Source organism: Neolamprologus brichardi, chromosome 3 (genome assembly GCF_056152115.1).
Source record: "Neolamprologus brichardi isolate AB-2024 chromosome 3, ASM5615211v1, whole genome shotgun sequence".
Classification (NCBI taxonomy): Eukaryota; Metazoa; Chordata; class Actinopteri; order Cichliformes; family Cichlidae; genus Neolamprologus; species Neolamprologus brichardi.
Genome location: NC_142106.1, coordinates 34,435,300 through 34,507,388, shown reverse-complemented (window position 1 = coordinate 34,507,388; position 72,089 = coordinate 34,435,300).

Sequence of the window (72,089 nt, the reverse complement as noted above, 5' to 3'; positions counted from 1 at the left end):
AGCGCTAGCTTGTTTGTAAGAAGAAGAAGCTTACTAATTGCTAATACTTACTAATATGCTAATTAGTGCTAGCTAAGGAGCTAGCGCTAATTAGCATACATCTGTAATTACTCTTTGGAACAATATGTCACTTCTGGCTGTAATAAAACTAGAACAGCATTTGCCAAATGCTAATTTTGAGGCTTCAAAATGCACTGTGACGTTACAGTGGCAGCATGCATCTTTTATATACAGTCTATGCTCATCTCTTAAATACCAGAGGCTTCATAATTCTTGCAAGTGCACCTTATATTATCAACTATATAATCATCTAGAGTTTCTCTCAATCTTTTTTTAGACACACTTAAGCACATGATAATTTTTCTCCAGGAGAAGAGCTCTGTCATAGAACCTTTGTCTTTGTGTCTAAGAGCATAAGACAGTTCAAATTACCCTGGCCAACAAGGTGATGATTATGCTGTCGTCTTGCCTTTGTGCGCTGCCAATTATACTTCCAGAGGCAAAAGAATTTTCAACTCTCAGCCAATCAACACACCAGTTGCTCCCTTCGATAGTCAATTCCTGAGCTGATGCCTTAAAGAAAAGCCTTGTCTTTAAAATTGCACACTTTCCCTCAGCCTGTGAACAGGAATCAGAGTGATCTGGGCAAACGGTTATGACGTTAATGCTCACTAGCCATTTTGGGACTGAGAAAACAGACATGGTGGAATTTCACCTTAACACCTCGACCACCTTTGTATTTAATTTTCAAGAAAAATGCAGCTCAGTTTTTGGTAAAAGGCTAAAATGAAAGCGTTTAATCTGAATAGTATAAGGAAGATTTTTGTCCTAAACACAATATTAGAATTATAATTTAATCTGCAGTTTTGTAGAAATGAAACTTCAACCCTGTATCCATGTATCTACAATATTTTGATGCAATTCAGCTGAAACAACATTTTCCATAATAGAAAAGAAAAGAAATAATTCATTGCATTGTATTTATTGAATATTCTTTAAATAGTGGAATCCAGTATATATTTTTAAGGTTGCCCTTGGCAGTTACAGTAATAATGGAGAAAAGCTGGGAATTTGACATGTGACTGTGGTTTGATGGTTTGGACTGATGACCAGCCAAGATACTGATTTTCAACATTTACTTAGTTTCAGATTATTTAAAAACCTTTTGGGCAGAATGAAGCTAAAAGAGTAGTTATAGCTGTAGTTCTAGGTCTGCATGTAGTCAGCAGTGGTTGCCCAAAAAACCTAACAAAGTGAAAGTGAACTTTATCCTTATGCAGAACAGCATGTAAAAGTTAGATGGAGCTCCTAAGTAGGGATGGGTACCGGTATCCGGTGCCATAATGGCACAGGTTCTGACATAAACGGTAGTAACCAGACTGAAAAGCAGCACACATTTCGGTGCTTTTTTTCCCCTGAGATGTCATACACTTTGGATTCCAGCCAATCATTTTACCTTTGCAAGTGTAGTAGGCGGGCCCAGGTACGTACGTTCTTTTAGAGCCGAGCTACAGATTAAAAATGCTCAAGGCGAAGCGGTCAAAAGTCTGGCTGTTGTCGGATTATGATATTATTTTATGCCATGTTAGACCCCTAATTAAAGATTGTGAATTATTATGTAGTTTCAGTTTGCATTATGCTCCTGAACTAGAAGAAGGTGATAATTATTACATTTGGTAAACTGATTTGCATTACATTAGACTATTGATTTATTGTGAATGAATGATATTGTTTTATGATGCATTATACTGCTGAGTTATAAGAAATACTGTTCACAGAAAGTCATCGTCTCATTTGTCTGATTAGAAGAGAACAGAGCATACTGCCCCATTTCATCAGGAGCAGATAAACAGGGAGCCAAGGTCGTAGCTTAGGCGCTGTGTGAGAAAGAATGTTTAGGCTCTGATGATTAGGTGGGGGCCACTAGAGGCTATAAGAGTTTGATCAAGGCTCCACCATTTTGAGATCTGATGCTGTCTGTGTATGGTGTCCATCTCCCACGCGTGTGTTCATTAAATCATCGTTTGACTTGACCCGGCCGGACCAGTGTTGTTATTTTGGTTTTCCTCTTGTATCCATTCCCAATACTTGAATCCGTAACAGTTTTGGGGGCTCGTCCTGTGGTATTGGGATGGAAGTTTTGGAGGCTTGGACGGTCCGAGGTGGTCAGACAGGCAGACATTATCCGGCAATCGAACTGAGTGGACAGGCGCCTTTAAAAAAGAGGTAGGCACAGGCCTGTTGATTTGATCCGAAGTGTGCTGAATTGGACGATGAAATTAAATGTCTATTCAGTAAAAGTTGCCGGTGAGTGTCTGTTTTGATTGTGATGAAAATCTCATGAGTTTTGAAACTTGAAATAAGCTTAAAGGTAAAAATACTGAGTTAGAGTCTCAGGTAAAGGTAAAAATACTGAGTTAGAGTCTCAGGTAAAGGTAAAAATACTGAGTTAGAGTCTCAGGTAAAGGTAATAATACTGAGTTAGAGTCTCAGGTAGATGGATAGGGAATTGGTCAGTTTGGGAGTTAGAGTCTCCATTGGTCTAAAGATTGCATCTGTGTTGGTCATGTTGCGAGTTAGAGTCTCCATTGTCCATAACGTTGCATCTGCCTCAGTCATACTCTTGTTTTTGGGTGTTGTCTGTTGTTTAAAAGTATTATAAATTTTGTTAGAACGGTGGTTAGAGTCCACTAAGAGGCGCATAGCCCGGAGGTTACGCTCCCTCCTGGCCGCGGACGCGCGACCTTGACCTGTCGGCGAACAGGGTTAGTTCAGTTGGCTTGACTGTGGGGTACAGGGCATCCTGGAACAAGCTAGGAGTTAGAGTCTCCTTATCTGCGCTTTTTTGGGCACTGTAAATTGACTTAGGGATTTTAGAGATGAGGCCAGATACAGTTAAAGTCTGATACTGGTTAATTGATTACAAAAAAGTTGGACTTTCTTCGGTTGGACCCGTTATCTTAAATTTGTCAAAATTGTGTAGGCGCTAAAACTTTCAGGCCTGAGAGTGATTGTAAATATAAGACGTCTTTGTAAAATAACATAGAGAGTTGAGTGTGAAACGAGGCTGTGTGTGACGACAGCGCGCTGCAGCGCTGCAAGCTATTTTTAGATAGTGTGTGAACATGCAAATGAGGTGGCTGCTGTGAAGCCCACAGAGGACTTCCTGTTTAGCGTGTTATTGAGTTTTATAAGTATAATTTGCAAATAATGATACATGCCTGTAATTAAAACGCTGATTTTGCTGATTATAATATTACAAATAAAGTTTTGAATGACTACGGTGAATGTTTGATGTTTGGCTGAGTTTTGATATGGGAGAGACGGCTTCGCAGCTGCTGGGGGTAAGTGACCGGAAACTTGCATGCCCATAAAAGGCAGCTGCCTGACTGTGTGAACTATGCACCAAGAGAGAGAGTAAAATCTAGGTGGATGAATTAAATGGATGTTTTAAGAAAAATAGTAAATGAATGTTTTAGTCTCTTAATACAGGTGGATTTCTCTCAACCAGGAGACCTGAGTACAGCAGCAAAAGGATAGATTAATAAAATTGGGACGACACACATGCCAAGCTCTGGCTCAAAATTTTACAGGTTGACCTATCACTTTGTCCCCACCCGAAAAAGAAGCTTAAAGGACATCTTCTCCTCCAGTTATCGGTTACCATCACTGGAAATTTTCAGGCAAGTTTTTCACTGAATTGTTTTTGGCACCATGTGTCCCTGAATCTCACAAGCAAGCTCTAATTCCTGGCTGAAGACATGGAATGCTGTTATTTAAGGTGGGAAATCAAAATTTGGGAAACAAAATTAAAAACACACACAATTAGAGAAATGCCTTGTTTGAGAAAAAAAGTTAAAATATCCCACCCACAAACGCACATACACGCAATGAAGAAACAGCTTACATTCATGAACACGTGAAGATTTTCCAGCAAGTTTAAAGCAGCGAAACTTAACATACACCTGATGTTAAATGATAAAGTCTATCCACTACTAACAATTAAACTCTCTGGGTTGCAGGACAACAACTTGACTTCAAAAAGACAGACACTGGTAAATCACAAACCAGTGATGAAACAACAAATTTAGTGGTTAAAAGAGTCAAATTGTGACATGTTTTCCTCTGATTGATTAATATAAGTGATTACTGAATGAAATAAAATTCCTTTTTTGAATTATTAAACATGATCTTAAGAATTTTAACGTGTACCTGTGTTGTCCTGTCAACTTGGTGGGTTATGAGTTGATTATATAGTGAGAAAAAACAAAAAAAGGGGGGGAGAAGGCTGACACAGGGCCTGGCCCCTCTCTGAATAACATAGCCAAAACAACATTATTTTCAAACAACATCATTTTCCTGTTCGTCTGTTTTTGTTTTGTTTTTGTTTTTTCTCTTTATGCTTAATACAGGCTGCTTTGTCGGCCCGGAAAGCCGAGGCTGACCTGGACTCCTGCTCTCCCCTCTACCATCTTTGCTCTCCCCTCTACCATCTTTGATGTGACCCTGACCAAATGCTACAGCAGCTGGACCCACAACAACAGCATGAGAATGTCAACAGTGCTGCAGGAAAAAGATCTCATGCAGCGGAGACGGAGAACGTTAAATCCAAGGCCCGTTTCACTACACGGGGGAGATTTCCAGACAGCTTCAGCTGACAGAGCTGTGACGAGACGCCTATTAAGCCCGGATGAAAAGTGAGGCCGAGCAAAAGAATGCTGACCTTAACAACTCTGCATTAAAACTGTGCAGGACAGTGATGGACCAACACGGAGGATCGGGCAGCAAAAAGGGCGTGCCAGAGACACGAGGAGTAACTGAGGTCAGAAGGCACCTCAGATTGGACAAAAGCAGCAGAAGAACATAAGCTGAAGGCACAGGTGTCGGGGCTCAGCCAGGAGCTGACCTCTGAGAAGAGCCGAACAGCAGAGCTGCAGAAGGCCGTGGAGCAAAGCAAGGAAAACATCAATAAACTTCAATCTGACGTGTACGGAAAAGACTCTGAGGTTTCTGCCCTCAGTGAGAGCTCAAGACATCAGAGCAGAAACTGAGCATGCCTCAGGAGGAGCTGGCTGCTAATCGAACCCATCAGTCAGGCTTGGAGTCCCAGATACAGGACTTAAAATCAGGCCGGAGCTTGCTGGAGCAGGAGGTTGCCAAACCTGACAAGAAGCTCCAACACAGGAGCAAACCCTGAAGGACCTACAGAAGCAAAAAGGGTCAAGTTAAGGAGGAGCTGGACAAGGAGAAGATGCAGGACACTGGAGAAAAGGACTGCCTCAATTGGGGCCAGAACCAGTATGGAGAGAACTTTGGGCAGCAGCACCAATGGACCCAAATGGACTGAAAAGGGGGAGGGCAGGACCCCAGAGCACGCTTCAGGCCATGGTTTACCCAGAACACCAGAACAGGAAAGTGATGAACACAAACACACACACAAACACACACCTCTACATACACTGACTCAGAATCGAGAGAAACACACATATGAACACATATGCACTTGTTGATTGACTGAGAAATGACACACACACATGCACACAAATCAAAATGCTGATTCAATTCACTGAGAAGTGATCCACACACACACTCACATACACACATACACATACACATGTTTGTGCAATGAAGAGTGATACACACACGCTGATGCAATGAAGAATGCTTTACTAACAAATGCTATGCTGATACGCAAAATGCTGCACACAAACGTCCAAATACAGAATTTGTTACAACAACAAGAAGCCATTGATTGTTAATTGGTTAAATGCATTTCATGTCACCCAGAGGGCATTTGTGCAGATTTAGGGGACAGGGTCTGGAGCAGTTTGGTTATGAAAACAATGTCTGTGAGTGATGTCTGTTTATGGCTCAAGGCCTCAACTGAATTGTTTACTGTGCTTCACACAGCCTGATAAGGAGCAGTGTTACAGAGTGAAAATGATGAATTAACGGTGTGAGCCTTACTTCGGAGCACCACATTTTTGTGATTGAGATTTAATTGAAGGAGGGACACACTAAAAAAAATAATAATAAAAATAAAAATAATAACAATAATAAAATATAAAATAAAAAGAAGAAAAGGGGGCCAGCCCTCGGAATTACGTAAGCATCCTACATGTATTTAACACAATTGCCTCAGGCTTTAAAGATCTGTACAAAATTCAACAGGAAATCATAGCTTCCCTGTATTTCCTACATTGTTGGCATGCTGGTAAGTGCTGTTGCTCCACAGTAAGAAGGTCCTGGGTGCAAGTCCACAGTCTGGCTAGTTTGCAGTGGTTTCTCTCTGGGTATTCTGGTTTCCTGCCACAGTGAAAAGTCATGCAGCTGTTAGAGCTAGGTTAATTGATGATTCTAAATTATCCGTGAATGTAAGTGTAAATGGTTGTTTGTTTCTAGGTGATAGACTGGTGACCTGTTCGGGGTGCACCCTGCCTCGTAACCTATCACTTTACAGTTATTTCCCAGCCCTCGTGCAATTAGGATAAAGATAGGAGGATGGTAGTTGTTGTAGACCCATTCAATTTTATGGTAATCAGAATTTAGACTTTGTTGAACCGTAGGCAATATGAAGACAACATGTAGTATTTAAGGGACCAAGTAGAATTTGGATAAAAGTTAGTGAATAGTGTTGAAAAAATGACAGAATTGTGAAGGATTAAAATATTCCAGGAGCTTAACTTACTCCATCTGAACATGTCTTAATCGTGTAATCTGAACTCAAAATGCACAGGTTTACTGAATATGAAAAGGTTGTGTTGATTTAACTCAGTTGTTTAAGTTTCTACCAAAGCAAAACATTTGTGTGCAACTAGTGTCCACTATTGACTGAAATAAGTCCAACATGTTTTTGTCAGTGCAAAAAGAAGTTACGGTACCTGTATGCTTACACAATATTGTCCCGGGACGGAGAAAAACTTTCTGGTGAAGTTTTGGTTGATTTTGGGTTTTGCTTAACACTAGGTTGATCTTATCAGTGAGGTTCGGATTGTTTTCTTTCTCTAAGAGAGAGAAAGATGGTTTTATGCTTGGACATGTTTCCAACGGGCCCCAGTATTTGTTATTATATGAGTATTTTATTGGTTACGTTTGTCTTTGCTTTTGTTACAGTGCACTGAAATAAGTACATCTGAGAGGAGTGATCCACCGGTGGTGATATTTTGGTATTTTGTGAGTTCCTGATTTAACAAATCAGCTCTTTAATCCAGGCCTGAGAGATTGAACTTTAAAGCGCTATAAAACATGATTACTAGAAACAGTTGCAAAGTATTTTTCTCCATAATTATAATGGGCTCTGGAGAAATTCACTTATATGGGACATTGATCACATGAGAAGTCCTGAGCCTAAAAGGATTGCAGCGAGTCAATCCAGTCAAAAAACAAGGAACTGTTTTCCTTTAAAATGATGACGTCATCTTGCTGGTGATGGAGGCTTGATTAGGTTGCGCGTGAGACTCCATTATCAGCAATATCTGGTATGAATGTGTGTGAATGTATGCATGTGACTGGACTGTGATGGACTGACGACTAAATGTTTAAACTGACTTGACACTGAGACAAAAACGGTACCGACTTTAGGATTAGTACATGTCTACAAACAATTCACCCAGCTTGTAAAAGAAGGGTGGATGTTTTGTCTCGCTTTGTTTTGTTTTTGCAGGAGTAGGAGGACAGAGACTAGGGGGGGAGGCTGTAGCTTCACATGAGTGTGAACTGCAGACTTAACCCTTTGGTTGCTAATTTTGAGCTACTGATGTTTCCATTAAGAAAATTGGGTTTTATTAGCTGTGTTTCGATTAATGTATCACATTATATTGTTGGGAATGTTAAATGCTAAAGTGAAGAGAAGCTTTGATTTCACTCATGACTGAACATGTTATTATTAACCATAGCGGGCCACTGTAAAAAGTCAATCAATTTTGATAGAAAAAGCAAGAAAAAACTCTATTGATACCTACACAGCAAATCCAGCATGTCTAAATTAACACTGTCAGATTTGATTTCAACACTTTTAAAGTGTCTATATGGGTGGACACCAGAGAGTGTTAATTTGACTCTTTTTGGAGAGTTGGTACGTTAACTCTGATTTAGTGTTAGACACCAAATCTCTCTGGAGTTGATAATTTGGCACTTGGTGTTAAGAGTTTATATATTAACTCTCAAAGAGTATTTTAGTTTAACTACGTAAGAGTTATCTTCTAATTAATTCTAAAAAGCGGGAATTTTACTGTTCTGAACTTCTAGAAATTTCTTTTGGAAATAAACATTTACTAAAAAGACGCAATGGTTTTTGAAAAACATTTATTCTAAACTGTGCACCACAATTTCAAAACATTTTCTGAAAGATGTAACAGTGTACATGTTCTCACTTTCATTAGAATTTCGTTTATCAAAAGGTCTGACATAGGTGAGCTGGTAAATGCAAATAACAGCATTCTCATCACTTATTTCAATAAATACAAAATACAATATGCATGTCCTTCATTCATCACTTTGTGGAACTTCAACGCACTTCTGCTCTCCCCCATATTCCATCTTCACAAGCATATCCTATGTGGAGATTGAATAAAAATTAGTTGACACTAATTAATGGCACAAATCAATTGCAGCACAGTAAAAAAAAAAAAAAGAAAAAAAAAAAGGAATCCTTTTCGAGCCATTACTTGTGTAAAGTATTTTCCCAAAAGACAAGGACACAGGCAACAGGTAATACTGAACTAAATGTAAAACCTCAACCTTTTTCATTTTTACCTAAAACCGTGTGCACAAAACTCTGGAGGGATCTAAATGCTAACGTAGAACTCAGTCGGGACTTGGGACATCTGCTACTGCTGTTTGCTCGTTTTTTATGGGAGATCGTTTTCAGGCTTCAAGTAGCACCATTATATCAACATTTCACATTCTAGACATTGTTTTAAGTGTATTTGACCAAGAAATTTGACTGAAAATTCACATGCAAGCTTTTTTCAAGGCTGTGGTATTTGCCCGCAAACAATACCTTTCAGCTAGCTAAAACAGAATATTATGCTATCAGCGAGCAACATGGCTAATGCCTTTCACACAGCTTTGTCTCAACTCCAAAGAGCCACAGAAGTAAAAGCTAATAACAATAATTGAAACAATCTTTGAAAACATGACTTACCAAGCATGGCAAACAACTCAAATATGTAGAGCAAAATGTTTTGAAACGGCTTCACTTCAGCTTCGATTGGAGCCGTGCTGGGGGCGGAGTCTGTGAATTTACTCTATTGGTGTCATAGCCCCTGTAGGAGTTCAGAGTTAAGAGGTCAAGAGTTAATGTTTCCATTGTAACACCTCCAGATTTGAAATAGAAACACTCATTTTTAACACTCGATTTTAACTACTATCATTTTACACCTCAGAGTTACATTAAAAGAATGTGACTCTACTCAGAGTAAAATTAACTGTAAGACTACTAACACCAAAACATTTAACACTTTTGAATTTGCTGTGTATGAATAACAGGGGAATGATAGACTGTCACTTTCAAAATAGAGATATGTAATGACAAACGTTGGTCAAAGTCATTTAGGTTCTCCATTGAAATAGTCAATAATTTAGAAAAGTAAGATAGAACCGACAGGGGTATGTGGTGCTGCACAAGAGCAAAATAAAGAAAAATTATTGTGTTTAGCTTTGATAAATTAAAATTAAAATGTACCATTACACTCAGAGGATCAATATGAAATTCAATATATGCTAAGTTTGTATGAAGTACATGACTGATAACTGTTCTGTCCTGAGCTTTTGTTTTTACAGCACCCACTTGACCACACCAACAGTTTCTCGCCACCAAAAGCGGGTACTTGCAAAGAATAGGGAGGAATATCATCAGAAGTGGGAAAGGTAAGCCCCGATGGGGGTGATAATGTAACACACCCAAAGAAAGATTTTAGGTCTGACCAACCGTCTCAGTCGTGGGCAAAACGATGACAGTCAATAAAATTCTAAAAGATAATTTAGTGACAAAAAATATCAAGAGAAAAGATAAAACAGTCCAGTGTCCCATTCATGAATCAAATAAAAACACACAGTCCCAAGGCCAGAGCCAGCTATGCCACACGGCCAGTTGCACTCCACATGTTGCCTTTAACAGGGGTAGAAGTTGTCCTTGGAGACCCACTACCCTGCAAGCATATAGCCAGTGATCACTCGAGCCTGTGAAACTCTGCTGCCTTTAGGCTGTGGCATATAATAGGCCCTGGCCTGCACAGAGAGACAAAATGACACCTTCAGTATAAAATTCATAGCGCAAAACCCATCCATCCCAAACATATCAGATTATCACATTACATACATGCACAGAGAGACAAAATGACACAGCAGTGTTTGTAGTGTGGGCTATAAGTAGACCAGTGTATCAGTGCAATCAAGTACACCTGCCTCTAATTAGTCCAACCCCATTCCAGCCATTGGCTAACCAAAAATGTGACACACGCACAAAAAACCACTCCCAACCCAGTGCAACTTCACACAATAATATGGAGCTGAATTAACACAGGCACACTAGTCTACCATGTTACAATAACACCATTAATTTCACGTATGGTCAAATTCTTAAAACTTGACCCCAAACATGAAAAATTCTTCAAACATTTAGAGACAGAGTGGAGTTCTAGATAAACATAATGCAACAAATCACATAAGGATGGAGCGTTGGAATCAATAAGATGGTGAAATAACACGCAGGAAAAATGTTGATCATGTTGAATATGTTTATTCCAGTGTGCAGGGATTGGCTAATCTGACCAGGAAATGTTATAAATAGATTGTCGGAACAATCAGCGTTAAAATCACCTTTGACAGTCCAGACTAAGATGGCGTTGGACATCTTCAGGGCGGAAAAGGGTTGGTGTGACCAAGGTGTGGTTTGGCTTGTTGTATGTATATTTCATAATGATACAGCTCTGGATGGACCAGTTACCAGGGCATGGAAGGAGGACAGACTTATTAAATGAGGAGAAAGAATTTTCTGGGATTGGAGATCCTGTGGGTGAGTGGTTGACTAAAAGCATGCATAAAATAAAAGCTATTTTTTGTTATTGATTGGTAATAGATTGATAATTGGCCACATTCACAGTTGTCTTGACTTGTAGTGGATGTAGTCTACTTCATGTTTAAGCACTCTAATTAACAGATTGAAAATAGTGACATTAAAGGAAGAATATGCAGCACCACCCTGTCAGATGCCAGTGCCGGTGGGGCTCAGTGATGAATCAGGTGAGCTTCATGGCTGAATCAAAACATAGAGGCCCCTGCTGTGGTCAGTAAGGGATAAAAAGGGTGTGTTTTACTGTTATTTTAGCATCAGCATTATTGTTACATCAGAATCATATAACAAGCATTGCATTGAACATTTATTGAAGCTATTGACATATTAACATTTGTATTACAGTGATTGTTATAACCCCATGTTAATCTTCTATCTACAGGTGTCAAAAGTAGTCAACAAGTTCATGTTGAAGTGAAGTTCATAATAATACAGGTTTTGTTTGTAGACGATTGTGAAGACGCAGGCTCTGGGCGGAGCCAGGTGTTGAACAGATCTAACATGACAATTAAATTGATTTCATTCCCTAACACAGAATAACAAGACTGGAGCAACGACACTGGATAGGAGAAAGTCTGATACTTTCTAAGATATGAGGTCACTAACCTTTTCTTTTAATTTTCTAGCTTCATTGAATGGACACATGTTAGAATTAGAAATGGCTAATTTGTTTTTTATGTCTTTTATTAGAATGAGTGGTTTTAATCATTTTTATATATATCTTGCAAATGTGCTTATAATGAGTTGGCACTCGGTTTTTTGAAGGTCATAAGCTTCGTTCGGCGATAGTCCGGACTGATAAAGTGTAAGAAATGCCTTGAGTGCAGCGGGCTAAATGCAAACACGCTTACACACACATACACTAAATTAGGATAAGTCCTTGGGACATTCTGAATATTTTAAACAAATTCTGAATCACCAAAAGATCAGTAGACAACAACATTAGATTGTTAGAGCTAGGAAGAGAGGTGTTTTGGTTTTCTGTCTCTTACAGAGAAAGGAACAGACACCAGACGAGGTCACAGATATACGAGGATCCTTGGCAGCAGAGACAGTTACGGTGACTGCTGAAACATCAACTGGGTTCAAGTGTCATGGCATTTTGGGCTCCAGTTAGTCACCTAAAAAGGATGGATCCCATAAACACAGCGATAACCACGAAGGGGTTGACGGAAATCCAGGAACACCACACCAACGACGTTCGAGAGGCTGTTGGTCATAAGGAGAACACCTTTCTGTTCCTTTTCCTGGGGAACACAGCTGTGATCCCAGAATACACAGATCATTGTTTGAAATCGGGGCAGAATAATCCCCTGATCTGTGCAACGACTGAAGGGTTGTCTAACCCCTGAGGTTGAAGGAAACAAGAGCAGAGGATACCCGACTGGAAGACACTGGTGCCTACAGCAATAAAATAAAGGTTAAAAGCTCCTCGGACAGAGGTTCTAGTCCGAGTACGTTTGGAGGGTATAAGGTAGCACCGAAATAAAGCTGTGGGAGAACTGGGGAGTGATGGGAGTATCATCTGTACCTACTATTGTTGTTGTAATAAAAGTTTTTCTTGCATCTGAACTGCGTAAACACAGAGGTCATCTCACATATGGTTCACCCAACAGGGGGACAAAAGGCCTCAGGAGTAAGGAGAAATGAACCCGGCAACACTGGATTGCAGGGTGTAAGTGAGCTCTTTATGTCTAAAGAGCTCAACAGGGGGAATTGTCGGATTATGATATTATTTTATGCCATGTTAGACCCCTAATTAAAGATTGTGAATTATTATGTAGTTTCAGTTTGCATTATGCTCCTGAACTAGAAGAAGGTGATAATTATTACATTTGGTAAACTGATTTGCATTACATTAGACTATTGATTTATTGTGAATGAATGATATTGTTTTATGATGCATTATACTGCTGAGTTATAAGAAATACTGTTCACAGAAAGTCATCGTCTCATTTGTCTGATTAGAAGAGAACAGAGCATACTGCCCCATTTCATCAGGAGCAGATAAACAGGGAGCCAAGGTCGTAGCTTAGGCGCTGTGTGAGAAAGAATGTTTAGGCTCTGATGATTAGGTGGGGGCCACTAGAGGCTATAAGAGTTTGATCAAGGCTCCACCATTTTGAGATCTGATGCTGTCTGTGTATGGTGTCCATCTCCCACGCGTGTGTTCATTAAATCATCGTTTGACTTGACCCGGCCGGACCAGTGTTGTTATTTTGGTTTTCCTCTTGTATCCATTCCCAATACTTGAATCCGTAACACTGTACTTCACAGCAAGAGATGCAAACTCAGCAGCCTGCAACAAGTGCTTTAAGGTGATACTGTGATACTGTGTAAAGGAGGCAACACCTCGAATCTGATGAAACACCTGGCGATGCATACCGAGAAATTCGCTGTGTTTGATAGCTTGCTGCGGGTGTGGTGCCTGTTATTGGACCCGGAGTTAGCAACATCCCCCAAAAACCCGAAGAGTAGAGTCCTGGCCCCTAGCCCTGCCAGTGTAGCAGAAATGATGACGGATGATGATGGCAGCAGCAGCCGTTCTTCTCTGCGTGAGTAGCTTAATGTTGTTCGTGTGTAATTTACGTTGAGTAGGCTAACCACATTATTAAATTAATGCACGTAAGGTGAACTAGCAAACACCGTCGTAGTTACATTCGGCTGTCTTCTTATTTTATGGCAGGTACTCCCTTCACCCTGGCCAAAAAGGCTAAAATGACCAAAGAAAAAGTGGGAAACAGTTAAACATGAGAGGTTTTTGGACAAAGTTGGTGTTTTTTCCATTGATTAAGCTCTGCTTCCAGCCAAGAGTGATACCATATATGCCCTATAGCTGTAGAAAAGGCTAACATTGTTATCTTTTCACAAAAACATGAGAGGTTTTTGGACCAATTTTGTGTTCTTCATTCTTTAAGCACCGGTTCGAGCACCGTTTAAGCACCGGCACCGTTTCAAAAGTACCGGTTTGGTACTGGTATCGGATAAAATGTGAACGATACCCATCCCTACTCCTAAGTATGAAAAGTGAAGCCCATGTGAAGCTGCTTAAAAGCTCGTTCTTTATAGCGGCCACCAGGGGGAGACCCTTTTGGTTGTCAAAAACCCCCCACCCCCCATTATGTCCTATTGTGGTTTCTCTGGCGTCTTATTGCATGTCATGCACAAGATTTATCATACATACAGGCACATACATACTATATGTGATACAACCATCAGAATAAATAAGCAATACATATTTTCACCAAGCAACCAAAAGACAAAATGCTGAAACTTGGCAGGCTAACAGGGAAGCAGCATTTTTTTTTTATCTTCTAATTTTTCTGCTCACATTTCACTTACACTCCTTGGGTGGCTTGTGAAATGAAGAGGAGATAGCATTGTGTGAAGATGTGAAGATACTTTGATATTTTTGCATGCTGGCAAGGAAAGCCTTCACAAAGAAGATTCGGATCATAAAGAGGGAACCATCAACTCCTTCCACAATGTGCAGGCTCCGCTCACCATCTTTAGATAAGTGTTTATTTCTCTTCTCATTATACAATATTAAATAATGAATCGAGGTTTAAGCCTGTTTTAAACACACTACCAACTTATGATTTTATAGAATATAATGCATTATTATGAATGAAACAGGAGATAAAATATTTAACGTGGCTTAAACCTTAAACATATGGGGCAGTAAGAGTATTCCCTGCATTAACAGCACACTGACGGGAGATTTCTTGGCAGAATAAGTTTGCTTACTGTTGATACACAGTGTTGATTGCTAAGTGTTTTCATAATGTGTTTTACTAAAGCAAAGTATCAAAATATTGGTAATGATGGCTGGAGGGAGATGAGGTGGTGTCGGTACCCTACAAGAATCAAGGGATAAGTTTTTCAAAATAAAAGGATTGACATTATGAGTTTGTTTTTAAAACTGGGGGAAAAGTATTTATTTTGCTGCATCTGTGAGTGAGTGTACATCCTGTTTTGTAGTCATAACTTTGATTGGCCACTATGCCAGAAAAGAAGCATATTTCTTTTTCTTTGGTTTGTGTCCAAACCATTAAGCTGGAACAGTCAGAATTTCTAACCTTTGCTGGAAAACATTCTGCAGGCACACTGCTATTTTTTTTTACACATGGTGGTCCAACCCAAGAAAATACTAAACATGTTATTATTTATTGATTCAGCTAAACTAAATTCAAATAGTGCACATACGATTCAGATTTCTGCCAAGACAACGATGCAGAAAAATAAGGAGCTTCTTCAGGCACGTTCATTAGCTACATGGGGCGGCTGTGTCTCAGATCTCAGGAGGTCAGCTGACTTTCCAACAAGCTGAAGATTTGAGCCTCAGCTTCTCCAGTCCACGTTTTGAGGTGTGATTGAACAACATACCGTGGCTTGAGATACTGTGAGTGCAAAGCTCCTTTTTAAAAAGCATTTAAAAAAGGTATTTAGTGTTTATTAACATTTCTATTTCATAACCTTTTGTTGTCGCATTCAATCCCTTTTTTCTTTCCTCTATTTTTTTAATACCATAGAATCATTACAGCTTGAATTAGTGTTCGCACAAGTGCTTTTTCTCTTACAACTTCCTCAGTTTCGTGTTTACCTCCCCTGCTCGCGGCTGCACTGATAGACATCTGCGTTGCGGGGAGAGCTCCACCCAAAGGGGTTGAGGGCAACGCTGGAATAAATGCAGGTGAGCGGGTGAGAGGCAAGCTGCACATGGAATTGCTCACAGCCTACCCTCGCACACTGTGAACTCCTTACCCCGATGATCTGCTGTTCCCCCCAATAAATAACACATTGTTGAAACTGTGCCAAACTGACAAGCCTTCAGCCCTTCAGCTCCAACCCTGCGGTGTCTGAAAGAAGAACGAAAGAGGGAAGAACAAAACACTTTGATGACTGCCAAACAGCATTTTATTTTCTTTCATATTGAGGAAAATGGATTTTAAGGGATCCATAACCTCCTTTAACACTGACTTTCGAGAACGCCTCATGCAGTCTGCATAAATCCCCTTCCCCTCCACTTCCCCCTGCGGCGTCTTCACTTCTTTGTCCAGCTTCCTTTTTCTGTCTCTCTTGCTCTGTCATTGTTCCCCCGTGGGCTAAAAATGCTAATTCTTTCAAAGGAGTCATGGGATTTTGCTTGCCTCGGTAGCTCTCCTCTCCAGATTCCACATTGGATGTGCTCCATGATGTGTTTTTGCCTTGGATGGAGTGTAAATTACATTCTAAAACAGAAGTGCATTCATAGATCACAGCGAGAGTTCACTTGTTAAGCAGACACACAGGTGTCGCTTCTTCTTCTGTGCTCTCTTTGCTCTTCTTTCTCTGCTGCTAATGGGGATGCATGCCCAGCCATCTGTGAAGGACAAGGGAACCTTTTGGCCGAGACAAATCGCTTTGGAGCAGGGCTGCAGTCTCCCACACCGCCTCCCCGTCCCCGTGCTCTCCGCGCACACACACACAAAGATGAACACAAACGCGTGCACGCTGTCCCTCTCCTCCAGGGTAACAAGGGAAGCGTTTGCATTGGGTCCATAGTGTTCCATCAGGAGTCAGCCAACTGAGCCACCAATCTAATCCCCAGCAGCAGCAGCCCACATGGCTGCACTGCCAAGTTCCAATTAGACCCATAAAAAAAAAAGAAAAAAAAAAAAGTCGTCCAGTTTTCCTGAATGAGCCCAGCCCTGCGTGACCCGCCGTCCACCCGATATAACAATGCGGCTAAAAAAGCAACGCAAGACGGGGCAACAGGCCAGAACTACAAGACACCCCCTGGGGGAGGTGTGGGCAGGAGGGGGTGACACTAAAAACACAAGACAGAAACAAAGCACTTTCAAAGTTCAACCTCGGTTGGGGCGGGGGCTCTGAGACCCGTAAAACCATTGCTTAGAATAAGTGACAACTGGCAGGTTTATCAAAGCCTCGGGTGCCGAAGTACACAGAACTCCCATTTTTCAAATTACAGTGGCTGGCTCGTTGCACTGCAAGATATGCCAGTTTGTTTGGTGGGTAATCCTCTGCAAGTAATGTATCATTTGAAGTGAACTGATTTCTAGTGGGTCAGAGAAGCCAATAAGCATTTCTGTGTGAGTCAGTTTTCTTGATCCGATCCCGTGTTTCACAGCTGTGAATTTGACAATTAGTATTAGTGGCTTTTACTATCGAACCCGATCCGTGTGCAAAAAGCTGGCTGGTGACGGTGAAGCACCACTGATCAGAAATTGGAACTACAGAGCTTTTCCTTGAGTTAGAGGCTGACGAAAAAGCCATAACAATGGATTTATAGCTCCTATCTTCTATAAACAGCACCAATATACAGTAAATGGAGACAGGTCCTTAATAGTCCTAGCTCTTCAGAGGGAGAGGATTCTGCTGACAGCGGTGTCACTGATAGTGTCTGCGTGTACGGATCTCTGCGTGTGGAGGGGTGCTGCCTGTCCAAACCCAAATGTCCTCGGTGACCTTGCTAAATAAAGACCAGTAGATTGAGTCATCCGCTCTCCCTGTCCATTGCTGAAGCGCTGAGGCTTGAAGTATACATTTGCACGCCGCATTACACCTTCTAATAGGCAGTCAGTCAAAATAACATGCTGCCTGAAATGTCAGCGTTTACCTTTTGTAATGACCAAGCTTTCACTGAAATTAATAGATCTTCAAGCTCATCTCTGGAGCTGAGTGTCTTCGTACTGTCAGAAGCAGAGACCCTGAAACCACCAAGCCCACACCGCCGCGCACACATCCCATAATACCCGGGCAAATATCAACTCTCGCTAACTGCGACTTCCTGGCAGCAGGAGTCGATGAGACGTTTTAAGATTGCATTGTTAACTTAAATCATTCGGATTTTATGGAGGTATCGAAATTATCATCGCTGGAAGATGCTGCGTGAAAAGATCCACGGTGATGTGCTGACACGTAGGCTTGTAGTATAGATAATATTTTAAAAATAATAAGTGGTTATCACGCATATGATCATATCATAAACAAGCCAGCGTCAGCACAGTCGCGGCCAGACTCACTTTACTGTTTTATTTCCACTCTCATCTGTTTAAGCAACATAGTTGTGACTAACTAAAGTGAGGTGTCTGCCGCTGTGGCTGCAGAGACTTCTCTCGCTGGGAGAGGCTCACTTCACACAACAAACTTGTTAAGTTGAACCGAGTCACTCCCACAGGTGCATACAAATTGTTGTTATGCAGTTGAGTGAAGCACTGGAGACGGGGGAACTGTTGAGGACTTAATTCTTAATTTAATTACCGAACTGTTGTCTGCCTCTTGCTGTTGCTTCTCCACTCTGCTGTCTAAGCCTGCTAAGCTAGCTGCTTCATTAAAATGCTCTTTTGTAACTTGTGTTTGGACTCACGGGTGTGTAAAGGGTGTTGGTTCATTGTGCTGTAAAAACGGATTATTCTATATAATTTCATGCCGGTTTAGAAAAGCATATATTTTTACTACTTTCTACAACAGGGTCACTAATGAATTACAATTGTTTTTACAGTATAGTTTTTTATGTTTTAACGTCCTTTATTCGCTTTGTTGGTGCTGTTACATTCTGCCTGTTCTGTTTATTCATTTGACATTCAAGCTCTATGCACCACCACTCTGCATCACTCAGTGCCAGATGTCTTCATTCACCAGTAATAAATAAAATTAAGGACAATTCTGACTGAAAGATTTGTATTTCCATTGATGTCTTTTGTTATATAGTGAAACTCTTATAATACATCAACCCTAATTTTTACATTTCATTTTAGGGCCTGTAATAGTTTAAAAGCTACAACGATATCTCATTCCTGGATTAAACGTAGCATTATCATTAAAATACTGATTAGGTTTGACACCCCTAATACACTGTACCTTTGATACAATACTATACAAAAGCCTACACCGTGACGGATCCTCCACTCTGTTTTACAGATACCTGTGACTCTACAGATACCTCTCTATGTGACCTCGGCCATACATACAAATGATGATTTGAACCAAAAATGTAAAGTTTGGATTTTTTCCTCCGTGTTTCTCTTCCTTAAAAATTTCTCCTTGACGCTGACGAACGAGACTTCAGTGTCCAGATGCATCTCTCAGGCCCTGTGTTTGGTCTTTCCTGTTCCTGGAAGGATGTGACTTTCAGATACTGCTCACCTGCTGTAGATGTTTTGCTTCTGGTTTTCTTTGTCCAGTTTCCTAAAGAGGTTTTTGCGTCTTTAGCATTTTCGGTAGATGCAGCTACAGAAATTGAATGTTTGGGGCAGGCTGATAGTAACAAAGTGTGAGCCGCAATTTCAAATGGGCTCTTTGATCAGTTATCTGTGATCTGTAGACACAACACTGCTTCATCACTCGAGTTTGTTACTTCGTTACGCTTGAACACACCATAGGTCAGTGTTAAAAAGGTGGCTTGACAAACAAAAAATATTCTCTGGAAATGGTCAAATACAAGCGCTGGATTGAAATTGAGGGAAAAAGCAGCCAATGTCCAAAGAAAAATGTTGAAAGCCTTGAAAACTTTTGCTCTAGCCCAGCGATCCCCAACCGTTTTTGCGCCACGGACCGGTTCATGATAATAACAATATTATCACGGACTGGCTCGGACTGGATAAATACAACAAAATAAAAGCAGTACCGGTACCAAAAAAATGATTTATTTATAGCACACAGGAAAAGAAGCAGGGAAACTGAGTTAACGATAAAAAAAAAAAAAACGAACAAAAAACGCTAAAAACCAATTCAAAACCCTGAAAACCATAAATTTCACACCCAAGCCTCAACTCTCGCGGCCTGGTACCAAATGACTCACGGACCGGTACCGGTCCATTGCCCGGGAGTTGGAGACCGCTGCTCTGGACCTCTTTAAAAAGTACAAGAGTCTGGCTCCGTCGTGGCAACCTTCACCACCCCCAAAACAAATGAGGGGTGGCTCAGGACTTTTGCACAGTAATGTACCTCACACCACCAACGAGCTTTACTTCATTCTGAATCAATCTTTAACGATTTACAACCACCGTCACACACAGTCAGACACACATATCAGTTCAGTCACACCGACGGGTGCCCCGTCGCCCTCTGTGTTAATGCTGGTGTCCTACAGAGTTGCTCTCTTTCTACCAGTGGGAAAAGTAAACTGTAAGACCCACATTCACCACAGAGTGACCATGAACGGCTATAGGTTCAGTTTTGTTCATGAAACTGTCAGAGAAGGAATTTGACTCTGTTATTACCCAGTCAGACACACAATGACTGCCTTCAAAAGCAAAATGATCACCTGGTCAGATCCGAAAATTAACCAAGTGTTTGGGGGTAAGATCATATCTAAAATCTGAGTTGCTCAAAAGATGTTATCTGGATATTCTGGTTATGCCATTAACACAAACACAACCACTTCATCTTTTCTCCTCCAGTATATTTTCTGCTCTTTTTGAAACTTAGTCAGTACTTAAAGATTCCTCTTGGCTACATTCAATGATCATATGCATAAACAGAGGTTGTTATTAGTGTGCCACCGGAGTGCATTGATGTGTATTCATGGGTCAGTGGGAAAATGTAGCATCTGCCCTCACCTCCTCTACTGTTTTTCCCATATACACAATAAAATGAAATGTTAATGGATGCTAATGAAATGGCTAATTGTGGATTCGGTGCAACCATGCGAAGCTCACACTCTAGGCCTTGCTGTTCATCGTTTATCACGCAAACTCCTCTTGAGAGTTCGAGGGGGTAGGAAAAAAAAGCCAGGAAAATAATAATAATAATGATAATAATAAACATAAAAAGCAAACAAACAATGAAACAATTATGCATGCAGACCTAGTGCCATGCAGGTAACCTGCTTTGTGGCGAGCATCACGCCGGCTCAGAGGTGACATTCCTTTGTGCTCGATCCACAGATTGCAGAGCAACTTTTTTCGATGGTGAGATGGAAAGGTAGCTCGCAGTAGGCTTGCCGGCGGCGATTTTTCACCTCAGCAACAGTCTTGCTTGTCAGTCCCGACAGAGACAGCCGCCGAGGCCTGCTAAAGCTGAGTAAAGCTCGCGGCTGTCTTTATCTCTCGGCCTGTGAGCCCAGAGTGGTTTCAGGCAGTGATTAGTGAGGCAGATCCCACGTGGGTCACACTTTTGCTGGAGGAGATCAGTCCTGGAGATTTGAGGCATCTGGGCACCTTTGTAGTAGAAGCATGTGAGTGACAAGAGAAGAGAGGAGAGGTGAACGAAATGGAGACTAGAGAGAAAAGAGAGACAGGCAGATGGAGAAGAGGTCTAGGTAGTAGCAGGAGGAGATGAAGGCTGTATGATTAGTCTGTACAGGGAATAGAAGAGTTGGGTATTTTAGGTGGAAGAAAAAGCAGACTAGTTTCATAAACTGCATCATATCACTGTAGGCTGTTTTAGAACACCTGCAAATAAGTAAATAAGTATGAGCCAACCCTGACACAATGCCCATGAAAAGCATTTCACACAGAAGGTCTTTTGTTATATGTTTTTAAATATTTTTTGCTATGCCGTAGACAGAAAATGTTCTTTTTCCACTTTGACCCATTTTTCCTTTCTCCATCAATATGACAGTGTTATAAAAGTAGTTTGAATTCTTTTGAAATTCACTTTTTCACCTTCCAACTGGGAGCAGATTCGTACCACCGTTACATCTGATGCCTTTGTAATCTGAAACTACAGTGCAGCGATTAACAGACTGCATTTTCAGTTGTTTTAATCCCTGTAGAGGTCACCTCAAGGTGCTTTATACTGTGTGATGAAGACCCTGCAATACATAACACACAGACTATATAGAAGACTATATATATATATATATATATATATGTGTGTGTGTGTGTATAGGGAGAGAGAGAGCTGATTAGGTATTAGACACAGGTAGGGAAGGAGTCACAGGTACAAACAATCAGACGCGAAGGGAAACTAATCTTCAAAGTGAAACAGGACAATATTAAAAGGGACTAATGCAGACATGAATACTAAACTAATCACTACAACAGAATTAAACACAGATACCAAGTGCTCAATAAGAACGGAAATCACTCGCATTACATTAGAAGAAAGCAAAGCCATAAAAAAACTGAGATCAACCGTGAGCGTTAAAAACAAACCGACTATGTTGACTAGTAATGCAGCGCAGAGGCCAAATCTTGTGATTACGGCTGGAAAAGCTGCATTTCCAGGCCGTGCTACCTGCTTCCCCGTCCTCCCTGCGTTCCGAACGTCGCCGTCCTTGCAGTGTCAAAGCAAAAGTTGTTAAACCAACAGCACGATGCTTGAAGAAGAGCAGGGGTGACAAAGTGTAATTACTTTTGAGCAGAAGAGATCGTTGTTTACTTTGATGGTCGATTGTAGATTCGCATTCACCTTTTATCATCTAGGACAGCCGATTCCACAATCTGCTTAAATGGCAGCAAAAACTAATGGCCTGCGGGAGATAGCCCATGACTTTTAAATGAGGAATTTTTGACTTTTAAATGTCCTCATTGTATCGGAGAAAGTTGGATTTCAAAGAATTTCTTTTTGGGGTTTTTTTGCGAAACACGTTGAAATGAGCCGTGGCCTCTTCACATTTCCCTTTGTTTGCCTTTTCATAGCAAGGTGCTGTAGGCATTTCTTTAAAGATCATGTTCATTTCCATTCATAATGTGCTGGGTGATTTTTTTTTACAAGGAGTAGATCAACAATGGAAACTGAATTTAAGCAGGTCACCCACCTTAAACATTGAGCATTCACACTCAGACAATTTTTCCTTTGCGTGCGACGTCTTAAAGGTCCCCCTATGTGGCTTGACCTCCCATTTAATGAAATTCTATTGAGCGCTGCTTATTGTTAACAGTACAATATTAGTAATCCCAGGCTACAAACTAAAATCATAACTCGACAAAGCAGGAGCATGTAATAGGAACGTGCTTCAAGCAGTAATTTATGACAATAAAAATCAGCATTCAGTCTCATATTCTCATGGCTCTTGCCTCAGCTTTATAGTGCTAATTATGGCCATTACAGTGTCATTGATCCCCCATCACCACCATCACCACCACCACCACCACCCATCTTTGCTGGAGAAATAGTACACCCTGCCATTTGCCTAATAAGGATGAAAGTTGTTCCATTTCACTGGACTAACCTCCTATCTGCCTTTATGCTGCTAAATGAAACTGATTTGCCTCAAAGACAATGCGTCTTAAATCTGAAAGGGAGACACGCAGAGGGAAAGAGAGGGAAGGGGAAAGTGGGAGAGGAGAATCATAAGTGGGCACTTATGCATATGTTTGATAAAGATAAGTGACGTCCCATCTATTGGTCGTTAATGAGATCTTTTGCAACAGGAAGATGTATGTGGCTGTGGTGTGGCGCGCACTAGTGGGAAATGACTGCTGAAGGGGGCTGCAGAGGGAGGCACTTCATCATGTATAATTGCTACCTTGTACACACTGGGTCCCCAAAGGCTCTGGCTTCTCTGCAGACACCCAGGACCTTCCTCCTTTAAATTTCTCGTCGCTCTTCTTCCTCCTCGCTCGTTCTCTGCTTGCATTTCATCTTTCCCCCTCCGTCGCCCCCTTCCTCCCTGAGTACATTACTTCCTGTTAAACAATGCTATAGAACAATGTCTTGCTGGTTTGAGCATCTGAATACAAGCTTGATTAATCAGGCGAAAACACAATGACTTCCTCTTTGCCACGGGTCCCCTGTGTTCCCTTTAGTTTCATTTGTAGGAAGTTGGTTTTTTTTTGTCTATGCTGTGCATTTATTTTTGGGAAACAAAGTAAATCAAACAGAAATAGTGGCTCATTATCTTGCTTAAGCTGCAACACTTTGCAGTACGGTTCATCTTTAAGAAGAATTCTCTGAAATGGGACACCATGCTAAGAACAACTGCTCCACTTCTAAGATAAGTGAAAGCAAACAAATAAATCTGATGCGTTTTCTTGTTCTAGTGGGACACATGGACGAGTTTTTCAATGCAGCATAATTGCGAATTGAGCTTTTTTTCTCCCCCCAAAATAAAACCTCGACAGACGTGCTAATCAGCTAACATTGTGTCACCCCCCCCCCCCCCCCCTTTTTTTTTGCTAGCATTTTGCTGTGTGTTCATCAATTAGCAAATAAACAGGATTTTTGCATATTTAGACAATTATGGCATAATGATGAGTCTCTGAGTGCAGAAATATTCAGAGCAGTCTTAGGAATGGCACAAGACACGGCACATTTGTGCGAGCCCTTCACAGGATTTTGATTGACGAGTCTCTGTCTGTCTGTCTGTCTGTGCGTGTCCCGTCGTGTAACATCCAACACGCAGTCGCGAATCTCATTCACTTGCAGCAGGCGTCGGCTTCAACAATACATCGATTAATGGGAAAAATCCAAAGTGGCACCAGCAAAGTTGGCACGGCACCCTGACGCCCATTCAAGGGATGGTGGGAACACTGGCACACATCGAAAGCAGTTTCGGTAGGGGCTGTTCGTGTTGGCAACGAGGAGTGGAGCTAAGTGCAACCATCAGCCAGTCCACGCAGATTGCATGGCACATCAGCGCTGCGTAGCCTTTCCAGGAATGGAAAGGGTTTATTTCTTGCCAGAACTGCGGAGCAGCCATGTTCATAGCAGGTTAGCCTCTGCGCTGGGTACATCAGGTAGGCTTTGGCAAATGAGAGGGATGGAAATAAAGGAGTGCATGACTGGATCAGCAGATGGGGTGTGGGTGGGGGGTGCGTGGGGGGTTATTCTTTACTTGGTGCCATGCAGCTGCAACAGCAGATAACATATGCCAGAGAAAGGAGGGCAGACAGAGGCTCTGTAAACCATGATAATCCAAACAATGTTTTCTAAAGGAGGGCCAATACTAAGCCTAATGGTACTTCAGTCGAATATTATCAAAGGTACTGGACACATTACAATGCAAATGTGTTATTATTGTTGCATTTACATGCAACAATAATAACACTGCCGCCAAAATATATATATCTATTTTTACAAGTGCATCAAATGACCATTTATCATAATACTCCTGCTGTCATGGCTACCCAGAGAGAGCTTTTGATTGTTTTTTTTCTTCCTGCCCAAAAAATAATTTGTTTATTGACTTACCAAATTAAATTCACCCAAAGAAATTACAGCCATAAGTCAGCTGCATCACATCGGACTGCAATTAAAACTGAATTTCAAGATTAAATTTGCCTGGCAGGCTAAAAACAGGCAGCGATGCAGAGTGCTATCTGAGAGCAGCTGTGGATGACAACAGGAGGAAAAGAGGAGACACAGCCATTAAAAGCAAACTTTAAGTAGTCAATGTAACCACTCGACTGTATGCTATAAGAAATGACATATAACTCATATTTATTTTTCTTGTTTTGTTTAATTTGATTTATTTTTTTGTGGTTGGAAGCTAAAAGTACAGACCGCTAAAGCAAGTCAAACATGCACCATTAATATGATTGAGCTGAAGCTACAAAGACCTCGTGGATGTTAAAAGAAGAAGAAGAATTTAGTCAGGAAATAATGGTAAAATGGCAACCTAAACTTCATACCTGTTGCATGAAATATGTAATATATAACTTTTCAGCTTCCTAATCAGAATGGCATTTAACTGCCTTGTGAATTATTCATTAGCTTGTAGAACCATCCTGAGCAGCAGAAACCTTAAGTAATGTTTTTCTGTTTGACTTTGTCAGTCTGTCACATCGTTGTGGAGGAGGTTTGGCCCACCCTGCTTTACACTTCTGTTCATTCAAATTTGCAGGCATGTGTTTATGTAGAGCTTTCTGAAGGTCCCACCACAGCATTGCAGTTAAGTCGAGGACTTTGACTGAGTCATTGAAGCTTGTTGATTCTTTTCTTTTAGTCATTCGATTCGATTTACTGCTGGGCCTGGGATCATTGTCCTGTTCAGACAAGTTTTATCTGTTAGTCAGATGGCCTCACAATTGACTCTAGAATACTTGGTATACAGGTGTGTTCATGGTCAACCCAATGACAGCGAGGTGCCCACTTCATGTGTGGGCAAAACAAGCCGCTACATACCCTCTTAATTGCTATAAAAGTAAGTAAAGGTGTGCTTAGTTTTAAAATCCCTGTATATTCTCAGGCTATGTAAGGCTATGACAAGAACTCCAATGAGCACCAGGTCTTTGCTGACTGTGTAAACATAGTTCACAGGAGAGAAATATTTTTTAAAAGAAGGACAAAGAAAAAATAAAAGAAGATGTGGATGATAGCTGCAATTATAGTTAATATTTCCTTACATACAACCTATCCAAAAAAATCACTTTGACTTTGAATTCAGTACAGATGCAATTTCTTTGGAAGATTTTGCTTTGCTTTAATAATTTCTTTTTTTGAACGTTAGTCGAGGATGAAATGTGCTATTAGAGTTGCATCAAAACATTACCTTTATGCTAATTACAAAACTTTACAGAAGCACTCCTGATGAATGTTCGGCAGCACTACGTTGCCATGCAAACTTCCTTTCCATTTTTTGGATCCTGCACACATCTTTGCAAACGGTGCATGTAGTTTAAAGCACTTTGTGTGTACGCGTCACACATCTTCCCGTCGCATCCATATTAATGGCTTGTCATTTTGCCATAGACAAAAATGCTGTAAGCTGAGTGAAATGAGAAGCCGAGTAAAGGGCCAAATCGTGTCTGCAGCATGTCCAAACAAACGGAGCAAGAACAGTTGGCCAACTCTCCAACAATGGCTCTGCCTATCTTGTGCAACGGGTACCTAGCTCTTACAGCAGCTGCCAAAGCCACTTCAAATGGCCCCCACTTCAGACAAGATCCTTTAGAATAGCTTTGAACACAATCACGAGAGTGAGGCTAAGCCGTCAGAGGGACTAGCTTGTATAATTTTCACGAATATGCAAAGCCTTTGAACTCCAGTGTATGCAGAAAATCACACCGTGTTGTAGTTTACAATGTGGCTGCAGATGATGGAGAATTATTGATTAATGAATGGGTGAGAAGCCTTCTGAAAGAGATTGATGGTTTGATGTCTCGCTGTTTTCATCTGGATTTTCTGTTCACTGAATGTGTAATGTCAATACACACAACTCACTAAAGTGTGTATGGATGAGCCACATATCTTCAGTAACAGGTACAAAGTAATTGCCGCAAGAGTAAAAATAACATCAAGCATGCATTACAACGCAGAGGAGTCACTCCTATCAGAAGCTGCTGATTTCCTTCTTCAACCTCTCCTCAGAATGGACTCTTAAAAAAGGAAAAAAAAAATATGGCACTCAACAATAGGCTGCTGTATGTGTGGGTGTGGGGAGTAGGAAGATAATACACAGGCTCCAGTGCATGAGAGGGCCTTTGTGCAATAGCCTAAGCAAAGTGGGCATTGCTTCAACATTACAGCGTACCATAGACTTCTCAGTATTCAGCATATATGATGCAGCGCAGTGTCCATTTGGTAAAATTAAAAAGGCATTCAGGCAGTAAATCCTCACTCACATTAAAAGTGTTGAATACACTGGGGCAGTGTTGGTTCACAGAAATGCTGTTCAAATCCCACATAGAAAACATATTTCCCTCCCTATTTTCTTTTCTATTAGCTTCATGATAGCGGCAGCACAGCGGTGCAGCAGTTAGCGCTGACCCCTCACAGGAAGAGGGTTAATAGGTTTTTGCATGTTCCACCTGTGACTGTGCGGCCTCTCTCTGGATTCTCCCACTCCCCCCTACAGTCCAGAGACATGCATGTCAGGTTAACTGGTGAGTCCAAATTGGCTGTAGGTGTGATGCTGAACATGATCAGTTGTGTCTCTCTTTGTGTTTGTCCTGTGCAACCTGTCCAGGGTGTAACTCTCCTCTCGGCATATGACAGCTGGGATAGGCTCCAGCCAGCCTGCGACCCTGAATTGGATAATCGGATAATGAAGGATGGATGAATTACCATTAATGCTTTGTTGTCTTCGTTACCATGGTGCATACTCTATATTTATTAAAAACATAGATCCTAAAACAAAACATATTTCCTGTTGAAATGCATTACGTACAAACCCGTGTTTACTTAACAATTAATGTCCATGTTCATAAAAATTTGATTAATTTCATAACAGTTTCACAAACATTCTAAAGTCAGTAAATAAAGCAATAGTGTTTATTTTAAGAGTAATAAATAATTTAATGACTATTAGAAAATCCTAAAATTTTAAACTTTAGTCATTAGCCACTCTTATTTATTAGTGATTGATCACACACTCAATAAACAATGAAGCAAAACAGTCGACCCCCACTTAGGCTACGTTCACACTGCAGGCGACTGCAGGCCGTATCTATAAGATAAAAGGATTATTTATAATTAATCATCAAGGAAAACTTGCTTGGTATAAACTGAATGTAAACCAGTCAAATAAACTTCATTTGATTCCATTAAATGTAAGAATGTATATTTTACTTATGTAATAAAATTTAATGGAAATAAATTAGTTAAAAATCAGCATTTTGAGCAGATTGTGTGTGCGTTTGGATATGAAAAATGAATGGATGGATGTTCACTCACAGTATTACATGGTCCCAAGAGCAATGCATGGACACCATTCAGCAGTGTAAATAAATGTTTCAATAAATGGTTTTAAATCGTTTTTTTTTAGCAACTGAGCTAAGCTAAATCGACCATTAGCAAGTTTTGCCCCCTTTTAAGTATTTTGTTTAATGTCTTGTAGTCACAAAAAAGGCCAAACACACCATTAAAGACGTAGAGTCGTAGTAGAGTTGTGCCACTGATCTTGAATCTGCACCAGGTTTGTGTGGATACGTGAATGCCACTGTGGTTCGACCACAAACGAATGTTTTTATAGAAGGAAATTCTGTTTCCAGACGACCAATTAAATCACATTTTAATTCGTATTCACTTAGCCAATCTGGTAATCTGCCTGCTCCTGTCAATCAAACACAGACAACAACATTTTACTCCAGTGGCGAAAAAGAAAAAGTATTTCTCACATAATTATAATTATTTAGTAATTATTTAGTAATTATAATTAAAAAATAATGATCAAAAATAATAATAACAAGAAATAGAGAGATCATTTTTCTATGAAAAAAAAAGATAATTTGACCAGTATTTTACGCACGAGATGGGAAGAAAGCCCAAGAACCAAATGCCACAAACCTTAGTCCACATTACCGACACTGAATATTTTATTTAATGCAAACCTTTCAACAGAAGCTGAAACGCTTTACACAGAAGACCGTCAGCTGAGTAATGTGGATTATTCCAAAATCTCCATTTACATACAATTATGTTTAACGTTAATCATCTGTGCAAAGTGTTTGTGCCGTTCAGGAAGAGGCTAGTCTGATTAACAACCTATGAACCTGCACATTGTGGGGACTCGTTCGTAGGAATTAATTTACTCTGCACATCGGAAGACTCCTAATTATCAATTGTACATCATGTATTACAGTAACCCGTTTGACCTCCAATTACAATAGCACCAATCAGAGTGGGGTTAATTCCAAGCGACGATCAATTTGGCCCAATCATTTTTGCTCCACTCCCATGGGTGCCCGAGTCACTTTGAAGCAAGTAAATGCATTTCCAGCAGCCCACATCAACATATTACCTTGTTTTACTGACTCTGTTAATAGAATGCATTTATCAAAACCACGTTGCATATTGCCGTGCCTCCAAATGCAGCGTTAATGACACTGTGCTAAGTGCATTCTCATTCTCATTGAGATGTATACAAAAGCACTATGACCGTGTTCTTTGTTGATGTTTTTGTTTACTGTTTTTTCTGTGTGCGTGCTCATTGCTGTGACTGATTTCTTGGTCGGGCTCAATCAAAATGTTGTCCTCTGCTGCAAATTAACTCCTGCAAATGAGAGCAAGCAGTAAAGGTCATTAGTCGATCTGTGAACATCCAATATTATTTCTTATTTGAAGTTCAAGAAAAGTGTGCATGAAGTTCTGCCTGAGAGAAAGCGCTCGCATTAGTTTGTAGTGTGTGTGCATCCTACAAGAGCGCTCTTTAAAGGAAGGCCACATGTTGTCTCCTGAGAACGGTTTCTGCTGAACAGCCAATAGCAGTTGTCTTTGAAGGCAAAGTACAATGGAGAGGGAAACAAAAGCTTTGCTCTGCTGTAACCAAGGAGTAAGTAGGTAGGCCTAAACAATGACAGCATGTCCTTGAGTTATAAATATATAATATCCCTCAGGTGGCTCTGGGAGACAGCAGCTTCTGATTGGCTTTGGTTATAAATCATTCATTACAGTTCGCATCAATAATTAATATTCCAACCAAGCCTGAATCCTTTATGTAAATACTGTCACACGTTAGAAGGTTACCATTGTAAACTTGCACAGACAGCAGTTTGCGAACTTTTTGATTGCCAGCTTAGGATGCCGTGTTTGTGTCGGCATTCTCTTTAACTAGCCTGCGAGATAATGCGGCACAAGGGCAGCGAGAATAACCCGTAAACACCGCGGGGCTGATCAGATATTTCGCTTGTATCAGGGTGTACTGATCTTTGATCGATTACAGGTGTCTCTACAAACCGCGTGACAGTTGAGAACTGTAAAACAATCACAAGGATGGATGGTTTCTGTTAAAACCACAAGAGGTTTATTGTGGGGAGAAAAAATCAGCAGACAAATATCTTTCTTATTATATTGGATTGTTTGGTTAAAGCTGCCAGCACAGCGTCTAAGGCAGGGACCAGCTGTGTAGTCTGACAAACTGAGTTAGAAATAAGGGTCCTTCCTCCAGTCCGATTTTAGCAAATGTTACAGTGTTTACGGAGCTTTTTTTTTTATTCCTCAAAATGTAAACATGCCTACATGTAACAAATAAATAAATGCATTTAAAAAATAATGTAATAACCATTCATTCACACTGAGGATTTAAAGAACAGTGGTAACACTCTTATGTCTGTTTATTGAACCGTTATCACTTCCAGCTTCATATTCTTATTTTTAGACTCTACTAATGTAGCTTTGCATGATTTAATATAAGTAAAAATAACCTGGATCTGTGTGGGATCTCAATACAGACCTTCAGTTTTAAGCCAACATTGATCTGATTGGCTGTCCCTTGAAAACAGAAGGTCTGAACATCTGGTTTATACAGGAGTTAATCCTGAGGTTTTGTGATTATTTTGGCGTTTTTTAAGTTATATAGTTGAGCTGTATTTTAGTGATTCCTGTATTGAAGGTTTAGATTTCTCTTCTTTGTTTGGTTCTTCTGTTTTTTTAATACTGTGAATCCCAGTTATGGTAATATTGAGTCTTATGTTATGTTTTGTTATGTTATGTTATGTTATGTTATGTTATGTCAGTCTTCAGTTTTGTAATAATATTGCTCTTGGGCTACTTCATATTTTACTTTTCTAGTTAATTGCTTTGAGTTTTACTTCCTTCCCATTTTCATTATTTTTCAAATTAAAATCTTTTTTTTTTTTAATGACATTTACCAAAAAGGGATCCTGACAGCGTTCCCGCCAAACTTCTTTGAAACCTTGAATATCCGGACAGATGGATGTCGATGTTGTTATCATGTAGAACAGAGGTCAGGAGAGACGTCTCTTAGTGAGGAATACAGATCAGATTATTACAATGAAGGAAGTGCACACATTCTTTTTTTAAACAGTGATAAATAATGTGGTTAGTACACAGTTATAAACAAATGTCCACACAACATCTTCACATATACAGACTGGTGTTACTGGAACATGTGTAAATAAATATACTTTTTAAGCTATTTATGGCTTTCTGCATCTAAATTTTATTTTATTGTTGCATGGTGGACTTAACTCTTAAAATCACTCCCTTTATATCAGCAATGCCAGCATCAAAAACCATGTAGCTCACCAGGACAAGCTGTGGACCCAAAAACATGAAACTGTGGATTTGGATGTTTTTCCATCTCATTTGTTTTTATAAAGGATTTATTTTAATTGATAAAGAGATAATAGAAAACAAAGACTGAACACAAAATTTCGCTCGTCTAACAACGATCTCCAGGTGATTTTTTTAGAGGTGCCTTAAACCGACATTACCACAGTGTCAGTTCAGCTTTCATACTGGGACTACTTTTAAACCAGGACTAGATGCTGAAAGAAGATTGACAGCCAGTGTTTATTCAAAACTGAAATATTTGCTGGGTAGTTACATACAAGTATACAACAAGCTCGTGTACATACAGCAAACAGTTCTTATATTAGCCGGTAAAGGTCGAAACGTTAAAAAAGGTTGGAAAAATAAAAATGAGAAAACCTTATAGAACATTTTGCAAAGTTTACGAGGGCAAAACACAAGACGTGTTTTTCATATATGAAGTTTAACAGCATCTACTATATTATTTAATCAAAAAGATTTAAAAAACAGGAATAAGTGTCCATATTGAGCTTCTACAGTGCTGTGAAAAAGTTTAGCACTAAAGGTCAGGAGGTCACTTAACTTGATCACCTTTTGTTTATCTTTCTTTCAGTGCCTGCACCACACACAGCAGCGCTGACGGTCCAATCAATCACAGCTCATTAATGACAAGAAATGGGCTGCTGAAACAAGACCATATGGCTCTGGCTCAGAACTCCCAGTCTCCCTGCCTAGAACCTGCAGAAAAAAAAATGCAACTGCTCTAGTCTTTCCACTAAATAGTTATGACTATATAGCAGTAACTTCTTCAAAGCTTTAAATTGTGTGCATTTTTTTTGTTTTTCCTTACTCGTAGTTAGCTTCAGTGAGAAAGTTTATGATTAGACGGTGTGTTGCGGGGGAAACTGCAGTGAAGAAGCCTCATAAGATCGTAACACCTGGATTCTGTTTAATAGCCATATGGTAATAATACTTCATCAAAAGACTTTCAAAAGTCGGATGACAACAACTTCGACAGCTAAGCCTGCCTGTGCTGACACAGGAGGGGAGTGACCAAGTGGTGGAAAGAAAAATCTGTATGTCAGTCGCCTGCAGGGGCGCGATGTGAATGTTGATTGAGGTGCTGAAAACTTTACCACTTAGTTGACATTGAAAGAATGCAGCATTATGGAAGCACTAAGCTTATAGATTGGGCCTGAAAATAGCAGGAAACGGGAGCACATGAGCTTTTTTTTTCAAAGGTTACTTCAAAAGCGCTGTATAAATGCACACTTTCTTCAATCTCTTCACTGCTTTGATGCCTTGATCCCCCTGAACTTTGCTAAAACAACATTTGAGCTGTAGATACTTTTCCAGAGAGAAATGGCTGTGATGTTATTGATTCATATTAGGTGTCTGCTGCTGTTTGTGTAGCCTAGACACTTTTATCTTCCAGTCAGTCGACACTTACGCCTCAGCAGTAGCCACTACAACTTTGCTGATGGACACAAGTTGGCACTCTGGTATCCTATAAAATGCTTCAGGAGGCGATAATATGAGCGAGAGCAAAGCACAGGACTCCAGACTGGCACTTTTGTCATGTTAATGTGACCGCATATGACGCTTCGCAAATAGGATTTACTGTACAGGGCCTCCTATGAAATGGAATTGCAGTCTCATAAAATGTACTTTTAAAGAAATTGTGTGAGGGAAGTCTGGGCAGTAAATTAAAGTCCTCTGGCAGGATTAGATGGAGGGAGAGGCGGAGAAGGAAGAGGGCAGCTGGATGAGTATGAGGGGCAGCTGTGCAGCTCCGGCTCGCAGAGGTCATGGATCTGCTGTAATTCCACACTTCTCCATTTCAGATTTTTTTTTTATTGCACATTTTATTTTTCTCTGAAACAATTGTCCAAAGGTGGGCTCTGAGTTCAAATGTTAATGCAGTGGACACGTATAACAAAATGCCTATAAACTGGATCCAAGAGTGTGTGCGTGTCCACAGTGAAAACCTCCCCTTCTTTTGCACGTCGACCGAACATCTGGGTCTGGCTTTGTGGGGAAAGTGTGAAGCTGATTTGCAGCTAAAGTTACTTCTTACTCGTAACATTTTGAAAGTTGAAGACCAATTTTAGGATGATTCTCCACACTGCAGGCTCACAGAGCTTCACTCATTAGGCCACATGTATGGGGGCAGCTCAGCTATAGTCCATGCAGAAGTCATCTAGGACCTTAACATTGCTCTGGTCACTGACATTTAAGTGTCCTTCAAGAGTCTCCACACTGTGCCTTTTAAAACCTCCTCCTCTATCATCTATTAAATCCCTGAACCCCTGGGCCTGGTCTGCATGAGCGTTTGCATGTGTGGAAAACTCTCAGTAGATATCCAGCTGTGGTTACTAATATGAGATCGGATGAACTCTTAACGAGCTTGTGAGCAAAGATGCAGGAGAGGCCAGGAAAGCTCTTCCTCTGGCTTTCAGAAAAGGCTATTCGCCTCTTTTTCCCTCCCGCAAACTCTGACGTCAGCTGCGCGTTGACAATGCAACCACTCAACCTTCATGTGTCAAAATCTTAGCAGCGGACTACTCCAAATGTTTTTAAACGATGACATTTTGAAAAGCATCTACATTGTAAATTGGTTTTAAGAGCCACTAATAAAAAATGTGGTTTAGATGACTGCTTTTACAAAAAATTCATGATGAGATATAAAAGCAGAATTGAGGCTTGATTCATGTTAAGGTCTGTAATAAGTGGGCCCATTGTGTTTAATAAAATGTTGCTATTTTGCGCTGTTCTGATTAGTCATAAAGTCTGTTTGGAAACCTGATGAAAAAGCCTCCAAAGAGGGCAGCACTACTTGTAATCACATATTATTTTTAATCTTTGTTATGTTTGTGTCGTGGTCTCTGGGTTTTGTTGTGGAGATTGATTATTTCTAAGTGTGTTTATTTTGTTTTTTTCACTGGTTCTGATTATTAGTCGCCTGTGGCGATTGCTATTGTCTATAATTGAGTTCTAGTTAGGATTTCTGGAGTGTGCAATTTGAGTTTACTTCCTGAATTCCTTGCATAATATTCTAGCTTTCTCCATCTGTTCTTGTCAGTTGGAGGCTTATTTTCTCTGTGAATACTTTTTCTGTTTTACTTTGTTAGCTGTTGTCTCAAGACATTCAGCTTTTGCTTTAAGCCTCTTGCATGACCTCCTGAAGGATTATACCTTCACAGGTTCCAAAAGGGCATCACCACTACCTATCTGCCTGTCCTGCTTCTGCATCATGTCCATTCTCAGGAAACAGGATGTCAGGGATTTTACAGGCCTTCTGCACAGCCTCCTTCCCAGCCTCAACATTGGTGTTCTCCTCACTGAGGTTTCCTGAGCGGTTAAACCTTCCTGCCTTATGACCAGCATCATATACACTCTCCTCAGGGATTCTGCCTCTATTCCTTTCCACCTGCCAGGCCTCCCGATGGGTTTCTCCTTTACTGCCTGATTCCCGAGGGGATATTCTTTTGCCACAGTATCCCAAGTGGTTCCACCTTTACCACCCGTGTCTTGGGTGGTGCTTAATTGTTCCTTTTGTCTTCCCCTCATATTTTGTCATACATGGAAACATGAAACTAGGGATGGTGATCTGCCAATATGGAGTTTGACAATAAGATATTCAAGAATGGAACTGGATAGAGGGATTAAAAAATATTACTTGTAAAACAAGGGTACATTATTTTAACTGGTTTACAAAAAACCAGTCTACGCTGCAGCAGCTTTTTAGGGGAAATCGATTCGCTGAACAACAAACTTTAAAACGTTTTCCTTTCTGTCAAAATTTAGGAAAGACTGTAACAATATACATCTCTGATAATTGCAAGTTAGTTATTGTTTTCAAACCCTGCACTCTGAAGGGAAGGTTAGTCCAAAATATTGTCACGAGTGATATATAGTACATGCTTACGCTGCATTTACCACCAGGCCTAAGCACTGGCTTTCTAGTATGGCCACTTGCAGAGTCTCAATCCTATCTTCTCCCTGGTGTCTTTTTATATTTAACAAAACTTTAATCTCTTTTCACCATCATTTCTCTTTTACTCTACCTCCACAGTTTTTCATACAGTTTTAGACGTTTCCTGCTACCCTTTACAATCTCTTCGCTTTTATTCTCTCTTCACCAACACTCCCCTCCTCTTTTCTATTTCACGCATCATTTCTCTGTTTAATTGCTGCTGGCTGAAACCTTCTCCATATTCCCCTGCAGCTCAGCATTCCTCCAGTCCAATGCTATTGCAGCCTTGTGCTATTCAATTACCCTTCGGTAGACTAAACTAAGCAGGGCGGGCCAGCACTGTTAGGGCTCTCAGTCACTGAAACACCACTCTGGACAGTGGCCAAACATCAGCGTGCTGAATGATAAAACAAAACATTGTTGATTTGAACCTTAGGTGATTAAAAAGCGAATACTGCACAATAAGACAATATATTTATTTCTTTATGGGCTTGTACAAAATATGAAAAACAAGACTGTAGCTGTATTGTAGTGCCTCTCCAAAAAAACTAGAAAAGATGTGAAACCATAAGGTCAGAGTACTACCCATTGTTGTGAGTTTTGAAATTGATTGCATGGAAGAGGGACCAGTGCATGGTGGATAGTCTCCTTTGTATAATGTGGGAGGAACCAATCACTGAGTGTGCAGGAGCTGCAGACAATTCAGCAAAAGTTGAGATAACACAAAAGAAAATAGCTTCTCGTGGGAATCTGCTATAAGTTGTTTTGTTTATGCAGGATAGCTAAGCCTACCTTGGTTGCTACGTTGAATACAAGCTATACAAGTGGACGGTAGGGCTGTGCGATATGACCAAAATCTCATATCTCATCAGACATTTATCGTCCGATAACGATATAAATCACAAAAATTTAACATTTTCTATAAATTCTGTGAATCTCGGGCAGCTCGACTTGCATGAAGTGTTTCCAGCTGGGCGTCGCGTACCTGGAGTGTTTTAACTGATGCACAAAACTATACATTTTTAGACACAAGTTGTAACGGCCGCCGTTTTCTTTGTGAGTATTTATTACACGGCGTGCTGCGGGGAAAAGCCTGTTCTAACGTTTGAGTCTAAGGTTTATTTTTTAGCACCTGGCGGCTCTTTTTTGTTTCTCATCCGTAAACACTCTGCATCTTTCACGTGATTCAGTTTATTTTGAAAAGTCTCAACAGGATCTTGAGCTTTATTGTGAAAGGTTTATGTGGAACAAGCGGACACGCGGTGGTTTTACCGTTGTTGTTGCTAACGACAACGCATAAAAACAAACGCTTGTCCGTTCGTAGTGTGGTTATATTAAATATAAGAGAAAGTGAGAACTTTAAGAAATTAATATAGCCACTACAGTGACCATCAAAATAATGAAAAAATATTGCCGTAAACAGATTATTTTGCGACACCACGAAACAAACGATAGCGTAAAATGAAACAATAGACGTTTTTATATCGTCATCCGATATATATCGTTATATCGAACAGCCCTAGTGGACGGGTGCTCCTAAATGTTAGACGCTGCAAAGGGACGATGGTCTTAAGCAAACCAAGTTCTCATTGTCCTGTCAGTTGCACACCATAGAAGTCGTAACCTGCCATTGTTCTCTACCTATTACTGTTGACTGTTGTTACTGTTGTTTTTCTTTATCTTGGGGTAACTGTGAGAGCATGTACTCTCCTTTGAACAAATTGTCGGTTTAAACAGAAACAACAAAAATGGTTAAAATAGAGCTTGAAAAAAACATTCACATCGAAGGTACAATGACAGGACTGAAAATGATTTAAAAAGAAGCCAATGTCCAAAGAACATGTTTGAAATACCTTGATAGTTTTCTTTATATAGCGCCAAATCAAAACAGTGGCCTCAATGTGCTTCGTACATACGGCAAAGAATCTACAATAATACTGACAAAATCATCTATAGCTAACTAGCCAAAGTTTTTTTGAAGAAAGCGCCATCTCTCGGTGACACTGTGCTATTGAGTGAAAGGGGGGTGCTTATAGTGGAAAGTAGGTACACCCCAAGGGAAGGAGGGGTGACTCCTAGTGGCTGTATCTTAGCTAGCTTACGCTCCAGACTCCAGTTGCATTAGTAACTGTCTTGTATGTTCCCTGCTTTGCCATTTATTAATCATTACTATTATTTGCTTCCAGTGCTGGTAGTTTTAATCCAGACTCTTCCCTCTTTGCATCACCAACAGTCGGTTAGGCTGTCATCGCTACAAGTTGCCTAATTAATTATGCTTAAGCATAAATTCAGTGAGGAATAGGTAAATGCACTCATCTACCTGCATTCCTGGGTGTTTGGGGCTGCTAGCAACTTCTTTACATCCCTTACACTTATCCTCCCTCACACCTCACACTGTCAAACCCAGTTCTGACATCATTACTCTAGTCCAGTCATTTTCTTTCCCGCCTTCTTTGAGCCAATCAGTCTCTGTTCCGTGTGCTTTAAATGTCAGCGCTCTTCTGTCATTCTGCCTTTCAGGCTTTCAATTTTGTGACCCGCCTCCTCCCCATCGCCGCCTCATCATGATCACTCAGTGCCCCATCCAATCCTCCATCTTCATCTCCATCATCACTGTCTAGACTCTCGGGGTTACTGTCCTGATTCTATCTTTGCTGCGACTCTGCTCTGCTATGTTGGTTCATCTGAGTTTAATCACCAAATAACTGATTATGCAAATTCTCCGTCTTAATAAATCAAGTGCAGTTCATCCAAATAATCTCTCCTCATTGAACTTGTCGCTAGTACTGTTTTTCTGTTTCTATGCCTTCGCTGTAGTAGACAAAAAACTGCCAAGTTTGGACTTAAATGTGTCCAAAATACACACAACAGTCAACACTTTAAATCTTTACAACAAACAAAATATGAGCACAATTCAAATTTGATCTTAACCGTAAAGCAAATAGCAGCGATAAACAGGCATCTGCAGTGGTTGCTTCAAAGTAACAATGTCTCACTTTTTCAATGTAAGCATTTCGGGATAAACAAGATTATTGCCAGTCCTTAAGGGTCTTAATGTTTGCTAGTATGTTTTGAGCATTGTGCAAACTGTATCATTTAGAGCCATTTCAGAGCCACATAAGAGCATTCATGTGCTTTTTCTTTATTCTTCCTCTCATTAGTATATTACAGTGCGGCGTCACCACTGCTTGCGGTTGACTTTGTGTCCAAGGTGACATCAAACAGTGAGTCATACAAAAAAAGCAAGTGAACAAAAAATGTGTTAAAGTAAGTGTCTGATTACCAACCCTTGAGAAAATCTAAACATTTGATCAAACAGATGTTAGGAAACATTTGCAAAATTAGACTTAAGTGAGCTGTTTTAATTTGAGATAAAAGGGCAAAGAGAGGATAGGTAATTTTTATTCCCCAGAAAGCCAGCAGCCATCAAGCTTACTTAATCAGGCCGTGCTGTTTTGTTTTAAAAGCAGCCTTGCTGGAGACAGTTTCAAACACCTCCGGAGTAAGCAGTGGCAAAAGCGCTCATATTTGCAACTGTTAGCATGAATATGAATACAAAGCTGGAGTAGGACGTTTCTAGGCCACACACATCCACAATATGTTAACCAGCAAAGCAAGATACACACAAACACACCACTTATCTTTTTCTCTCTGAGGCCTCACACATCGTAATGGCTCTATCTGCGTCACGCACACACACATACACACAACCCACTGAGGTATCCAGAGTAATTATCAGGCTGTTAATGATTGCCGCGCATCAGCAGTGCTCCAACCATTCATTACAAGAGCTTCTTCAGGCCCCTACTGCGCCCGTGAGACTGCTTATCACACACCACACCACTTGATGGGCTTAATGCAACCTATTAACCAACAAAAGTCTAGATGTGAAGTTCGCCAGGCCCCTCCCATCAGTAATACACTTTGATTTATGTTTTTGTATCAGTCCAAAGTCAAGCACTGGATTGGGATAAGCTGGATTGTTATTTTTTTTATCTTCTTAAGTGTGGATACTGCTCTGAAAACTGTAATTACTCTTGTAAGAACTACAGTGGGAAGAGGAGAGTGTGGTCGGAACTAATCTGTATTTGAAGTCCTTTCCACGATGGGGCTTGTCTGAGCGGCAGAAGGGTCTGAGTGGCTAAATAGCTAAGATGTGGTGCACTGATATTATAATGTTGGCCGTATCACTGCACCTTGACAGCTAGTAGCCTTTGGAGTCACCCCCTATCCCTCAGTCTATGCCATCCTTTTATACATTCATCCAGTCTCCTGACACTGACCCCTGTCACTACCCTGCATTTTTTTACTGTGAGATGGAGAAGGTCGATAATGTCTGTCCCCATCACAGTGAGGAGACCTCGGTCTCAGTAGGAGCTTTCACTTGTGTCTGGGTATGTGACTGTATATTTATGTGTGAGTATGTGCTCATCAACCCAAGAAGACATTCAGTTCAATTCAATTTAGTTATATAGAGCCAAATCACAACTACAGTTGCCTCAAGGCACTTTATATTGGAAGGTGAAGACCCTACGATAATACAGAGAAAACCCCAACAATCAAATGACCTCCTGTGAGGAAGCACTTGGAGACAGTAGGAATGAAAAACCCCCTTTTTACAGGAAGAAACCTCCGGCAGAACCAGGCTCAGGGAGGGGCGGCCATGTGCCATGATGGGTTGGGGGTGAGGGAAGACAAAAGTCACACTGTGGAAGAGAGCAGAGATTTATATAAATGAAGCTGAAGCAGATCAGACTAACAGCTGTTACGAGAGTAAATGTTAAAATGGTAAATGGCCTGTATTTGTATAGCGCTTTACTTAGTCCCTAAGGACCTCAAAGCGCTTTACACTACATTCAGTCATCCACCCATTCACACACACATTCACACACTGGTGATGGCAAGCTACATTGTAGCCACAGCTGCTATAGGAACTCTATAATATGAGCAGACCTAATTCAGCATGTCTCACTGATAAAAGTCAAAAAAGCAAAACATAATTTCTTCTAACACTTTGACACTGTAGCCCAGGGGTGGGTAGTGGATTGTTGATGGCATAACCAATAAGCTTACAAAGAGATAAAATTCATATTTACCAGTGTTGTATTGAGCAGAACTGAGTTCAGCTTATTGGTGCAGTCCTCGACAAACAGTCCCAGTTTCTCATTGGCAAAATTGATCGCCAACCCCTGCTCTTAGCCCATGAGCACAAAATGGTCCTCTGCAGTCCTTTTGGGCTACCATGCCATGACCAGGCCTTGCATGTCTGTAGTTTTACTTGTATTTTAAACAGCTGATAAGAAATGCAGTACTGCTGTGCAAGTTGGGCCATATGTATTTTAGGTTAATTGATGACATGCCACTTTAAGTCATTTATGTGGTAATAATCCAAAAAATGAGTTCCTGCTGGTAATGTGATGTCAGCTCCCCCTTAAATCGGGATGACATCTGGACAAATATCGTTATTTGACTCGCCAAGTTATTGATGCCATATTGCCAGAAACATGACAGACCACATAAACATTTGGTTGATAATAAGAGACGTTTGATTAATGGTTCAAATGCATGCACTTCATACTAACTTTTAATGTTTAATATGTTATGAAGTTGTAGCTATTACTTGCAGTTCTCATAGGGTGACCCAGATTAGTTAGAAAAGCTATTTATTTGCAGTAAAGCTGATAAGTAAGGTTTCTAATTTATTTATTTCTAATGTAATAAAAAGAGCTATCTGTGCTCATTGCTTCACCATGACAGTGTGTTTTTCTTTAATGCTCAACTGTGGAAACAATATGGATGCTACAGACAACTGTTGTATTAAGTGCCCTAAAAAACCTCTCAAAAATGGGATCATCTGGGTAGCATGACTATGAAATGATGTCTTATTTGTCTCATGAAGAGGAATTTAATTTGGGAGGAATTAATTACTATAAGGCAAATCATCACTTATAGTTCTAGTCGGCTTGCAAGTCAGCATATGCATCTGATGTAATCACAGCTTGCAGGCTCTTTAACCTCTATAGCTTCAATGTACTTTTCGTTTGTGTCATTGTCCTACTTTACTCACTATTTAGAATCTATTCTGTGATATTTTGGGCCATAATTTAGAATGCTAGTCCATTAACCTGTTATGGAAGCAATGGAAAGATATGGTGCATATTATGCACCCAGCCCTGTGTGTGCATGTTATGTTTATATTATGTACCAGTCTCAAGTCTTGATTCATCAAAACGTATCTCTCAGGGGGCTGGGTCCGTGACCCATCATTTTTGTGTTATTTTGTATTTTCTTTGTTTATTACATATTGAGATACTGTTAAGATGTAGTATTAGTATTAATGGAGTTTTAGTCCAGTTTATGTCTCTTCTATGTCTCCTGAATTATGAATCTTGTCATGTCTATGTTCCGTTATGTTTCCTGTTTTATTTTGACGGGTCTGTTCCGTGTTCTGTGTGTTTAGTTCTACTTTCCCTGTGGCAGCTGTGTTTCCCCGGTGTTTCCACTTCCCTCATTACCCTTCTGTAATATTTAAGTCCTTTGTCTCCTTCTGTTCAGTGTCAGTTTGTCTGTTATTCTCACATCATGTTCCATGAATGTCATATTTCTCTAGTCTTGGGTTTCTCATGTACTGGTCATGTTCATGTTTAGGTTTACGGTTGTCATTAGACCTTTTCCATGTCCTGTATTAGCTCCTTCCCAGATTAGGTTATCATTTAGTTTTTCACCTTTGATCGCCTTTGCTTTTGTTTTTGTGATAGTTGTCAGCCAAAATAAATGGCTCACTTTTTGTTAAACTTTAGTCCTGTCCCTCGTATATCTGCATTTGGGTCCACGCTCCTCAAACCTACCGGCCATTCCAGCTGTGACAGTATCATCACATAAGCTGTATTTCTGGTAACACCATTGATCCCAAATGTTTAAAAGGTTTACAGATAGCAACTGACCTTTCTACACACATACCACCTTCTTAAAGGTACAGTCAGTCATTTTAGAGGTTATTTAACAGAACAAAAGATTACTATGCTCATAAATATACAGTGATGAGTGTGTAATTATGTCTTAATTAAGGTATTAAGGTACACTAAGGTATTCTCATAAACTTGAATTTAAAAGTACATATGTGCAGGTGCCGTTTCATTGAAGCCACCATGTTGCCCCACCATTTTGAATACAGTGGCTGAGATGGGCATCACTGTTCTGCTTAATCACGTTTTATGTGTGTGGCTGGAGACCAGCGTGTCATGGAGGGAAACTTTAATTTGTGTCTGTACCTTAAGACTAGAGACGTGTAGGTGCATACCTATGTTTTTAAAATATAAGAAAGGGTCCTCTTCCACAAACACTAATGTGAAAGAAAGAGACAAACTGACCAGGATCTGAATAAAATGTCATCTTCTTCCTCCTCACCTCAAGCTCATCTATTGAACTGAACTCTAACACAAAAAATGTGCATAAAGATGCTTATTTATTCCTGATATTGTCACAACAAAAATTTCTGGCACAACTTCACCTACTTCAAAGGTGCATGGAGAGGATGAGAAACTAACTTTCTGATATTGTCAGAACGACTGATAATGACAACAACAGCTAGTTATAAGCTAATGTTATGCCAGCTAATGCTAGGCTTGAGTGTCCTAGAAATAACCCATTCCCTCTGATAAACAGTTAGCTTAGCAAAACATCAAGTCCAACAATGTCAGATCCACGTCAAAGAAAGTTTCACTAATGCTGGCTAAAGGCAGCTAACAGCGACAAAAACAGCACAACTCTCTTAACAACCCACATCAGCATCACTGTCAGCAGACAGACAAGAGCTGTAGTGAGCAATCGACACATATCATGCAGAACACAAAGACGTAAACAGAGACTGACAGACTACACTCACTATAGATAAATGACAGCCACATTTGTTTGTCCTACAGTGGCCACCATACTGAGGACTGTGCACTTAAATTGGGAGTGGTACTTCAGTTGAGTACAATCTGCAATTCAGCGACATCTAGTGGTGAGATTTTTAACACTGTGCCTTTAATTGAAAGGAAACACTGGATTTATTCCTTTAGCAAATTAAGTGCTTATATACAATTATAGACACAATCATAATATAATCAAAATGTAAACTTGTCAGCTGTCTCAACAACAGGACACATTTATCTATCTTATAGTGTGTAATATTATTTTCCCTTTTGGATAACACTGCACACTCATCCAAACCAGCGAGAAAGGATAAAGGTTGTAGAGTAAGATAAGATGTGTATGTCTGTGACTGATTTATGTTTGACTGACCATGACCATCATCCGGCTCAAAAAAGGAGTGAGAAAATGAGGAGGTAAGTATATAAAGTATGACATAAGTTAGCCAGGATATTTTGGTGCACTTCCATGTAATAAATCTTTGGCTCAATCTGGACAGATGCTGTTTTCTGCTGTGCTTTATTGGAGATGACATATATCTTCACTGCATGTATCAGCACAGTTGTAGCTCCATGTTGTAGTACAGTACAATGCAACGTAGCTCTGAGATTACAGGAACGATCACAAATAAAACGTAAATTTCACAATAGTTAAATATTATGGGATTATAAATATGCCAGCATTCATTCTGATGATGAGAAGAATGATGAAAACTCCAGCAGAGAAATAAATGAGCATAAATAAAATAGAACTATCATCAGTTTCTCAAATACTGAGACCCACAACTCAAATTTGATGAACTGTGAAGGTTTCAAAAATTGAAAGGTCACTAGGAAATGTTTTAAGCTAAGTTAATAGATTTTATGTTTTTTTTTTTTAAACTTTAATATTGTGTTACAGTATCAGTGTAAAACATTGTATTGTAGATCTAAATTTGGACAACTGCTAATCTCCATAATTTAAAACAGTTTTCTCTGTCCTCTCTGTCACACTAAGGGTCAGAGATTGGTTAAAAAACAATCAGAGCTGCAGTCATTTCAATAATTGATACTATAATTTCACAAATATTCACAATTTTAAAAACTATTTTATGCAACTTTTTTACATTCTGTTTCCGTGTTTGTGTGTTTTCTTCTAAGTGCTAACTGTGTTATATTTATAGTGTGGATATGTAAGCGATTGCTGTAAAATCGTATTTGTGTATTGTTAATGTAAAAGCTCACCTAGGGGTGGAAATCAGTGCAGGATGTCATGGTCTCTCTCTCTCTGTACTATTTTAAACTGCATTGTCCCAGTTAGAGTAACATAAATGTAAAATAAATTAAATTTCTGCTATTCTATTTCTGTGCTGAAAAATAAATATTTTCCTGAAAGCTTAACTCAGGTATTTGTCTTCTGTGTGAATAGCTGCCTGGAAAAATCTCTTAGTTATTGCATGCCATAAAAATGAAAATGGAAAAAAAATCTTTTTTTCCAGTTGGTCCATACCCGAGCTGATGGTCTGAATGCTAATTGACTTATTTACATCCACTGATAATAAGCATGTTGGAGGACCAGGCTTAAGTGGTGATTATTATTTCCTTTGTTGTTGAAACATTCCCTGTGGAAGCTGCTCAGGTTGATGGTAAACACATAAACACTTTCCTCCAAAATACTTTAAGCATCCTCACTTGTCAGTGCCGCTACCATGACACCATCTCACAATGACACTCTTATTTTTTCAGCAATAATTGAATAGGAATGTTTACCCACCGAGAGTTTGCAGCCTGAGGCAGTACAACAACAAAACAATTTAGGGCTGGCAAAGCACAAGGTAGCTGGGTGGGAGTTGCTTTGGCAATAACACCACACACGAGGTGTCAGTCTTGCAATTATAAGATCAATTCCTGGTAGAATCATGTCATGAACCCAGGAGGAAGTTTTGTAGCCCTAGCTTATTCAGCACTGTGAGGCTACACACTCAGCACAACATAGCCCCCCATGTCCTGGCAAGCTAATACATTTTTATTACTTGTGTCAGGCCGTTTTAAGGTATGCAAATGATGAATTCTTCCCCGGGTATATTTTCTTGCTGACAGTTTGGAGAAAAGCTGAGTGTCACAGTATTGATTCCTCTTGCTTCTGGCCTTGGTTGGAACTATTTCTCCTCCATATATGTGCTGTATCGAAAAGTGTAGAGGACATTTCTAAGAATACATGCAGCCGGTTCCACCTACAGACAGTGAAAAGTAAAACTTTATTAGGATATTACCGGCGATGGCGAGAGAACTGAAACAACTGCAGATGCCAGACATAACACTTTCCAACTAAGTTGCGCCACATCTCGACTTGTTGCCATGTGATGAAGGAAAATACCATCTTAATGGCGGTGAGGCTGAAAGAAATGGCCAGAGTGGTCTCCTATTACTTATGTTTCTCTCCACTCTCAGCCTCACCTAATGGGATATGCCTCAAACTGAACAATAGTTCCATTAAACGCCAAGTCAGAAACAAGAAGTCGAACACGAAGCCTTTCAAACTGGCAGGCCAAGCTGAAAGATGGAATTTCAGCTGCTTGAGATTAAAAGCCCGCAGCAGCAGATGGAAGTGTAAAAGAATGAGAAGAGAAGGAGAGAGTGAGAGAAAAAAATAGGAGACGGAGGGAAAAACGAGGAAGCACAGGAGCAAGACAGAGGTGGCAGGCAGTCAAAGTGGCAGTTACACTGTAAATAAGATCTCCCCACAGGGTGCTTAGCTCTGGACTGCCTTTGTCTGGCCTTTAATAGCTTACAGGGCTGAGAGAGACAGATTAGAGCAAAACTGCAGGGACACAGAAATATAGGCTTTGTCTACAGCTGGGATTTATCTCCCACCCTGCGTCTGAACTTTGTTTTCCTGGGGGCCTTCACTGTGTTCACTTGTAAAACCTGAGTTGTGTCTCGCTTCCTGTTGCCTACCGAGTTTGAATCATTATCACCTCAAAGAGATTATCTAGACAGTTTGAGCGCTCTCCGGCGACGCACGGATAAATCTGCTCGGCGGCGTCGGAGGCCGTATAATTTCGCTGCAATCAACTTGAATTGACGGACATGGGTAGTTTGTGAACTTTTGCAACTTTACTGGGGCGTGTTTTCCTTGTTGAAGCGGAGTAGCTCAGAATCAACCAGGCTCATTAATCAAAGTGCAGCCTAAAGGGAAAACATACCGGGCTACATTAATTTTCACAGCAGAGTGGCTGAGGGAAATGATTAATATATTACCATAAGGAAACAGGTTAAGAAGCCCTGATTACTGTCATATAACTGATCAATGAGGACTTATGCATTATTTACCTATTTTGTCATCACAGAAGAAACCGCATGCATGAAATATACAAAATAGTCAATAAACCGCTATACTCCCTCAGCACTGAATAGAGGGGGACAAAAAATAAATAAATTAATAAATAATGTTTTTACCCGAATTTACACAACTGCCTTTCACAGGCCGGAAAAGGGGGGGGGTGCAATTTACATAATACACCTCGCATTTAGAATCAGGTGTCGTTAATAATGAGCACTTGTGTTTGAAGGAGCTCTTCATTAGTGTGAATGAGCATGTGATTGCCCGGGCTTTGATGTGACTTCACACGGCAAAAACCGGATTGGGGTGGCTAATGAAGTTCTGAAAACGACCGCTGAGTTCAGTGAATGTCAGCTCTTCTTTTGACATTAAAAGTTAACAAGAGACTCCTAGCTCCCTTTGATGCGACACACCCAAGTTTAAGGGAGCTTTTGATACACAGTTGAACAAACTGGAAGAGGAGGCATGTGAAATTGGGCATTGTGCGCGAGCAAATACGAAACCTACGCCGACTCCAAATAACCCCTCTTTGTGCTTCAAGGCTATCCGAGACCTTCATGGCACATTTAAACTTTCATTCAGGAGCCAAACGCTTTTGAGCGAGGAAGCTCGAGGAATAAACCCTCACAGCAGATCCTCATAAATGTCACCTTCGTCTATCAGTCTGCGATAGGCCTCTGCTTTGTCTGTTTTTGTAATATCCTTCTTTTAAATGTGAAAAAAGAAAAGAAAAGCGTGATTAGCACACGCTTCCCAAAGTGGTCTGAGCAGCAACAACGCGGGCACCTGCATGTTTTGATGGCGGTATGCTAATTAGCTGCTGCATGAGCGGATGCTCCTTCCGAAAGAGAGGAGAGCCTAATTAATTTTCAGATTCGAGCTTTGATGTGTCTAATTGCTCTAAGCTTCCCAACTTCATTAGTCAGCGAGCTCCCTCGGTGGACGCTGAAGCCGGGTCCCTGCGGTTACCAAGGAGTGATTTACCTGTGTATTTTTAGGCTCTGTTATTATTAGATGCACTGTTTGTTGCTGCTGAATCTCAGCTGGTCTAAAACTAATAGGAAGAATGCTTTACGATATAATGTTGTCTTTCTCATCTTTCAGTGCGGAGAACTAAGTTCACTGTCAGTTCAGTTTATCAGACTTTTATTTGCAAAATGCATATAAACATCCATGCAACATATAATGAAATAAAGATTTCACTAGATTCACCTTGCTCGTGCTGGACTGCATCTCCCTTGTAGCTTGAGAACTGCCTTTATTTTTCATGGCACAGATTCAACAAGGTGATGGAAACATGGCTCACAGATTTTGGTCCATCACACAGCTGCTGCAGATTTGTCTGCTGCACATCCGTGTTCAGAATCTCCCATTTTTATCACAGCCCAAAGGTTTATTGGATTAAGATCTGGTGACAGTGGAGGTCATCTGAGTACAGTGAACTTCTTGTCAAAACAGTTTAAGGTGATGTGAGCTTTGTGACATGGTGTGTTATCCTGCCTGGTCATAAGGGATTTCATCACAGTCAGTTGAACAGAAATATCAAATAAAGTGGACGTCATTTAATATAATATGCAGACATTAGATTAACTTTTAGAGTGTTCATCTGTATATTTAGCGACATGCTATTAGAGCTTCTGGAAAGCCAACCTTTAACAGTGAGACAGGTCTGCTCTGTAGTTCATGCAGGGTGGAAAAACTCCAACTTTGTTATAGTCTCTCTGGTGTTTGCACCAGCTATTTGCACTGTAAAATCTCATTATCAGTGAGTGTTGTCACATCAGCATATCCACTCTTATTACCTTTGCTTTGTCACTTTGAAATTAGCTGTACAGTACAGCAGAGGTGGTTTCATTTCGAATCGATTATTAATTTAGGTCTTGAAATTAAGTTGTGCACAACCACTGCTTTGGTGTCCCAGAATGGGCTTTTTAAAAACAATTATGCTATTTAAAGATGATTAATGATGATTTTACATCTCAAGATTGCAAAACATGGCGATGAAAGGTAAACATTGCAACTACACCCTGAACGCTTCAGGAAGTCAAACTGCAGTAACATTAGCACTGAACATTGTGGTAAATAATGTGTATTTTCATCAAACTACAAGCAATGCTGTAATTAGGGATCCCAGATTAAGAATATAGTGCAATATATTATATATTATTAAATTATGTGATGATTTATTATCAATTAGAATACAAGATTAAGAATAAAAATGTACTTTAAAAAAAATTACGTTAGTTGCTGGAACATTTTCCACAACTTTTTTGTATTGGATGTTAAGTTTAGGTTCAACAACTACTTAGAATTTAAAACTACAGAATAACTTTAAACAGCTCTCCAAACACACATATTTATAATTAAACATGTGACTTTATTATATAAAAAAAAGGCCCAGGAATGCTGCTATAAAACTAAGGCAGTGCAAGGGCATGTGCTATTTTAAACTCTTGTCCATAAGGGGGAAACAGTGAAAAGGAAGAAGCAGCACTTTGAAAAGTCTGGGGTATTGGCCATCGCTAATGATGCTAACAATGTGCCAGTCATACTGTATCTAATGAGTTGATCACCCAGTTGCAGCGATCTAAACCTAGTTGACATTCAGTGGTTGCACACCGGAATATGTTTTTGCTGCTGCCAAATGATGTGATCTAATTGACACCTCATTACTTCAGACAATATTGATCGAAGTGGGTTTCTTTTGCTCCTTTTTCCTCATATATGTTTTTTCCCCCTAAAAATAAAAGAATGACAGACATTAATCATTAGGGAGACATTTTCCACAAATGCTCTGATTGGGTATAAGTAAATGTCACTCACTGTCACTGTGAATCCTGATAATAGCTCTCCCTCTGTCACTGTTATTTAGGATGTAATGATGACGGTAATGCTACAGTGTTTGCTTAAGAAACGTACTCGTTTGTACGTCTTCACTGTAAAAAAGAGTGAAAAAACAAGCCGGTCCTCCATAATAAAATAAGTCATTGAAGTGACCTTTGTATGCTAGGCCAAATGAGAACATTGGTAAGAGGGGGATCCATTTACTGGAGAAACACTCTTAAAAAAAATGCATATGAAGAAACAAGTTGAAGACTGCTGGGTTGCAAGTTTTTCCTTTTTTTTGTGGTGCTGGGGGTGGGGGGAGTTGCCTGGAATAGCAGGATTGGCCTCATTAGTGAGCTTCTTGGAGATATGGGCCCTGGAGTGCTGGGCTGAAGCTCGGGGACTTGCTGACTTGTAAAAATACCTTTCTCTGTGCTTTTAATTTTTCTTTTCTCTGAACCCATTTAGCACCTTTGAAAACTCCCAGAGAGCAATTGACCTCATCTGTTTGCCTGCGTGACTGTGTAAGGTCATTTTGTGCAGCGGCATAACTAATTGGTTTCTGGCTTGGTGTCTTTACAGTATAATCATTACTTTATAAATTAATGTGTCTTACAGGAATATGGGACTGTTGTTGTTTTCTAGTAAACATTCTGCAAACATTATTGCATCTGCAGAACACACTATGCTTACTTACGTGACATAATAAGGAGGCAAATTTTCTCCACACGACTGTCCTAGATGGCAGATCTGGGTGGCTAGAACACAAGTAACCAACAAAAGTATATACTTGTATATTGCAGCAAACCCTGCTCTAGAATAAAAGCAGTGCTTACCCGAAGCCATCTCACACCTCCATTAAAAACCAAGTTGCCTCCAAAGGCCACCAACAATGTTTTTTAAGCTATTAAAGACTCTAAGAGTCTTCCAGCAAAACGCCATCGCTTTTCATTTGGCTCATGCTGCAGGACATTAAACGCTTTTAGTACTGATGATCTATAATTCATTCTCATTTTGACACATTAAACTCAGAGCCCACATTTTGATTTCTGCTGACCAAACAGGAGAGGGAAAGTCTTCATCAGCATCTTGTTAGAGATTATATTCCTAAAACAATGTTAATGCGTGCCGGCCAACTTCGATCCAGGAACAAAGAGCCGGAGGCCGGAGGGGAAGTCATCATCACTCATAAAACCACAGATTAATGTACTACTTGCCTATAACTCATCCTTTTATTCTAGGCAACAACCAATAAAGTCTCACAGGTGAGAAGCTAAAATTGAGATTTACCCCTTTACACAGGAAAGCTTCACAAGGCGCTGTATATGTACACCAGAATAACAGTGGTTCTTGAGCCTTTTCCTCTATAGGCCCATTCAGAATCCAGTAGGTAATAATTAAAAAAATAATAAAAAAGGTTTTTAGCTGAATATTAGCATCTTCTTTATTTTCCCTACATAATTCATCTCTTTTCCCCCTGCAGGGACTCAGGGCCCCTTTATATCCTGGTTGACGTCAAATTGATGTCATCTCTCCTGTAGTTAGGAGCTATTTCTGCAGGTTGTGCATGTTTCGTTTTTTGTAACATGATGTGCTGTGCCACTGAGGACACAGCTGAAGATACAAGTGTGCCATAATGTTGGGTTTTAACACCGTTTTAATGATATATCGGCACAGAAGCTAAGAGCTTCACAGTTTATACAGACCGTGATTCTTCAACATGTGAATTTGTGGGAAAAAACATTGTAGTTTCTTTGATTCCAGCTTCGACGTCTTCTCCTCGTATATGAGCACTCATGTAGAGGTTTAGTGTGAGTGGCGACACCTATTGACATGTCAATGGCTGTGAACAAAGAAAAACTTGTAAATACCTCATGAAAGAATAAAGTTACGTTGAACTTGAAAATTCTTTCATGAGTTATTTACAAGTTTCTCTTTGTTCACAGCCATTGACATGTCGAAGAGGTTAACACGTGAGGAGCGGATTGAAATTGTGTTGATATCTGGTGAACGCAGTAACCGGGTCATTGCAGCAGATTTCAATGCAAGACACCCTACAAGACCACCCATCTCCCATGCTACAGTTAGCAAACCGCTTGCTAAGTTTCGTGAAACTGTTACGTTGAAACCAAGCACACCATTGTTTTTCTTGTGACATTCCCAATAAGTTTGATGTGTCACATGGCCCTCTTCCTATTGAAAAAACAAAAGTTGTATCCAAGATGGCCGACTTCTAAATGGCCACCATGGTCACCACCCATCTTGAGGAGTTTGTCCCCTCACATATACTAATGTGCCACAAACAGGACTTTAATATCACCAACCATTCCCATGTTATTACGGTGTATCCATATAAATGCCCCACCCTGTATAATCATGGCACCAACTCAATGCGTTTGGATATGTAGCCATGGCGAGGATAACATGTTGAAGTTCAAACTGAGGCTCAGAATGAGGAAGAAAGGTGATTTCAGTGACTTTGAATGGGACGTGGTTGTTTTGAGTATTTCTGAAACTCCCACCCATTTCAAGGGTTTACAGAGGATAGTCTGAAAAAGAGAAAATAGACGCTCCCTTGGTTAGAGGTTGCATTGGTTAGAGGAGACTGCTTTGAACTGATAAGAAGGCAACAATAAACTCAGGTACTCGTTAAAACCGATGTTCGCAGAAAACCATACTTTGAAGAAGATCAACTAAGGTAGCAGAAGACCACAAAGGATTCACAAAGTTTGCACACATTCACCAAAGCTGGATAACTGAAGATTGGAGAAATGTTACCAGATTTCATGATCTCTTACAGCATAAGGTCAGGGCATAAACAACATGAAAGCATGGTCCATCCTGCCCTATATCAAAGGTTCCGGCTCCTGGTGGTGTGATGCCGTGAGGTATGTTTTCGTGGCTCACTTAATACCTGAGTGAGCTGGTGAGTGCATCATTCATTTCATATGTTTTAAATCATAATCAATGACAAGAATCCTCTTAAAAAACAGAGGAACATCAGAACTTTACTGAAACAAAGAAGAAATAGGCAAACTGAAACGTAAATAGTTGCTGGAACACATGAAACTAAAGTTGAACAAGGAAGCCTCCTCAAAGGTGCCGTCCCTCCTCTTCAAACATCAGTTGTTTTGTCTTTCCACAGTTTATTTCATCTACAGCTAGCAGACTCAGCACGACTCAGGGCAGCTGCAAGCAATAAGACAATCATCAAATCACATCTACCAACATCAACAATGAAGCTGAAACATGAATCTCATTTAATAAATCGTACTCTTTCTTATCTGTCAATTCAGGCTGAAGTCTCTGGTCCAGTCTCATAGTAAAACAGCAGGCACCTGGAAAACATTTAAATGAGCATGCTACAGAGAAACATAATACATATATATGTGTCACTATCCATACTATGAAAATCCAGACTTGCAGTTAGAGGTTTGTGAAAACACAATAAAAATCAATCTATTTATTCATATTTCTGCAGCTGGTTGCATGTTGTGTATGTCTTTAACAGAGGTTTGCTTAGAGGTTGTCAGAGAAATGCAGCACTTCCTGTGACATTAAAACAGAAAAAAGTTTTGCACCAACCTCTCTCTTCATTGGTCAGCGTCTCCCTCTGTTTCCGCCCTCCGGCTCCCTGTCTCGCCTCCTGCTTCTTCGTGCTGATCTGGGCGTTTCAGTGTTAGATTGTAGCTTTACAGCCCAGAAAACCCTCACAGTTAAAGTAGTAACTGTGAAGGTTTTCTGGGCTGTAAAGCTGCCAGAAACTTAAATTTCACTTCAATACCCAACTTTACGTAGGTTTTCATCACTGCCTTGAAATTCCCAGGAACAATTTTTAAATTGCCCTTCCACAGCAATTCGCAGTGCTGCTTACTGACAAAAATATCATGTTTCATGCAGTGAGACACACACCTGACAGATCCATTTCACGATTTTCATATTAAAACACCCAGAAATATTTTAAAAAGCCAGTCATATGCAGTGTTTTCAACTCACGCCCCCAGAGCTAACATTTTTATTAATCCTTTATTTATCCAGGTAAAAAATCTCATTGAGATTAAAAATCTAATTTCCAAGAGAGACCTGGCATCATGGCAACAAAAGTCACATACCACATAGGTATATAACATTTAAAACAAATACAATATTCCATCACATTAAGTCAATTTGGTAGCCATCTAACTCTGATAAAACAGTAAGATGTAAGTGACCTAAATCCTTGTGTGTTGGTCTTATGCAGAGCCTGTGCACAGCTTTGCAGACTGTTGTCTCAATGCTGTGGCTGTTTACTTGTCACCAGGGACCAGTATCACAAATATGTAGAACAACTGAAAACTATCCACTGCAGCTGCCGGTTGAATTTTCATGTCCTGTTTTTTATTTTGTGTTTTTTTTTCCAGACTTTTTACCTTCATGGCTTTCCCTCCATTTTCTCTTCACACCCACAATCAATGAGCATTTTACATATGCATGGCATCATCTCCAATGGTCTATGCACTACCTTTGTTGCTGTTTTTTTTTTCTTTTTTTTGAGGACTGCATAGAAGCACATTTGTATACAGAGAATCCGATGTTTCTGCATTGCAGACCATAGCAACAATGAATCCAGCTTCACGCTGATGGTTGCTGGTTACCTCTGTCAGCCATCATGGAACCTGTTGCTTTAAGAACTTCTTATATTTTTAAAGAAAATAAGCAATGCCAGTACAGCGTGCTTGGAAGACTGCGACATGACTGAGGAGGGCTCGGTCTGGTGAGAATTCAGTTGTGTCGCTGTACGAGTCATCATGAATAAAACATCGGCCGATCAAGGCTGCACTCAACATCTGCATGATAAACTGTGTCACTTTATCAAGAATCAGTGACATCATGCGCAGGATGTCTGAAAATTCCCATTTAATAGACAGTCAAATATATGCGTACTCTCGCAGTCAGGCTTCTTCACTCGAGTGCACAGTCTGTTTGGTTAGTTGCATATTTACATTCCAAAACGTTGGCACTCATTAATTAAAGAGGAGACCAAAGTTCCCTGCCAGGGTTATGTTGGGGCTGATCCACCCCACTAAACCATTTCCATTTGCCCTTGGTTGTCTAGGTGAAGCAGAATGAGGGAGAATCTCCATATCGCGTTTGTTCTTGTCAACCTATGGGCGAATCAGCGCTGTCATATATTTGCATTATAATTAGCTGTGCCCAAGCGTAAAACACTATATTTTCCAGTGAATGTGAAATGCACCACAGAGATGAGTGTAAAAGAATCGGCGTGTGTCTGTATGGATGCTTGGTTGTGGTGTTTGATTTTTTTTTATTTCAGGGTGGATTTGTTGTCTTGTCTGCTCGTGTTTGTCTTCTTACCTTTGTTCATGACGCTAGTGGTCTCCGAGTGTGTTTTTCCTGTGTGACCTGGGGAAAAATGTTCCACACAGTAGAAGTGACATGCTCACTACTTGACTGGTAGGGAGTTGCACAAATTGAGCATGACAAGCTGCAGACAGACGATGGCTGGCATTCAAGCAGTAAGCAAGAGTCACCATTACTGAAAAAATGATGAAGCTTACTTCCAAACATTTTACTTAAGACACAGAAAAGAAAAGTTTTAATTCCAATACCTCAGTAAATTCATAATTCAAGCAGGAAAATACTTCTTATTTCTAAAAAAGCAGGTGCATTAACTAGTAAACATATTAGTTGGTAGCTCAAACTCAAGGAAGATTCAGCAGAAACATTTGGTCCTTCTCTGGGGTATGTCACTAGCCAATACCCTCACTGGCCCCTTTGTTAGGTATACTTATTCAGCTGCTCAATATCCAATCCGTCAATCAAATGGCAATAGCTCAGTGCATTTATGCAGGTAGCCATGACCTGCTAAAGTTCAAGATGAGCATCAGAACAGAGAAGAAAAGTGATTAAAGTGACTTAGAACGTGACATTGTTGTTGGTACTGGATGGGCTCATCTGCTGATCTACTGGGATTATGCTACAGAACCATCCCCGGAGATTACAGGGAATGGTAAAAACAGTTAGTGAGCAGGAGTTCTGTGGGTGACGATGCCTTGTTGATGTCAAAGGTCAGAGAAGAATGGCCAAACTGCTTCGAGCTGATAGTAAGGGAAAAGCAATCCAATTAGCCACTTTTTACAACCAAGGTGTGCAGGAGAGCATCTCTGAATGCAACATGGCAAACACTGAGCAGATTGGCTACAGCAGCAGAAGACCACACTCGGTGACTCTCCTGTCAGCTAAGAACAGGAAACCCTGGCTACAATTCATGTGAACTCAACAAAATTGGATGACAGTCTGATGAGTCTTAATTTGTGCAGTGACATTCAGATTGTAGGGCCAGAATGTAGCATAAACAACATGGAAGTATGGATCCATCCTGCCTTGTATCAGTGGTTCAGGTTGCTGCTGCTGGTGTAATGGTATGGGGGATATTTTCTTGTCAAACGTTGGGCCCCTTAAAACCAACTGAGCCACCTTGTCTGTTATATGCACATGAAGAATTAAGGAAGTTTTGAAGGTAAAGAGGGTACATGGTACTACCCGGTACTAACAAGGTGTAGCCAATGAAGTGTCTGTGAGAGTATGTGGGGTGGCCCAGACGTCACAACACATTTAACATTTGGCCCATATTAGGTGGACATGCAGCTGAATTGCAGGAACCAGCCTTGCTCTGAGTCGCAGCATCAGTCGAGTCAATCAGACATTTTTGCTATCTGCGGTGTCATCATCACCATAGTCCAATTATAGCATTGCTTTAAAGGCATTTTGGGTATTTTGTCACCTGCATTTACTTCACAAATAAGGAAAAAATTGTCAATATAATGCAACCAAGTGCAATATTTAGGACTCAGGCACTATCATGAAATTCAATCAGCGTGTCTATGACACAGTGTCATCATAACTGAATGTGAAGAGCCTCATTGACTTATTGCAGTTCTGTATAATGGGATTGCATTACTTTATAGCTATGTAAGTTTATCTAAAATGTGTTATAGATACAGAGTTTGTTGGGAAGTGGAAAAAAAGTTGTTAAATTTTTCTCTTACTTACAACAAATTAGGTCCCATCATTTCTACTGACAGCAACTTTTGAGTTTCTGCCTCTTTGCCAGTGTTTCTATGGCTACATTGTCTCTGGCTCTATTGAGAAAAGCCTGGTGATTAGCATTTTGTGACTTGTAGTGATTATAAATGTCTACTGTCACATACTAACGACTATCACACTAACGTCACCCCGATGTAACACTGTTAAAAATCTGCGTGTATGCGCTGCACTTTTTGATTTGTCACAACCAAACAAAGAGTATTCACAACAAATAATAACTTTACACCCCGAGCAAAGACATTCATGAATTAGTAATTGCAGGAGCACAGTTCTTTTTGTGTGTTTGTGTCTGATGTCTGCTGTGATGTTCGACTCATTTAGTATTCCAAACAGTGAGCTGGGGTCTTGTGTATATGTGCACCTCGCAGTGTTATCTAATAACTGGCAGACAAATGGAACGCTGGCTTGTATTTTACAAACATTTGGCAAAGGTTGTAATTAACATGCAACATCTACTATTCACTGCAACTGCTTCTTTTAACCGATGCAGCACAAAATTTTTGTTTTTTTTTGTTGACACTGCCGAATCTTAACAGTGCACGTCTGCACGTATTTATTCACTGGATAATTTAAGATGCTTTGGTCATGCTTTGACTTTGTGGAGTGCCACAGTGCTGACCTACGAAAACTTCATGAGGTTGTCATGTTACACGTTACCGGCTTAGCATGTAGCATTGATAAGCAGTCAGCTTGGTTAGAAGAGGTGACTGAGAAATTCTGAAAAAAGGCAAAGTTTTCTTACTTTAATGTAACACTTTGCAAACTCTCAGTTTCTTCTCCCTTTCTTTTTGCGGTCTCGACAGAGCCGTAATGAAGTCCGTTTCTGTGTCAGAGCTATTTAATCCAAATGGAATAATGCAAATTGATTTTGGCAAATTAGTTTTAAGTGTTCGGAGGGAGGTGACTTCCTTAGATGAATAGCCGGGACGACATGCACTTAAGAGTTTTCGTGCACCTTAACTCATCATAAAAGTGCCTTCCCTGTAGGCTGGGAAAAAGTTTCCATATCACAGGGTCTGATCAAGGTTGATTAAAGTATGGCATACATAATATAGAATTATTAGTACTTTGATTCGTCATAGCTCTGCTTACAACATTATCTCAATTTATTTAAATGTGCACCTGCAAGTAGGAACGTAGTTGTTAAATCAACAAAGTGTACATTCAACACTGTTGAAGCACCTTTGCTAACACTTGCAGGTATATGCTCGTGGCCTTGCAAGACCCACTAATGTTTTTATTGATGAATGAACATGAGCATTACCCTCTTCAAGCGAGGTGCAAATTGAACGAGCTTTCATTACGTGACCCAAGACTGCTTAGTTCATTGGACAATGCTCTAATTGACTGTGTTACCCCTAAGTGTCGTGATTCAGGTTCCCGAGCCATTTGCAGTAGCTTGTGTCAGAAAGTTTTCACAGTTTAATGGTTGAACATAAAGTAACCTTTGGGGGCAAAAAGAAAAAAAAAAAAAACAGTTGCTGTCTTCAGTCTCAAGCGGTGGGTTTTATTTACAATTTTTATTTTCGACTGATAAAGAAGTGAAAGTTATCCAGCAGCATTTACTTTGGCAGCTTGGCTCAAGTTCAGTCTTTTTGTTTAGGATGTGTGGCAAAGAGTCCGATTAGTGCTTAGATGAGATGGAAAGAAAGAGAAGAGAAAGATTAAAGAAAAGAATATCTTGTGAGCTGAAAAGATAGAGCTGCACACACACGCGAGATATCTATAGCACATCAGCGTCAAACATTACACTGACGGGTGTGAACCTGTGGCTCATTCAGGCAAATTTCAATTCCCATCGACACCGGAAAGATAATGAGCTTATGGATGTTCTTCTTTTTTTATTTTTAAGATGCATTTTTGCTCAAGTCTGTGGCAGGGATTATAGTTTAGAGTTAATAATGCTTGTCTTTTGCTTTCACAAACAGAGCTTGGCGGAAAAATTTACTTGACAGTCTCGCAGATGCCGCATTAATTCTAGACATTTTTCATCAACGTGTGCTATCATGAACTCTTTACACATCCAAATACCTGAGAAAATCGAGTTCATTTGGATGGAATGATTTTATTTTACATGTACTATGTGTAACAGCCATGTGCGAAGGACTTTAAGATCTCTGCATTATTTGAATTCTTGTCATTCTGCAACACCTACACACGATCAGTCTTGGTTATCATCATTTATACCGTATGGTGAGTGAAAGCTATCTCCTACATTTTGTCTTTTTATTGGACAAATGTGATTTAATTAAAGCAGGATCTTATTGCAAAAATCAAAAGTCTCTATATTGGGGGATATATCCCACCGTGATCTCCTTCTCATAATAAACAGCTTTATCTTTGGCACTTCCTGGTAAACGCACCAGCTTTTTTCTTAAAGGCTAGCTGTAGCCTCCAAAGCCTGTAAATCTACCGATTACGTGCAAAACCAGGACTATTGCTTGAAGGAACATGCATCGGTTCTTCTGTGTGTTGAAGTCATGACATTATCACGGCTTGTACTTCGCTAGGTTCTGTAACTTCCTCCTCTCTCATTAGGAAGGCCTTTCATTGGTCTTTTTTGGGGAAACATGTTTCTGAAGTATAAAAAAGGACAAATTCAGTGAAATTCACTCTCCTTAAATCATTTCCCAAATACCTTATGCTTTTGTCTCTCTTGTTCCCACCAGTGCAATATAACAATACGATCCCTTGACCAACTCATGGGTCCTTTCTTTAATCCATAATTTCACACCTGCTTATGAGAGATGGGATTACAGTCCTGTTCGGTTAAAAGGGCCAGCACCTACCCACTGTCAAGTACACCCAAGCCACTGTGGATGTTTAATGAATTTCTCAACTTTTTCCTCTTCCCTGATGTGCAATCCCCTCTCCTGCTTAACAAAATACACGCTGGTGCTAGTCTCACTTATGGGGCAATAGAGAGAGAGTGGGGTCAGTGTGTGTGGCTAAACATTTGCATTTTTCTACACATATACATACTAAATATGGAAAGATTTTCCAATTATAACTAATTTAAGGTATAGCTTATGAGATGAGCAATAGTATTATCAGTACCAGGAGAGGTTCCCTAAATGCAACTAAAATACTAATGGTCATGTGACTACATGAGTTATTTCTAAAAACAAAATGCAGTATATCTTTAAGATACATTAAATACAGTTGAGGCTAATTTATCTGTTGTAAAGATACATTTTTGGTGCCAAGCAGTGAAGCTGAGGGGTTGCCCATACAGCAGTGTATCACCCAGCAGTTCCTATAACTATTTCATCAACAACTTTCAGATATTGGTAATGAGGACAGCCTAATGATTCTTTTATGTCTGTGCCTTGACTCTAGAGTTAAAACAAACAAACCAAAATCAACATTTCTGAATGAATATATTTGCTTATTTAAGAAGCTGGAAGCATGAAATGTTGGCATTTTAACACTTTTAACACACTTTAGCTTGTATAGTTTTATTTGATAAGTACTTCATAGATTCTAGATGTGAACATCATAATTTGTAGTTAAGTAGTTAGAGTGAAATAAAGGCATAAGGAAAATGTTATAAAAACTACATTATTTTGTATATTAATATGTCCTTTGAGCACAATCTGCATGACGTGTCTTAACTGCTTATAGCTATATTTGCTACTCACAGCTGGAAATCGTGCGTTTTTGGAATATATACAGTACTCAACAAATTTATTAGCCAACCTGTCATAAAGACAAGAAAACATGATTTATTACAAATGAGAAAACTAAAAATTACTGAATTCAAAGAACTGAATTTTCATTTTTATATCTAAAGTTTAAACTGGACGTCTCTGAGACATTTTAGCGGCTGAATTAAAGCTGTTTTTTCTGTTCAGGGATGCAAGTAAATAACTGTATTTGGCTTATAAATAAACAAAAATAACGTGCTTCACTATTGTTTAATGTAAAAGAAATAGTTCAAAATTCAGTGGTAGTAAAAATAATGATATTTTATCAATAAAAATATAATTTTGATTAAAGCGCTTGTGCATACTGGTGGATGCATTATAATAGCAACATAAAAATGTGTTTGGTAATTACCAACTCTTTTAATTAACTCCCACTCACACCCTGGGCCATCTGACCTCAGGAATTCGCATGATAAGGTGGGGCCAGGTTTCACAATGAACCCACCCGAAACTCTGGCTGATTGGGACCCACACCCAGTTCCACACCTTGGCTCAGGCGATTAGAGGATCATCAGGGGGTCCTTTTGTCCCTCTGTGGGGGGACACTCCCACTAGGGTTATATCTGGGACTCTCCACCATTTGACCTTAGAACTGAAGAAGCCTCTCGGATGAGAGGTGAAACGTCTTCAAGTAACTTAAAGAAGTCCAGACGCTTTTCTTTGCAAGCTCCTTTGACTACGATGACCTGGATGACTGAGAACCTTCACAGACATTTTTTAATTTAGGGCATCTGTGCCATATACCTTGCACTGGGTGGGTGGGTGTATTAGACTTGATGAACTTCAGTTTTAATTGTTAGTTCTTATTAAAAAAAAGGGCTTAATCCATATCAAACTGTTGACTTAATTTATTTAAAATCATGCTCTTTCCCTGGATGAGTAAGGAAACATTTATTTTACAAACAATTTTGATAGAGGTTATTATTATTTATTTACTGCAGATAGAAGAGATGGTGACAAAAAGGTAATTTACAGTAATTGTGGAACCTTTTTGTAATGTGTAAAGGCTGTAAAAATGCTGTTGAGTGGGGTTCTAATGAGGCACTAAACACCATTTGTTCATTTTTAAATGGATGGTGCCTCCGCGTGAACAATTAAAATGGAAATGAAAAACAAGGACATGGCCTCAGTGTCTTTAATGATGGTATCGGTCGATCTTTCGACGTAAACCATTTTTATAATTTAGTTTCTTCTTTCAATGTTGCTTTTAAAGGACCAATACTGTTCTTGGAAGTGTAAGAAAAATGAAAATACATTCAAACTGGGTATGCGAGAGCCACGAACAGGGTTACTCCCTGTCACGAACGGGCGGACTACGCACGGTAATTCGGCGTGCCCGTGTGGCGTGCTGGTTAGACCCAAACGCGGGGAAGGCTAGCGATGGGTAGGAACAGACACGCAGTTAATCTAGTAACGGTCAGTGCACGAAGCGTGGCTTCGGACTGGCGTTACAGAAAAAGAATCGAGAGGGAAAACACTCACGGTTGCTGAATCAGAAGGACACTGACGTCGGCAAAGAGTTGGAGCTTCTGACATGAGGAGAACGATGTCTGAGCGGCGAACAGGTGGGTGGCGTCTCCCTTTTAAACCCGGCCCCGTGATCAGCTGGCGATCAGCTGATCACCGGCTGACACTCACTAGGAAACATCGCTGAGAGACCCTGAAAGAAAATGTGAAAAACAACACACGCAAAAAAAGTTCACCCTTAGGAATAAGTTTAGTCCACCGTTACAGTTACAGAGAGTGTCCAGTTCTCATTTTTAGAAAATCTCTCGCTGTAGCATTGAGACTGCCTCCATGTAAAAATGATTCAGCTTCACCAGAGGGCATTATGTGGCCCCTGGCTCCATCTCTGGCGTCTCACTCACCACTCTGCTGATTAGCCGAGTATGAAGATTACTGGCATGTCATGGCCAGCAGGGCTGTACACACCGAATTGTGCCAGGGGATCCATGCGCTCTGGCACAATGACCGGGCCAGAGTTTGCCATGGGCTCACTTTCTGATGATGCAAGAAACTTGGAGAGAGGGGTAGTGTTGTGAGTGAAAAAGGTTTCTCTCCAACAGAGGATATAAAATTTAGGGGGAAATGGCAGATTTTCAGGAATAACACGTAAAATGCGAGAATCCTTTATGCTTTTGGGGTCTGATGTCTTTGAAAATGGCTGCACATTTATCACGTAGTATATCCACCAAGCAGCCCCAACATTCAAACTAGACGTTTGATGATGGATTATCTCATTATAATAAATACTCAGTTCTTGAACTTGATGTTTTTGCAGCAAGAAAACGAGTAAGAGTTTATGAAATGAGGGACTGTGGGCCAAATTGATGGCCTGACAACTGCTTATACGGTTTTTCCAAACAGCAGGTCATGTGGAGGTCATGTTCCCCATAAGCAGTGGTTTGTACACAAAGTTGTCCTGAGGAAACAAATGGACTTAATCATTGATGTGCATGGAGAGCGAAAGCTGGCCTGTGTGATCTGATGCCAAAGAGCTGCAAAACGTCAATCGCTGAGAAGCTCAATGCTGGCAATAAAAAGTTTTCAGAAAAAGAAAATAACAACAAGAACTACAAAATCCCCCAAACAGCGCATTGCTGTTTAATACATATCTACAATCCAACATGTTAATGCTGTTGAGTGGGCTTCTAATAAGCTGCTATCCACAATTTTTTCATCTTTTAAAATGAATGGTGCATTAGCGTTAACAATTAAAATGGAAACGACAAACAAGGAGTAGACGTCAGTGTCTCCACTGAAATCGCAGCAATGTGCACAGTGGAAACAAAGCAAATCCTTCGGTGGCAATGTGATGTTCTCCAGTGAAAACTTGGCTCCTTGAGCTCATGTAGCTATAACTCGGGCATGTACTAGCAACCGAAGATCACGGACACCCCTTCAGGGCAACTGTACTCGCAGGTGGTAGTAGCCACTTGCAGATGGATGTATGCACCCTGTCACTGCTGAATCTCTTCAGGAAAGTTTGAAGAACAGGATAAAGAGTTCAAGGTGTTGACTTGGCCTTCAAATTTCCCATCTCTCAAGCGCATCGAGCTTGTGTTGGATGTGTAGGAAGTCAAGTCAAATCCATGAGGCCCCACCTCGCAAGCCGGCAGTACTTAAAAGATCTGCTGCTTATGTCAAGGTGTGTTGCGCATGCCAACAAAGAATCTGAAAACTACATGTTTGGAAAAGTATAATGAAACTTGCCTCAAGGACAACCACATGTGGATTTTGAATATCTCCAATCCAGGCGTTCACCGAAAGACAGTAATTTCCTCAGCATTCCCTACGGTGTCCACTTTCATGTAATCTGAATGAATTTATTGACTTCACCTGTGGATGGTGTTGAATATTCAGGGCATGTCAAAAAAAAAAAGTGGCATGTACACGCACATTAATAAAAATCAGAATGTTCTCCTCAAAAACAATTCCACAAAATGTAAATGATGCAAGTGACCTTGCCTCGTGGGGAAATGAGAGGAAAATGTTGCACACATCATTGTCAACAGAAGCGATAGAAGCAAAAACTATTCCCTCAAGGCAACTGGAACGTCTCTTTTCCTCCCCCTCCACCCAGCAGGAGTGGCAGGAAAAAAACAGCTTTTTAAAATGAAAGATTGTGAGCTTTTGGATATTGACATCGACTCAGTTTCTCCCAGTCAAACAGGTATTATCTGCATAGTGAAGCATTTTGCTTTTTAAAAAGTCTGCGTAGTCGATATGAGTGTGTCCACTTTCCGTGAATAATGGATGAGGTGTGAAAGGATAGGTGAGGTGGGAGCGGGTGAATTCATGCATTGTGTGAGACAGGAAATCACAAGGATAGCTGCTGCTTAAAAATATGCATGCATAGTCACACAAATCATTGTACATTCACTCACATAAATCATCACATGCAAACAAAAAAAGTTTTTCCCGGTAATTCTGAGCTGGTATTCAAACAGGATTCAGATATTTGTAAGCAGTGCGTCGCTAGGATGGAGTATTACTTTTACTAGTGTCAGTGTTCACAGGAAAAATGAATTGTAAGATAAAAGGGGCTATTTTATACTTGCAAAGAAGAACGTGTTTAGCATTAAAAACTGAAAATTACAGCATACACTATATGGAGCAGTGCTTGAAAATTAGTAAAGAATTAGTAAATTAGTAAAAAGTTCAACACTCCCCTTTAAGGGCAAGAGCTATACTAAAATTTTGATGTTTTATGATGTTTTTATTACAATATGCTGAAGTCAGCTTGATTTTATAACAACATGCTGATGTCTGACCTTTGACCTATGGCCTTGAAGCATTGCATGCTTTGCAAATGATGTATTTTATTATCTTTACCCATATATCTGGAGCAGAACTGACTGAAATCTTTGGCCAGTAACCCATTATGGTTACTTGAATTTTTTTTCAAAGTCAAAGGTCGACTTTGGGCTAACAACGATGGTCAAGCTCAAATGCTCAGGTACTCATGCCCCCCCAAGGCTTAGTATATTGTTGTGAAGTTTGAAGATAATATTTGTACTGATTTTCATATGTTGGTGTGATCTTGACCCGATTTTCACCTAAATTAAAACAGCTCAAGCTGACACAAAACTGGGGAATTATATGTTGAAAACTACAATGCTAGACTGCAAACAAACAGACTCGCTGTATGGAGTACTACTGCCATTCCCCACATTAAAAGGACCCAGTTGAGGTGGTTTGGGAACATGACCAGGATGTCTCCTGGTCAGGCCTGGCATCTTCCAGGTCAGTTGTCCCAGGTACATCCAGTAGGGAGGAGATTCCAAGGCAGACACAGGGAATGTAGGAAAGATTACATCTCTGTGCAGGCTAAAATTCCCTGGTAAGTTGGAAGAAGTGGCCTGGTGGAGCGAGGTCCGGGCATCTGCGTATATTGTGATTAGTATAGTGAATTTGCATGATATATATATTACCTGCTTTATGAATGATGCAAACAATTGTTTTTTTAAGATTAAAAAAAACAATCCACATATGTTTAATGTAGATTGCTGTTGAAAACACCTTTGGTAGTTTCAGGGAAATAACCAGAAATAAGGATTTAAAAATACAAAACTGTTTCTGTGTCATTCCATCATAATAACCTGTTAAAGGAAACTTTGTGTGTGACCTGAAAACACATGTTATAATCATCAGGGCTGCAAAGTGAAAAACTATAAAACAAAGTGCACATATAGCCCCACAGTATTAGTGAGCTGTAATACAGTGCTACCAATAAAAGGTTACAAATAATTTCACATAGCATAATATCACAGAAAGTTATGTCAAAAACATCCCAGAGAATGCCATTTCTTTTGTAGTTTAGTGCATCCAAGATATTTTTTGCGTTGAAGTATTGCTTTTGAGGAGAAGTGAGCCCAGTTCTAGTTTGCTGCAGTGTGTATGAAAAGGAAAGGAATGTTTTCTGACTGTGGTGACGATATCAGCGAATGAGTCAATACTGGAAATTATTTTATGACAGCCAGAGAAAAACAAAAATGTTGCTTCCCAGAAATTTCAGAGTACCGAAATGATTGTGCTGTTGGGAGAAAAACGTTTAGCGTCTTAGGCACAGGTGTCGAACTCATTGTACATCGCGGACCACATACAGCCGCTTTGATCTTGACTGGGCTGGACCAGCGAAACTCCCAGTTCTGCCGTTTTAAAGAAGCCACGTGTTTAACTGATTTAAAAAGAAAAAAAAATTATCAGAAAGAAAAGCTGCAAAACTTATGAAAATACAGTTAAAAGTCCAACATTTCTGCAGCAGATCAAACAGGTTCAGAATTATAAATGGCTTCAAGCGCACATTCAGGCCTGTGAGACTCATTCAGACACTCAGACACTGAGCCATGGCTCTGTGCTACATGCAGACATTTCTGCATCTTTACCATTCAAAGACACTTTTTATGTAACATTCAATACTGAACTGCAACTTTAGTGTTTTTTTTAGCAATTTTTTATTCAGCATTTTCGTAAAAGACTAATTTCTATGTATTTGCGTCTACGAAGGACATGTTTGGTTTGAAACCTTTTGTCCTCCACAATCGAAAATAGCTCAAAATAAAAACGGATTTCCAACTTGTAATTGTATGACTCAGCTTTGCAGTCTCCAGTGTCACTGAAACGCAGCCAGATGCTGCTCGTTTTACATTTTCGCTCTTTCAGTTTTTTCTGACACGCTTGCATTTAAATCCCCGTCTCTCTGTGTGCCTTGTCTTTACTGTTACACTTGCTGTCTTCACAACATCTGGTCCCCTTCCTTCTTTAACATAATGGTATAATCTTACTCTGTCAAAATAAAGTCCCTCCCCTGCCTGCATGGATTCACAGAAGGGCTGAAGATTAGGCTCCCAGATACCGATGGGCCATTAATAATTAACATCTGAAATTATCTCAAGGATGTGGCTCACAGGCCATACGTTTGACACTCCTGGTCTAAGGAATATGAGCTTGAGGCAAAGAGACATTAAGTTCTTTGAACACAATACTGTTACTGACTCCAAAGACCAACAGCAAAGTTCATTCAGCATGCTTCTCCTTAGTTTGACCAGTTGTAGCTCATATAACTAAATAAAACACAAACTAATTCCAGTCACAAAGTAAAACTCTGAGAATTGTTTTGATCTGCGATTCTTCAGGAGGTGGCGGTGTGTCTGCAGACATGTAAGGAACTTGACATGAGTGAAAATGCACAGGTGTCAGTTTCACACTTATCCTTCAGTTGTCACTCTGTAAAATCCGCACCTGTGTTCTCCTGCTGCTTTCCGCACTTCACCCTCAGATATGTCTGTGCATAAAAATTTCAGAAAATTCCCAATGCTCTCGCTCCATGTACAGATATATCCACCAGATGGGGAATGAACAGAGTAACGATTCAGAGAAGTCAGAAATAAAAAGCACAGGAACCAAACCCTGACCAGGAAGAGGTGAACACAAGGAGCAATAAATAAATAAATCAACACTGACCATAAAATATGGTAAATTCGTGTTACTTATTCAAAATCGAACAGCCCGTGTGTGCTTTTGCATCATTTGATACCCATATTATACAATCTCTGATACTGGTAATAGCAGCATATCGTAGAACAATCGAGAACCAGAACTCCACATGCTTCCTTGTGATGGATTCACTTAAGTCCTTCAGCTAGTGAAGCACATGCACAATGCTGTGAAAAAGTATTTGCTCCCCTCCCGAGTAGCTGGTGAGTCGTTTGTACTCGATGCAGTTTGTCTGTTTTCCCATTTATTTGCATCCTTGCTGTAAGAGCCTTTGATGTGTTATGCGGTTTTCTTTTGACAGAAGTTTTTAATAGACTTTTTTCATGGGGGTAAATAAGGCCGTACAAAGTACAGTAAAACAACAATTCAGCCATAACCTTTTGTGCAATATTTATCTATACAGAACATAAAACATCCCAAACTTTTCATCCCCAAATTCCCCCCATTATTTACAAAGTACTACAGAAAATGATTTTTGTCCAGTCTAGTATTTTCTCCTCTCTAGAGTGTAATAGCATCATCACACACACATCAACACTCACTATCAACCTGTAGTCCTGTTTTACATAACGTGGCTCCACAAAAACATGCACTGCGAGAAATCATTTTCAGGTACTCTCTCAACAGGGCAGACTTCCTGAAAATTACAGGTTTCAAGCTCTGCGTCATACAAATGACTAGTATTATGGTGATGACAGGGAATAAGCAGGCGTGTGGGTGTGAAAATGGGTGGAGGGAGGGGAGGTGAGTGGAAAGGAAGAAGGGCAAGATCACTTCAGAGACACGACCTCCTTTCCTGCCCACTACCAAGAGCTCGGATTGAGAAGAGACTGACGAAGAAGCAGGCAGTCATTTAGTGGGACCAGTAAATATCCCAGTACAGCCCACCCCCACTGCCTGGATAACTAGGAGGAACAGAGGAAAGCTTGGACCAAATTTCCGCCCTGGTGGTACGTTGCTTTAATTAAAGCCATTTAGCCTGGGGGAAAGTTCAGGTTTAATTCAATTCAGGTTTATTTATATAATGCAAAATCATAACAAGAGTCACCTCAGAGCGTTTTATGCTGCAAAAGGACCCGGCGGCATTCAGGAGCAAATCACAACAATCAGACAACCTGCTTTCAGCAAACACTTGGCAAAAGTGGGAAGGAAACACTCTCTTTTAATAGGAAGAAACTTTCCGTTGAGGAATGCTTAGCAAGCCATGACTAGCTGGGGATGAGGGGAAAGAGAAGAGGAAAGAAGAAGATAGGATCACACATGAGCAGTCAAAACTTATAGTGGCATTACTAAGGGATGGTTTGAGGTCATCTGATCCGGCCTTAATTATAAGACCAGTGTTGGGGAGTAACGGAACACATGTACCGCCGTTATGTATTTAAAATACAAAATATGAGTAACTGTATTCCGTTACAGTTACCGTTTAAAAGGTGGTATTTAGAATACAGTTACTTTGTTGAAATAAATGGATTACACGGCGGTACTTTCCTGTTTCATATTGTGACGGGTCAGGACTGTTTGGGTTTTGTTTGGCAGTTACGTTCTGTTGTTCCAGGTGGCAGCGTTGCGGTTGCCATGGCTACAGGGTGACGCTCTCGCTCTGCGTGTTTCCTGGGTGAGAGAGCGCATTTTTGTTGTTGTTGTGCTAAGCTAATAAGCAGAATGCAGAATGTAGCTTCATGGGCAGTGTAGTCCGTGCTGCAGGGAGAATGGGCCGCCATACTCGTTATGTGTCTGTGAGCGCAAGGTGGGAGAAAAAGGAGAGTCGAAAAGTACGAGCTGTCATAGAGCAAAAACGGGAGCTGGAAGCATGTAAATATAATAATAACCACTGCAGCCAAGAAGAGTGCCTGACGAGCCCAGTTGTAAGTAAGCTATTAAGACTCGACTGTAGGCTTTGTTCGTGTTTTCCTCCGAAACAATAAGTTCCGTTGGAGCAGCCTTTCAACGCCTCTCTCTGTCTCTCGCAAGCAGAGTTGACCCACACAACAAAGTAAAGCTAGTTTTTGGCTATGAGCCCGACACGAACCCGTATTAGTCAGAGGTCCCTTTACTACGGTTTGGAGCCGCGGACCTTCAGTAATAGTAATAAATCACAGCAATAGTACATTCATGTAGTTGTAAAATGCATGATAATATGTTAAGTAATCCAAAGCATTCAGAATACGTTACTCTCATTGAGTAACGTAACGGAATACATTACAGAATACATTTTAGGGCATGGATTTTGTAATCTGCAGTGGAATACATTTTAAAAGTAACCTTCCCAACACTGTATAAGACTTTTAACTTATAAGTGTAGTCCTAAAGGTGGAGAGGGTTTCTGTCTCTGTTTTGAGCTGGTTCCACTGTAGAGCGGCCTGATAGCTGAATTCTCTGCCTCCCGTTCTACTTTTAGAAACTCTAGGAACCACAAATAAACGTGCGGTATGAGAGCTGCTTCGCTTTCTCATTCCTGTCAGCACTCTTGTTTGCAGCCTTTTGGATTAACTGGATGATTTTTAGGGAACAACCTGATAATAATGAAGTAACAAATTCATTAACTAATATTTCATCATCACCCCGAGACAGCATGTTTCCAATTTGAAAAACATCCTGTCTCGTGTCTGTTTAGCAAAGTTTAGCGGTACCCAAAGAGGGCAGGATGGCAGCAGATGCCCTCTTACGTAACCTACACCTCTGTATCCGCCTCCTCATTCTCATCACCCTTTAAATCTTTTGCCCATGCCACAGCTGGCGCACAAAGCTGACAATGAGCTTTTCATTGCTGCCATTCACCTAGACACAAGCCACGGTAATTGTTTCGCGCTTTGATTCTCGCTTTGATTGTGCATCCCCCCCGGCTACCCGCCAAGCAAACTCAACAAAGAAACCGTGGGTCCTGTTATCACCGCAGATGAATGGGTGTGCACCCAGTTAATATTTCAGTGAGGTGGAACAGCAGCGAGAAAAGGGGGAGGATTTCTTTTTGCCAGTTGAAATCAAGCAAAGAACCCAACCTCCTGTCAGTGGCCCAGCGATTCCACGTTGAAGTGTACAGCTGTCTCACCATCTGTGAGGGGCCTTGTAAAATCCAGGACCGCATGAAGGAGGTTAAAGGTAGATGATCGTGCACTCGAAGGGATAAACTTCTGCTGGCCTCGTCTTTACTGGATTACATAGTTAAGGATGTCAGCATATGATATTTTAACATGCGGTACCACGCTTACAGTACAAAAGTGTGAGAAAACAGCTGTGAAATGTGCAGATAGAGGTGTCCAGGCACCGCAATGAAAGCATTGCACGGATAGAGAGGAGTAATGCAGCAGTGGGATGAGCTGACAAACTGTTACACTATAGCGAAGCATACAGTGTGTCCTTGAAACGTGTCACTACGAAACACAATAATTGTCTGCTCTGAAACACTGAAAACACATCTCCAGCGGGAATTGGCAACAGTGATTTATTTGCATGTCTCAGGGAGCCCTTTGCTGTTCATGGCTCCCATGTAGCATGTCTCTGACTCATCTGTGATGTATTGAGACTCATACAAGAACAGGAAATTCCTATAGTACCTATCTCAGGCAATCTCTCATGTCATGCCGTCAGTGTATAACATGATTAACTGCCCTTTTTAATGCACATAGCAAATGAGACAATAAAATTATGTGAGCGAATGAAGGATCTGTTTGGAATTCACTGTGGAAAGCCAAAAATTGGTGATACTATAACACGACTACACCGGATGACACGAGAGGAATCTCAAGTAAGGAATATGAGCACAAGGGTAATATATATTTTCCACCCACTGCGGCTGCTGATAGATCTAAAACACTGATCTTTTAAACTAAAATTGACAGAATCTTTGGACATGGAACAAAGATCATATTCTGTGCTGTCATTTGCCCTAAAAAGAAATATATGTCATGTTTTCCACAAAGTGAGCTAAATCGCAAACATTATAAGATAAAAATAGAAATAGAGGGCACACAGCTGCCATCCTTGGCCTATCAGAATTCTTCTGTCATCAAAGAGCCTATCATCTGCTTTATAATAACCACCTGAGAAAGGTGAGCCATTCATACTGTTGCAAAGACCCATGCACACAGTTAAAGGTTCAAAGTTTTGTGGCGGCAGGTATATATAATTCGATCTATGAGCATATACTTGGACGAAAACACACTTTTTTGTCACACTGCCTCTGTACACCACCACCAGTTGATCTTAAATCAAATAATCAAATTGCGATTGAAGTGCAGACTTTCAACTTTAATTAAAAGGGATTTAACCAAAGTATTGCACTAGCCTTTAATTACAGCAATTTTCACACCCAGAGCCTCAAAATTAATTGGACAAAGTGACA